This window comes from Trichomycterus rosablanca, chromosome 1 (assembly GCF_030014385.1).
Source record: "Trichomycterus rosablanca isolate fTriRos1 chromosome 1, fTriRos1.hap1, whole genome shotgun sequence".
Taxonomy (NCBI): domain Eukaryota; kingdom Metazoa; phylum Chordata; class Actinopteri; order Siluriformes; family Trichomycteridae; genus Trichomycterus; species Trichomycterus rosablanca.
Window position 1 is genome coordinate 57448089 of NC_085988.1, and position 72089 is coordinate 57520177.

The following is a 72089-nucleotide window of genomic DNA, read 5'->3' on the forward strand; positions in this document are numbered from 1 at the left end:
CACCACTGTGAGATGTAGCTGGTGACTGTAACAGTAGCCACGTTTACATGCAGCATAATAGTCCATTAATAATAGCTCAACTGGAATAGATATTTTTCATCAAAATCAGAATAGACTAATCCAATTAAGGCCATTCTAAATATATCTAATTGAACAAGGTAGGTAGTCCTTTAAATACTTTGTTAAATAGAAGAATAAAGACCATGTAAACACCTGCATCCGAATACATTCCCAATCGAAGAAGTTTAAGTGCATTGGGTCATAGTGGAAGTTTAAGAGGGTCGAAGCAAAAAACTGGTCTGCAAACTTTAAAATACTAAAAAATAGTTAGCAGGATGGATGACAATGAAAGCATGCAAATGACGAAATTACAAATATTTAAGCAAATAATGGACATGACATCTTCCTTTGACCCCTGTAAAAAGTCAGTATGAATTCATGTCAGTGTCACTGCAGTGCTGAGAATGACCCACCACCAAAATAATACCTACTCTGTAGTGGTCCTGGGAGAGTCCTGACCAATGAAGAACAGCATGAAAGGAGGCTAACAAAGCATGCAGAGAAACATATGGACTACAGTCAGTGATTGTAGAACTACAAAGTGCTCTTATATGGTAAGGAGAGCTGATAAAATGGACAGTCAGTGTAGAAACAAGGAGGTGGTTTTAATGTTATGGCTGATCAGTGTATGCACGTCTTTTTGGATAGGATTACTTGTAGTGTGCATGTAAACAGTAATTTTCATCATATTGTTGAGTAGAGTTTACATATAAACATCTTAATCTATAATAGAAATGAATTCAGTCAGATTGGAGAAAATTTGTGCATGTAAACATAGCCAAAGGCTTCTTTGAAACAGTACCTGCACTCCACCTTTTACCCCACTCGTCATAGCTGCATTATCATAGCATTGACTAATGATGTGATCAGCACAGTAACCCTATCAGAAAAATGCTTTAGAATTTGAACAGTTATGTATTCTGTATTGACTTACACCTTTCTTGAGTTCCATCACTCTTAATACAAAAGCCTACTTTGTCCGCATTGTCATGTTTGCGTTTAACCTCAATCAGCATCAATCAGCAAGTCAGTTATATCATTTTGCAAATCTTTTGATGCATATTTCGCTTTTTTGAGCAATGTGTTGGTTCCTAATATTAGGACATATTTGTCTCAGCCTTCAACAGGTCATTCTGCAAGACTGATGACATTTTGTGCTTTCTTCCATGACAGGCAGGTTTGTTGTTGTGCCATAAGTTTGGAACCTCCTGAAAATACTCCCAACGGTGTCTCTAGGAATTTTAAGGTCTTGGGAAACCTTTTTCACCTATTACACTTTTGCTGCAATGGAATTAACTGTGAAACCTTCTGAGTTTTCCTTATGGCTGCAACACACTTTAAAAGGTGTTTAAGTAACACATCACAGGAAAACTGTAGTACTTCATATTAAGAATGGAATTCTGTGTGGAGTGACCACCTCATGTGGTATATTTGCATGTTTTAATATGTATATAAACTTAATATGTATTTAAAAACCCATGACTTAAAACCATTTTTCTTTGTGTGAAGTGCTGCAGACAAAGTAGCTGCTCTTGATAGCCACAGTAAGTCAAACAACAACACAAACCTTGGACATAGATGGTCTATAGCACCAAAATACCACATCTGGTTTTACTCAGATGTTATCAGCCAAGAACAGGAGTCTACACTGGTTGGTGGAAGAGTGGAAGCTGTTATTGTTGCAAAGCAGGGAAGGAGGGGGCAACCATATTTTAATACCCATAGTTTTGGAATAGGGTGTCTAAGAAGCTGATGGTCAGGCCATCATGCTACAAGTGTATATCTGAGTGTGGAAAACTTCAGCCATAAAGAAATAAGCTTTGTTTGCAGATACATTCAGTCATGTTTACCATAAAAAAGAGTTGTACCATTGAATAACTGTTACACTGAAATTTGTCATCCATGGTGTTTGTTGTTCTAGACCATTTGAGACAAAGTTCTTTATGTGATGTATACTGAGAAAGCATTCTGCACACAGGTGTTAAATTCCGATGTGATTTGCTTGGTTGTGACCCTTCCGTTTGCTGGCATGACTCATGACTCTCTTTGTTTAGTAATATTGTTCTCAAATATTGAGAACTTTAGTTGCTAAGAAATGCTAGAACATGCATGCCTAGGGTATGTCAAAAAGGACATGCCAAAAAGTCGCCAAGCTGAAAGCTTTACTACTGTTATTTTTAATAAGTATAAGCATTTTGACTTAATTATGTAGCCACTAGTGGTAGGCTGGTAAAATACAGGCAAAAAGTTGAACTTACCCTAGTTGTTCATTTGCTGCCTGTCTGAATTTGTCAAGCTAGTTCATAAATACAGGAGCTTAAAGGACCGTATAACTCTTTTGTCAAACAAATCCTCAGTCTGTTAGTCACAGAGCAACAACATCAGGCTTTTATTATTCTGCATCAGAACCAACAGGAGCTCATCGCCAATATTGCAGCTGAACAAGCTGTCAATTTAGCTGCTATGATAGACAGACAGACAGGCACAGACAGACAGTCCAACAGACTGAAAGAAAAAAGAGAGAAGCAGGCAGGCAGGCCAGCAAGCAAGCAGTCAGGCAGGTAGTTACTTTATTGATCCCAAAGGAAATTAAGGGTTTGAGATACTAGTAGCTTATCCCTCGAGTAAACCAGGTTTTTACCACTAGCTTTGATAAGTCTCCATATCCATAAGACACACAACACACAAAAACACACACTGATCACACTGAAGAAATAAGAGCAAAAAGAAACAGCGCAATATATACAGTAGGTACCAGGACACAAAGCTACTTTGTAGGTTGCCACTCGCAGCATGCCGGATGTTTCCTGCCTCTTCTATGTTGAGTGCAACATTCTTTTGTTTCCAAGGGTGCCGCCACTAGTCCCAAAAGAGCTAGAGCTGTGCCACAGAAAGCTCTTTTGAGGCTGTAGTATGCCTGGGCATTTTTGAGTGGCGTGCATAAAATTGGAGATAGACCATATGCTATGAATTTCAGCTGCCCCTCACTACTGTGAGTACCTTTTTAGGGTTGCATACTTTAGTCATTAGAATGTGTACAGACTAATGTGCACCAAGGAAGATGTGCTAGTTATTGGCACATTTGCATCAGTAATACTCCTGTCTAGTTTTATGAAGCATAACAACCATATTGATGCATTTTGTGGGTACAATCTATTGCTCCGTATACATTTTGAACCCCCTGCCACACCCATTAAGTAAAATTTATTATTCACAAGACATTATATTATTTGGGTGACGTATTCAGGAGTGGAATACACCTACAGTCAAGTGAAAAAGTTAGGACACCCCATGAGAACCTTTGTCTTTTTGAACATATTTAAACATATGGACATTTAAGCTTCATTTGAACAGTACTGACAGATGGAGCTTATATAACTAAACAAAAAAATGTTAAAAATTACTTTTAAACACAAGTTGTAAAATGTAATGAACAAAAATGGAAATTTATTGTGAGGAAAAAGTTAGGACACCCCTTCATTTATAACTACTTAAAATGTCTAAAATTAGAATCCGGTGCACCAAATCAGCTGCAATGATTAGACCATCAGAAGACATTGGAGTTTTATTTAAACCTCAGACATGTTTGGTTTGCTCTTGATTGTTGAAGTGAGTGGTATCATCATGGTGAGATCTAAAGAGCTATTTTAGGCCTTCAGAAAGAAGGTTGTAGAGGCATATGAGTCTGGGAAGTGATTAAAAAAGATCTCAAAACAATTAGAAATCAGCCATTCCACTGTCCAGAAAATCATTTACAAGTGGTGAACATTTAAAACAACTGCCAACATGGCCAGGTCAGGTCATCCTAGCAAGTTCAGCCCAAGAGCAGACTGCAAGATGTGTAAAGAAGTCTCCAATCATCCTACAATGAAGCTACAGGTAGCTCTTGCCACAGTTGATAACGAGGTACATGCATCTATCATCAGAAAGAGACTGCACAAGTTTGATTTTCATGGGAGGTGTGCAAGGAGGAAACCCTTGCTGTCAAAACATCAGGGCAAGACTAAAGTTTACCAGAGAACACCTAGACAAAGACCAGGACTTCTGGAACAATGTGCTTTGGACAGTAGTGATGGGAATTTCGGCTCCTTTTAGAGAGCCGGTTCTTTTGCCTCGGCTCACTAAAAAGAGCCGGCACTTTCGGCTCCCAAGTGGCTCCTTAGATTTTTTTGTTGCTTAAATTAATTTATTACCAAATTACATGTAAAATGAATTACTAATGTAAAAAAAACATTGTATTAAATGTTTATTATTTAAATTGCTTTATTTATATACTCAACATGGAACAGAGTGCTCCAAAAATAAATTATAAAATACAAAAACAAAGACCCATCTCAATTAGACAAAAAGATCTGGTGTATATTATTTGTACATTTGCATCTAGAGTGGGACGGCATGGTGGCTAAGTGGGTAGCACTGTCGCCTCACGGCAAGAAGGTCCTGGATTCGATCCCCAGGTGAAGAGCCCGGGTCCTTTCTGTGTGGAGTTTGCATGTTTTTCCCGTATCCGCGTGGGTTTCCTCCAGGTGCTCCGGTTTCCTCCCACAGTCCAAAGACATGCAAGTGAGGTGAATTTTCCTGTCATGAATGTAACCAAAGTGTAAAACGTGACATTAAAATCCTAATAAACAAAACAAAATAAACAAGCATCTAGAGCGAAACAACACAACATCAACGAAGCATCACTCACACTCAACAAAATATAAATGAAAATGTGCAAAACAAAAAGAAGATAGTTTAGTGAAGATCAGCATTCAGAAAAACCAAGGAGCTCATCTTTGATGGGTTGATCCTGTTTCTCTTTTCTGTTATGATCTGCCCTGTTAAAATAGATTCTCTCTGAGGGGACAGATACACAGTCTATGTGCCATCACATGTATAAGATGTGGGTAGACTGAACACTTGGTCTCCTACCAGTGGGCCTGCACTTCTCTGTAAAAGGGGCTCCTCGAGTCCAAACTTTACTATGTTTCCTCTCACTCATTTTCCTCACCTTTCCAGCATGTAATGTCTGGCTGTGTAAGTTAATGTGTATATTTTTTGTAATTAATGTGTATTGGAACTGTGAGAGACTGAGCACCTAAGCATTTCACTCACCTTTCACACCTGTGTTAATGTGACGTGACAAAGTGATTTGATTTGATTTGTGTAAAGCGCTGAGTTCTCTCTCCCTCCTGTTCGTGTGCACGCTGTCTGTGTGTGTGTGTGTGTGTGTGTGTGTAACCCCGCCCCTCCTGCTCAGTGTAAACACACAAACGCCACCACGCATCTTGACCAATCACGTGCGGCTTTGACAGAAAAAAAAACCAGGAAAAAAACGAATCGGCTCCGAATCAGGAGCCGGATCCCGTCGTTCACTTTGAAGAGCCGGCTCTTAGAGCCGGATCGTTCGCGACCGACCCATCACTATTGGACAGATTAATCAAAAGTTGAATTATTTGAGCACAGTAACAGAAGACATCTTTGGCGCAAACCAAACACAGCATTTGAGCACAAGAACCTCATACCAACTGTGAAGCATGGAGGTGGAAATGTCATGGTTTGGGGCTGCTTTGCAGCAGCAGGGCATGGCAAGCTCTCCATTATAGAATCCACGATGAATTCTTCACTGTATCAAAGGGTGCTTGAGGAAAATTTAAGACCATCTGTCCAAAAACTGAAGCTGAAGTGGACAATGCATCATGACAACGACCCTAAACATTCCAGTAAATCCACCAAGGAATGGAACAAAAGAAAGAAATGGAGAGTTCTGAAATGGCCAAGTCAAAGCCCGGATCTTAATGTGGGGTGATCGGCATGCAAGAAACCCATAAAACCTCACACAGCTGAAGACATTCTGCATGGAGGAGTGGGAAAAACTTTCTACCAGTCAATGTCAGAGACTGGTAGATGGTTATAGGAAATGTCTAATTGAGGTTATTTCAGCCAAAGGGGGAAACACCAGCTATTAAAGCATAGGGTGTCCTAACTTTTTCCTAACAATCAATTTCCATTTTTGTTCATTACATTTTACAACTTTTTGTTTTATTTGTTTAGTTATATAAGCTCCATCTCTCAATACTGTTCAAGTGAAGCTCACATGTTCATATGTTTAAATATGTTAAAAAAGACAAAGGTTCTCATGGGGTGTCCAAACTTTTTCACGTGACTGTAAATTATATGAATGATAAACTGGAGTAGGTTTAATTGTGCCCTTGTGCACAAGGCAAGATTAATAAACACACAGTTTAATAAGTTTGGTGTAAAGGAACTTGGCTTGCATAAAACCCTGACCTCAGTTCTCCTAAAAACTAGCAAGAAACCTTTTTTTAAACAAAATTTATTTATTTATTAAGATATTAATGTCATGTTTTACACACTTTGGTTACATTCATGACAGAACAGGTAGTTACTGGTTACACAAGATTAATCAGGTCAAGTCTTTAATGTCAAACATAGTCATGGACAATTTAGTGTCTCCAATTCACCTCACTTGCATGTCTTTGGACTGTAGGAGGAAATCGGAGCTCCAGGAGGAAACCCACGCAGACATGGGGAGAACACTTCTGATTTTTAAGACTGTAATATTATTTTCCTGTTTAAAATGATAGCATAAAGGTTAACACATTCAAAAAGGTAAACTTTTTTCAAACAACCCCGAATCAGAAAAAGTTGGGACGGTATGGAAAATGCAAATAGAAAAATGAAGTGTTTCTTACATTTACTTTGACTTTTATTTCATTGCAGACAGTATGCTACCCAAGATATTTCATTTGTTAATCCATTCCTGCATTTTAGGTCTGCAACACACTGCAAAAAAGTTGGGATGGAGGCAATTTAGAGATAGAAATGAGGTAAAACAAAAAATAAATAAATAATGATGTTATTTTAAGCAGGCAATGTCTATATTTGTCTATTGTAATCATGAGTTGGTACAAAAGCAGCATTTGAGAAGCAAAAATAATCAGAGGATCTCCAGTTCGTCAACATATGTTTTGAAATGTTTAAAACGAATGTTCCTCAAAGAAATATAGGAAGAGATTTGCATAATTTTTCCTCTACAGTGTATACCATCAAAAAATGTAGGGAATATGAAGGAATTTCATTGCATATTGGAAAAAGGACGCTGGCCTGAGCTGATCTCTAGCCGATACATCAATAGCTGATATAACCACATGGGTAAGCGATTATTTCGGCAAACCTTTGTCAAGCACTACAATACAGAGTTACATGCACAAATACCACTTGCAAAAACCATGTTCAGAAGCAAAGTCAAGTTTTCTGGGCTCTGAGACATTTGGGATGGACCATCACACAGTGTAAATGTGTATTGTGGTCAGATGAATCAGTACGAAAGACAAGTCCAAAAACCAAGGACTGTAATGTTATGTGGTTGTGTCAATGCGGTTGGCAAAGGTAATTCACATCTGTGATGGCAGCATTAATGCAGAAAAGTACATTGAGATTTTAGAGCAACATACGCTTTCTTGAAGATATCTTTTCCAGGGATGTCTATGCATTTTTCAACAAGACAAGTACCCGTACCCTCTTCATCATCAGCCATGCATTTGTATTGTATGCAGCATGTGGTTTTCCATTATTCTGGCTGCAGTCCTGACCTGTGCCCAATACAGAATGTGTGAAGAATTCTGAAACGAAAACACAGTACGACAACCCCATACTGTTGCACATGTTAAAATGTGTTTGCAGGAAGAATGGAAAATCAACATTTACATTTTCGGCATTTAGCAAATACTCTTATTCAGAGCTCTTACAGAAGTGCTTCCATAGTAAACATTACCTTACTCTAGTTTAAGTAGACAACAGTCCAAGAACACAAATCTGCTGAAACAATGTTAGAACATTTTTTTAAGAAATAAAACTTGGATAAGAGTGTTAGTAAATACATGTTAGTTCTCAGCTTAGGTGCTTAGTAAAGAGGTGGATTTTTACCTGTTTTTTGAAGACAGTGAGAGACTCAGATGTTCTGACAAACAAGGAAAGCTCGTTCCACCACTTGGGTGTAAGTACAGAAAATAGACTTGACGTTTGTCCTCCCCGAGTTCTGGGTGGGAATCAAGACGAGCGAGACCAGTGGCCTGGAGCTTGCGTGGTACAGAGCAGGGTGTGATGAGTTCTCTAAGGTAGTTTGGATTTGGTCCATTTTTGGCTTTGTAGGCGAGCATCATTGTTTTAAACTGAATGCGTGCAGCTACAGGGAGCCAGTAAAGAGAACGCAGCAGTGGGGTGATGTGGCAGTGTTTAGGTTGGTTGAAAACCAGGCGAGCAGCTGCATTTTAAATGAGTTGTAAGGGTTTAATAGAGGACATGAAAGCACCTGCCAAGAGGGAGTTGCAGTAGTCCAACCCGTGAGATTATAAGTGACTGGACCAGAATCTGAGTGGCTTTTATAGAGAAAAATGGCTGTACCTTCTTGATGTTGTAAAAAAGGAACCAGCACAATCTTGTCATGTTGGCTACATGAGGAGAGAAGGACAGCTGGTTATCCAGGACAACACCAAGGTTTGTGCTTTGTCAGTTGGCTTGATTTGAAAGTCATCAAGAGAGACGACTAGGTCTTGGGTTGGAGATTGATCTCCAGGAATAAGTAACAGCTCTGTCTTGCTGGGATTAAGTTTTAGATGATGAGCTGACATCCATAGTAAGATGTCTCGCAGACATGCTAAGATGCGAGCTGAGACCTGTGTGTCTAAAGGAGGAAATGACAGAATGAGCTGAGTATCGTCTGCATAGAGTGGTAAAAGAAGCCATGGGAGGATGTGACCTTACCAAAAGAGCGAGTGTAGATTGAGAATAGAAGAGGGCCAAGTACAGAGTCCTGGGAAACACCAGTTGAGAAAGTGCATGGAGGGGATCTATATCTGGTAGGAGCGCCCTTTCAGGTAGGAGGCCATCCATTGCCATGCTGAACCGGTTATTCCAAGGTGGAAGAGAGGTCAAGATAAATGAGGACCGATATAACATAACACCTGAAACAATTCATTGCTTGGTATACTCCTTTAGGTGTTGTGAGAAGGAACATTACATGGCGACATTACAAAGTGATGAATACCTTACCGTCCCAACCTTTTAGGAATGTGTTGCAGGCCTGAAATGCAGGAATGGATGTGTATTACCAAATGCAACAAAGTTGACCACACAAAACAAAATATCTTGGGTTTACACTGTCTGCACTAAAGTACATTTTCCATCTGATTTAGGGTTGTAAGAGATCTGCTGTGATTAAACAACTCACAGAAACAGTCCTGCCATGAATAAGAAGCTGCTGAAAGAGAAGGGCAAGTTTGCAATGAAGTACTTGTATATACTTGTTTCGAGGAAGCACTTTATTATGTCTGATTCATCAAGTCAGAAATCCTGAGCTAATCTGTGAAAAAATAAATCATGACCAACAAAGGTTTAATTCCTTTTCATCTTAAGCTTTGAGCACACCGGTTTATAGATGACAAAATTGAGCCTATAAATAAAAGTGCAGGCAACCTACAGTGAAACATGGTGGAGGATCCATAATGTTGGCAGGCTGCTTTGTTTTCTTCTGGGACTGGAGGCCTTGAAATGTGCTCCATGTGTAGGAAAATAGTTTTGAGTCAGACAGGAGGATGACCCAAAGAACATATCCAAAAGTACACAAAAATGGTTAAGAAACAAAAGAAACTGGCCAGCTTAAAATCTAGAGCCGAGTCTGCTATTGGGAAAAGGAACTTTAATATATTCGATATTACTCTTCACACTATGTTAAAAATGACCATATTCAATATATCACAGGTTACCATTTGAGAACTTTTATATATTTTTTTTATTTATGCATTTTCTCCCTTTTTAGAGCGTCCAATTACCCGATTGCGTCATGCTTCCCCTCCACCAATGCCGATCCCTGCTCTGATTGAGGAGAACGAATCTAACCCACGCCGCCTCTGACACGTAGGCAGCATGCCGTATGCATCTTATCACCTACACTTTGATGAGTGCAGTGTAGCTCAGCACTGTGTATGGAGAGACACACCCTAAGAGCACTCTTTTCTCATCTCTGTGCAGGCGCCATCAACCAGCCAGCAGTCATAATTGCATTAGTTATGAGAGAGACCCTATCCGGCTTAATCCCACCTATATCTGAACAACAGGCCAATCGTTGTTCATGTGGCCGCTCAGCCTAGCCGGCAAGCAGAGCCGAGATTCGATACGACGTATTCGAGATCCCAGCTCTGGTTCCAGCGTGTGTTTTTACCACTGTGCCACCTGAGCGACCCCATTTGAGAACTTTTAAAACAGAGCACGAAAGCAGCGTTCAGCAAGCTTTCTTTAGTGCATGAGCGGGTGGGCGCGTGCATGCACACACATGCAAACTGAATCCCTAAAACGAGTCAGAAACGACTCTTTTCAAACGAATTATTCGTTGGAATCGAATCAGGGATCTGTGCTCCTATCTATGGTAAAGATTCATTAATTATGCTCACTCTATTTCATTATGATGATGTGCATAAACAACTCCATGAATCAGTTCATTTGTTAAAGAGATTCAGTTGTGGTCCAGGCCTTGATAAACAGCTGTATAAACCAATCAGAGCTTCCGAATTCAGATTTTGGGTGGAATTTCACTCTCGCTCTTTATTGGTTGTAGAGGCATAAGTGACACTTTAGTGAACGAATTACCAGTTTCAGCTTTTTACCGCGAATGCCGAAAGAATAAATTATTCAAAACTGTTTTCATTAGTTATAGGTGGACGAACACAGTTGGATATGGATTTATATATTCTGGAAATATTCTGGAAACATATAAGATGGCCTCCAAGAAGAAAAACAAGCAGATAATATTCCTAATGGAACAACACACGGATATAGATTTTATGCTGCTGTGTGGTTGATCTGGCTCGCGGTTCTGCTGTTTACTGTGCAATGATAACAAAGCATTATCAAATACTGAACTTTTTCGGGATTTATTTGATGCTCATATGAGCACTTTGTAGTTCTACAATTACTGACTGTAGTCCATCTGATTCTCTGTATGCTTTGTAGCCCCCTTTCATGCTGTTCTTCAATGGTCAGGACCCCCACAGGACCACTGCAGAGTAGGTATTATTTAGGTGGGGGATCATTCTGAGCACTGCAGTGACACTGACATGGTGGTGGTGTGTTAGTGTGTGTTGTGCCGGTATGAGTGGATCAGACACAGCAATGCTGATAGAGTTTTTAAACACCTCACTGTCACTGCTGGACTGAGAATAGTCCCGCAACCATAAACATCCAGCCAACAGCGCCCTGTGGGCAGCGTCCTGTGACCACTGATGATGGTCTAGAAGATGACCAACTCAGCAATAGATGAGCGATCGTCTCTGACTTTACATCTACAAGGTAAAAAAACTAAGTAGGAGTGTCTAATAAAGTGGACACGGTACTTAAAAACTACAGCAGGTGCTGCTGTGTCTGATCCACTCATACCAGTACAACACACACTAACACACCACCACCATGTCAGTGTCACTGCAGTACTAAGAATCATCCACCACCTAAATAATATCTACTCTGTGGTGATCCTGATCATTGAAGAACAGGGTGAAAGCAGCACTAAGAGAAACAGATGGACTACAGTCAGTAATTGTAGAACTACAAAGTGCTTCTATATGGTATGTGGAGCTGATAAAATGGACAGTGAGTGTAAAAACAAGGAGGTGTTTTTAATGTTATGGCTGATACAGTATACACTGTAATTAGTCAGAATGTATCAGAACTACAATGTTGTGTGTTTGTAAGATAACTTATAAACAAAATAAGCTAAAATACAGGCAGTGGCCTGCCATTGTACTTTAAGTTAACATTATATCGCCACTTTTTAAAAGCATATCAAGATATGAGTTTTTTTAGTCATATCGCCCAGCCTTAATTTGAAAGGGTGTCTTTAATCCTGTCCATGACTAGGTTTCCTCTTTATTTCTGTTTTGGTGAATGGCTTGGCATGCTGTTAAAATATTCTAACCATACAAATTTGGTACATATCCACTTATTTTGGAAAATATTTTTTATACGAAACAATCATGGGTGCCAATAATCAAATAATGCTTACAACAACTGTATCTACGAGGGATCTTCAAAAAGTTTCCACACTTTTATATTTTGGTTGGAAACGGTGAGGGTGGGAGGAGTAGAAATTGGCGTGTCTGAGAGACTGAGAGTGCTTATAGTCCGGATTTAGTGGCCTCTGATTTCCACCTTTTTGGGATCGCTAAAAGAAGCTTTAAGGGGAAGAAGATTTTCATATGATGATGTGAAAGCAGCGGTGCATCAGAGGCTACGCGCTCAACCAAGAGATGTTCACAAGTCACAAAATACGAGTCCGAGTCAAGTCATGAGTCTTTAAGCTAGAGTCCAAGTCATGAGTCAATATAATTTACACAAAACATATATTGGAAATGTAGCGTATACACAAATAATATGTACAGTGGTGTTCAAAAAAAATTGCAGTGATTTAAAAAAAGTGAATAAAGCACAAAATCATTATAATAACTTTTATTTCCATAAATGCAAATGTACTGAAAATACTCCACTTTCAATTCTAAATCAAAACATTAACAAAATGTAGCCAGTTTGTGTTAATCCTTTACAGAAAGTTAAGAAAAATGAATATTAGGCTGTTCAAAAAAATAGCAGTGCCAGCATTTTTCTTTAAAAACTCTATAAAAATGTATGTATAAACTAAAAATGTTTGAAGTTTCACTTTACTTTAAATTACTGAATTAATATTTAGTGGCATAACAATTGTTTCCGAGATCTGTGTTGCATGGAGTCGACCAACTTCTGGCACCTCTGAACAGGTATTCCAGTCCAGGATGATTACACTACATTCAACAGTTCTTCTGCATTTTTGGGTTTTGCCTAAAAAAAAACACGTTTCAGATGTCAGCGCACAAGTTCTCTATGAGATTGAGGTCAGGGGATTGTGCTGGTCACTCTATTACCTCAATCTTGTTTGTCTGTAACCAAGATGTTTTGGGTCATTGTCATGTTGAAACACCCATTTTAAGGACATTTCTTCTTCGACATAGGGCAACATGATCTCCTCAAGTATTCTGATATATTTAAACTGATCCATGATCCCTCCTTTGTGATAAATAGGTGTAACACCATGGTATGAAAAACATCCCATATCATCATTTTGTACCACCATGCTTTACTGTCTTCACAGTGAACTTTGGCTTGAATTCAGTGCTCGGGGGTCGTCTGACATACTGTCTACGGCCACTAGACCAAAAAAGAACAATTTTGCTTTCATCAGTCCACAAAATGTTGAGCCATTTCTCTTCGGACTAGTCAATGTGTTCCTTGGCAGATTTGAACCCATTCAGGACATGACTTTTTCTTAACAACGGAACTTTGCAAGGAGTTTTTGCTGGTAAATTGGCTTCACTTAATCATCTTCTGTACTCACTGCTAACTTCAGATGTTCCTTGATCTTTCTGGAGGTGATCACTGGCTGAGTATTTGCCATTTTGGCTATTCTTCGATCCTTTCGAACAGTAGTTTCACGCTTCCTTCTGCGTCTTTCAGGTTTTGGTTGTCACATCAAGGCATTTGAGATCATTTTAGCTGAGCAGCCTAGAATTTGCTGCACTTCTCTGTATGTTTTTCCCTCTACAATCAACTTTTTAATCAAAGTACACTGTTCATCAGTACAATGTCTGGAACAACTCATTTTACCCAATATTTCAGAAGGAAATGCGCTATGACCAACCTGTGCAACATTTGCCACCCTCCTACCTTAAATAAGTGCCAAAATTGACACCCGTTCTTCTGCAGAATCAGTGACTTCACCAATTGAACTCCTCACTGCTATTATTTTAAACAACCCCCTTTCAATCAATGCTTCGATTACTCAGAATGAGTGGCATGCATGTCCTAATTGTTGGGTTTGTTTTGTTTTCATTACTCTACTACACTTTCAAGTGAATTAATTGCAATGTAGAAATATATTTTCTACTAAAAACAGTGATTTATCAGGTTAATGGTGTTGGACTGCTATTTTTTTGAACACCACTGAAAGTTCAGATAAAAACAACAACAGATTAGCAACTGTATTTTGCCATTTTACTTTCCTAGGTACCAGTTAAAAGCTTAAACTGATACGTTTTGTTTTCATCGCAAAACAAAAGCGCGCGATAAATCAGGCACAGTGGCCAAAATCCAAAACACAGCAAATCCAACAAATCCATAACCAATGCTTACCTTTACTTCTGTACTTCCAGATGCTATTACATTCATAACCGTGTGTCCCATTAGAAATATAATCCGTTAGTTTGTAAATGTGTGCTTATAATTAAAAACCTCCAAAATGTTCCCGGTTGTGAAGTAAAACACGAACTCGCGATGCTTCATCAGTACTAGAAAGCAGAAAATGACACAATCAGAATGATGTCGGAACACACACACACACACACACACACACACACATATATATATATATACAGTATATACGTACATACAGTGTATCACAAAAGTGAGTACACCCCTCACATTTCTGCAGATATTTAAGTATATCTTTTCATGGGACAACACTGACAAAATGACACTTTGACACAATGAAAAGTAGTCTGTGTGCAGCTTATATAACAGTGTAAATTTATTCTTCCCTCAAAATAACTCAATATACAGCCATTAATGTCTAAACCACCGGCAACAAAAGTGAGTACACCCCTTAGTGAAAGTTCCTGAAGTGTCAATATTTTGTGTGGCCACCATTATTTCCCAGAACTGCCTTAACTCTCCTGGGCATGGAGTTTACCAGAGCTTCACAGGTTGCCACTGGAATGCTTTTCCACTCCTCCATGACGTCATCACGGAGCTGGCGGATATTCGAGACTTTGCGCTCCTCCACCTTCCGCTTGAGGATGCCCCAAAGATGTTCTATTGGGTTTAGGTCTGGAGACATGCTTGGCCAGTCCAACACCTTTACCCTCAGCCTCTTCAATAAAGCAGTGGTCGTCTTAGAGGTGTGTTTGGGGTCATTATCATGCTGGAACACTGCCCTGCGACCCAGTTTCCGGAGGGAGGGGATCATGCTCTGCTTCAGTATTTCACAGTACATATTGGAGTTCATGTGTCCCTCAATGAAATGTAACTCCCCAACACCTGCTGCACTCATGCAGCCCCAGACCATGGCATTCCCACCACCATGCTTGACTGTAGGCATGACACACTTATCTTTGTACTCCTCACCTGATTGCCGCCACACATGCTTGAGACCATCTGAACCAAACAAATTAATCTTGGTCTCATCAGACCATAGGACATGGTTCCAGTAATCCATGTCCTTTGTTGACATGTCTTCAGCAAACTGTTTGCGGGCTTTCTTGTGTAGAGACTTCAGAAGAGGCTTCCTTCTGGGGTGACAGCCATGCAGACCAATTTGATGTAGTGTGTGGCGTATGGTCTGAGCACTGACAGGCTGACCCCCCACCTTTTCAATCTCTGCAGCAATGCTGACAGCACTCCTGCGCCTATCTTTCAAAGACAGCAGTTGGATGTGACGCTGAGCACGTGCACTCAGCTTCTTTGGACGACCAACGCGAGGTCTGTTCTGAGTGGACCCTGCTCTTTTAAAACGCTGGATGATCTTGGCCACTGTGCTGCAGCTCAGTTTCAGGGTGTTGGCAATCTTCTTTTAGCCTTGGCCATTTTCATGTAGCACAACAATTCGTCTTTTAAGATCCTCAGAGAGTTCTTTGCCATGAGGTGCCATGTTGGAACTTTCAGTGACCAGTATGAGAGCGTGTGAGAGCTGTACTACTAAATTGAACACACCTGCTCCCTATGCACACCTGAGACCTAGTAACACTAACAAATCACATGACATTTTGGAGGGAAAATGACAAGCAGTGCTCAATTTGGACATTTAGGGGTGTAGTCTCTTAGGGGTGTACTCACTTTTGTTGCCGGTGGTTTAGACATTAATGGCTGTATTTTGAGTTATTTTGAGGGAAGAATTAATTTACACTGTTATATAAGCTGCACACAGACTACTTTTCATTGTGTCAAAGTGTCATTTTGTCAGTGTTGTCCCATGAAAAGATATACTTAAATATCTGCAGAAATGTGAGGGGTGTACTCACTTTTGTGATACACTGTATATATATACACACAGTCATGTGAAAATGTTAGGACACCCCATGAGAACCTTTGTCTTTTTGAACATATTTAAACATATGGACATTTGAGCTTCATTTGAACAGTACTGAGAGATGGAGCTTATATAACTAAACAACAAAAATGTAAAAAATTACTTTTAAACTCAAGTTGTAAAATGTAATGAACAAAAATGGAAATTTAAGCTGTGTGAAGTTTGAGGGGTTTCTTGCATGCACAGCCCGTTTCAAATCAGCCCACAGCATCTCAATAGGATTAAGATCCGTGCTTTGACCTGGTCATTCCAGAAGTCTCAATTTCTTTCTTTTGAGCCTTTCCTTGGTGGATTTACTGGAATGATTTGGGTCGTTGTCCTGCTGCATGGTCCACCTCCGCTTCAGCTTCAGTTTTTGTACAGTTTTTTACATTTTTCTCAAGCACCCTCTGATACAGTGAAGAATTCATCGTGGATTCTATAATGGAGAGCTTGCCAGGCCATGCTGCTACAAAGCAGCCCCAAACCATGACATTTCCACCTCCATGCTTCACAGTTGAGTATGAGGTTCTTGTGCTCAAATGCTGTGTTTGGTTTGCTCCAAAAGATGTCTTCTGTTACTGTGCCCAAATAATTCAACTTTGGATTAATCTGTCCAAAGCACATTGTTCCAGAAGTCCTGGTCTTTGTCTCGGTGTTCTGTGGTAAACTTAAGTCTTGCCCTGATGTTTTTTTGACACCAAGGGTTTCCTCCTTGCACACCTCCCATGAAAATCAAACTTGTGCAGTCTCTTTCTGATGATAGACGCATGTACCTTCCTATCAACTATGGCAAGAGCTACCTGTAGGTCCTGTGATGACATTGAAGGATGACATTGATGACAACTTCTTTATGCATATTGCAGCCTGCTCTTGGGCTGAACTTGCTAGGACGGCCTGATCTGGCCATGTTGGCAGTTGTTTTAAATGTTCTCCACTTGTAAATTATTTTCCGGACAGTGGAATGGCTGATTTCTAATTGTTTTGAGATCTTTTTAAATCCTGTCCCAGACTAATATGCATCTACAACCTTCTTTCTGAAGGCCTCAGAGAGCTCTTTAGATCTCACCATGGTGATACCACTCACTTCAACAATCATAGGCAAACCAAACTAATGTCTGAGGTTTAAATAAAACTCCAATGTCTTCTAACAATGGTCTAATCATTGCAGCTGATGTGGTGCACCGGATTCTAATTTTAGACATTTTAAGTAGTATTAAATGTGGGGGTGTCCTAACCTTTTCCTCACAATAAAATTCCATTTTTGTTCATCACATTTTACAACTTATGTTTAAAAGTAATTACAATTTTTTTTTGTTTAGTTATATAAGCTCCATCTCTCAGTACTGTTCAAATGAAGCTGAAATGTTCATATGTTTAAATGTTCAAAAAGACAAAGGTTTTCATGGGGTGTCCTAACTTTTTCACATGACTGTGTGTATGTACAGTGTATCACAAAAGTGAGTACACCCCTCACATTTCTGCAAATATTTCATTATATCTTTTCATGGGACACCACTATAGACATGAAACTTGGATATAACTTAGAGTAGTCAGTGTACAGCTTGTATAGCAGTGTAGATTTACTGTCTTCTGAAAATAACTCAACACACAGCCATTAATGTCTAAATAGCTGGCAACATAAGTGAGTACACCCCACAGTGAACATGTCCAAATTGTGCCCAAATGTGTCGTTGTCCCTCCCTGGTGTCATGTGTCAAGGTCCCAGGTGTAAATGGGGAGCAGGGCTGTTAAATTTGGTGTTTTGGGTACAATTCTCTCATACTGGCCACTGGATATTCAACATGGCACCTCATGGCAAAGAACTCTCTGAGGATGTGAGAAATAAAATTGTTTCTCTCCACAAAGATGGACTGGGCTATAAGAAGATTGCTAACACCCTGAAACTGAGCTACAGCATGGTGGCCAAGGTCATACAGCGGTTTTCCAGGACAGGTTCCACTCGGAACAGGCTTCGCCAGGGTCGACCAAAGAAGTTGAGTCCACGTGTTTGGCATCATATCCAGAGGTTGGCTTTAAAAAATAGACACATGAGTGCTGCCAGCATTGCTGCAGAGGTTGAAGACGTGGGAGGTCAGCCTGTCAGTGCTCAGACCATACACCGCACACTGCATCAACTCGGTCTGCATGGTCGTCATCCCAGAGGAAAGCTGACGCACAAGAAAGCCCGCAAACAGTTTGCTGAAGACAAGCAGTCCAAGAACATGGATTACTGGAATGCCCTGTGGTCTGACGAGACCAAGATAAACTTGTTTGGCTCAGATGGTGTCCAGCATGTGTGGCGGCGCCCTGGTGAGAAGTACCATGACAACTGTATCTTGCCTACAGTCAAGCATGGTGGTGGTAGCATCATGGTCTTGGGCTGCATGAGTGTTGCTGGCACTGGGGAGCTGCAGTTCATTGAGGGAAACATGAATTCCAACATGTACTGTGACATTCTGAAACAGAGCATGATCCCCTCCCTTCGAAAACTGGGCCTCATGGCAGTTTTCCAACACGATAACGACCCCAAACACAACCTTCAAGATGACAACTGCCTTGCTGAGGAAGCTGAAGGTAAAGGTGATGGACTAAACCCAATTGAGCACCTGTGGCGCATCCTCAAGTGGAAGGTGGAGGAGTTCAAGGTGTCTAACATCCACCAGCTCCGTGATGTCATCATGGAGGAGTGGAAGAGGATTCCAGTAGCAACCTGTGCAGCTCTGGTGAATTCCATGCCAAGGAGGGTTAAGGCAGTGCTGGATAATAATGGTGGTCACACAAAATATTGACACTTTGGGCACAATTTGGACATGTTCACTGTGGGGTGTACTCACTTATGTTGCCAGTCATTTAGACATTAATGGCTGTGTGTTGAGTTATTTTCAGAAGACAGTAAATCTACACTGCTATACAAGCTGTACACTGACTACTCTAAGTTATATCCAAGTTTCATGTCTATAGTGTTGTCCCATGAAAAGATATAATGAAATATTTGCAAAAATGTGAGGGGTGTACTCACTTTTGTGATACACTGTATATATAATATATATATATATATATATATATATATATATATACATATACACTACCGGTCAAAAGTTTTAGAACACCCCAATTTTTCCAGTTTTTTTTTATTGAAACTCAAGCAGTTCAAGTCCAATGAATAGCTTAAAGTGGTACAAAGGTAAGTGCTGAACTGTCAGAGATTAAAAAAAAGTGAGGTTACCCTAAACTGAAAAATAATGTACATTTCAGCATTATACAAAATGCCCTTTTTCAGGGAACAAAAAATGGGTTAACAACTTAAAGCTGTTCTGCAGTAATGGAGGTTGATCAAGCCTTTAAAGTTGATGCTACCAATTCCTAGGGGTCTTCCAATTTTTCTTGATTGCTTACAACCCCCTCTGTCTGCATAAAAGTAGTGTTGGAACACACTGTGGTACCATACCCTTGTGAGCATTATTTGAACAGTATTGTTCTGCAGAAAGTATTGTGTTGCTATAAAAATGGCAAGAAAAATGCAATTAACAATGGAAGAGAGACAGACCATCGTAACACTTAAAAATGTAGGTCTTTTCTATAGAAAAATTGTGAAGAAAATCAAGTTGTCAGTGAGTACAGTTTCCTTCACCATCAAAAAGCACTTAGAAACTGGGGGAAACTCTGACAGGAAGAGGTCTGGCAGACCCAAAGCCACAACAGAATTAGAAGACAAGTTTCTGAGAGTCAACAGCTTGTGTGATAGGCGTCATACAGGACAACAGCTTCAAGCACAGCTTAATAGTGGTCGTAGTAAGCAAGTCTCAGTTACAACGGTGAAGAGAAGACTTTGAGTTGCAGGTTTGACAGGTTGAGTTGCAGCAAGAAATCCATTGCTAAGATGTCAGAATAAGAAAAAGAGGCTTGCCTGGGCCATGAAACACTGCCAATGGACTATTGAAGACTGGAAGAAGGTTTTATGGACTTATGAATCAAAATTTGAAATCTTCGGTTTATCATGCAGGATTTTTAGTATGCCGTAGAGTAGGCGAAAGGATGGTTCCTCAGTGTGTGACATCAACTGTCAAACATGGAGGAGGAAGTGTGATGGTCTGGGGCTGTTTTGCTGGATCCAGGGTCGGTGACTTGTACAGAGTGAGAGGTACCCTGAACCAAAACGGCTACCACAGCATTCTACAGCACCATGCAGTACCCTCTGGGATGCACGTAGTTGGTCAAGGGTTCATCCTACAGCAAGATAATGACCCAAAACATAAGTCCAATCTTTGCCAGAACCTTTGGAAAAAGAACAAGATGGTAGGCTTGAAAACATGGAGTGGCCAGCACAGTCTCCAGATTTAAACCCCATTGAGCTGGTTTGGGATTAACTGGACAGAAGAGTGAAAACAAAGCAGCCTACATGTGCCACACATTTATGGGAACTTCTGCAACAGAGCTGGGAAGAACTTTCTAAAGAATATTTAATTTCCATAGTAGAAAGAATGCCACGAGTGTGTTCGGCTGTTTTATATGCCAAAGGTATCTACTTTAATAAATCAAACTTTTATAATACATTTTGGTTTATAAATTAATTCCATGATTTATTTTTTTAATTTCAGTTGTTTTTTTGTTCTCTGTCTTCATTTCAGAGTACAATAAGACATTAAACTGCATAAATTTCAATAAAAACTGGAAAAATTGGGGTGTTCTAAAACTTTTGACCGGTAGTGTATATACAGGGGTTGGACAAAATAACTGAAACACCTGTCATTTTAGTGTGGTAGGTTTCATGGCTAAATTGGACCAGTCTGGTGGCCAATCTTCATTAATTGCACATTGCACCAGTAAGAGCAGAGTGTGAAGGTTCAATAAGCAGGGTAAGAGCACAGTTTTGCTCAAAATATTGCAATGCACACAACATTATGGGTGACATACCAGAGTTCAAAAGAGGACAAATTGTTGGTGCACGTCTTGCTGGCGCATCTGTGACCAAGACAGCAAGTCTTTGTGATGTATCAAGAGCCACGGTATCCAGGGTAATGTCAGCATACCACCAAGAAGGACAAACCACATCCAACAGGATTAACTGTGGACGCAAGAGGAAGCTGTCTGAAAGGGATGTTCGGGTGCTAACCCGGATTGTATCCAAAAAACATAAAACCATGGCTGCCCAAATCACGGCAGAATTAAATGTGCACCTCAACTCTCCTGTTTCCACCAGAACTGTCCGTCGGGAGCTCCACAGGGTCAATATACACGGCCGGGCTGCTATAGCCAAACCTTTGGTCACTCGTGCCAATGCCAAACGTCGGTTTCAATGGTGCAAGGAGCGCAAATCTTGGGCTGTGGACAATGTGAAACATGTATTGTGCTCTGATGAGTCCACCTTTACTGTTTTCCCCACATCCGGGAGAGTTACGGTGTGGAGAAGCCCCAAAGAAGCGTACCACCCAGACTGTTGCATGCCCAGAGTGAAGCATGGGGGTGGATCAGTGATGGTTTGGGCTGCCATATCATGGCATTCCCTTGGCCCAATACTTGTGCTAGATGGGCGCGTCACTGCCAAGGACTACCGAACCATTCTGGAGGACCATGTGCATCCAATGGCGGTGCCGTGTATCAGGATGACAATGCACCAATACACACAGCAAGACTGGTGAAAGATTGGTTTGATGAACATGAAAGTGAAGTTGAACATCTCCCATGGCCTGCACAGTCACCAGATCTAAATATTATTGAGCCACTTTGGGGTGTTTTGGAGAAGCGAGTCAGGAAACGTTTTCCTCCACCAGCATCACGTAGTGACCTGGCCACTATCCTGCAAGAAGAATGGCTTAAAATCCCTCTGACCACTGTGCAGGACTTGTATATGTCATTTCCAAGACGAATTGACGCTGTATTGGCCGCAAAAGGAGGCCCTACACCATACTAATAAATTATTGTGGTCTAAAACCAGGTGTTTCAGTTATTTTGTCCAACCCCTGTATATACAGTGTATCACAAAAGTGAGTACACCCCTCACATTTCTGCAAATATTTCATTATATCTTTTCATGGGACAACACTATGGACATGAAACTTGGATATAACTTAGAGTAGTCAGTGTACAGCTTGTATAGCAGTGTAGATTTACTGTCTTCTGAAAATAACTCAACACACAGCCATTAATGTCTAAATAGCTGGCAACATAAGTGAGTACACCCCACAGTGAACATGTCCAAAAATGTGTCGTTGTCCCTCCCTGGTGTCATGTGTCAAGGTCCCAGGTGTAAATGGGGAGCAGGGCTGTTAAATTTGGTGTTTTGGGTACAATTCTCTCATACTGGCCACTGGATATTCAACATGGCACCTCATGGCAAAGAACTCTCTGAGGATGTGAGAAATAGAATTGTTGCTCTCCACAAAGATGGCCTGGGCTATAAGAAGATTGCTAACACCCTGAAACTGAGCTACAGCAGACAGGTGACAGGTGGCCAAGGTCATACAGCGGTTTTCCAGGACAGGTTCCACTCGGAACAGGCTTCGCCAGGGTCGACCAAAGAAGTTGAGTCCACGTGTTCGGCGTCATATCCAGAGGTTGGCTTTAAAAAATAGACACATGAGTGCTGCCAGCATTGCTGCAGAGGTTGAAGACGTGGGAGGTCAGCCTGTCAGTGCTCAGACCATACGCCGCACACTGCATCAACTCGGTCTGCATGGTCGTCATCCCAGAAGGAAGCTGACGCACAAGAAAGCCCGCAAACAGTTTGCTGAAGACAAGCAGTCCAAGAACATGGATTACTGGAATGCCCTGTGGTCTGATGAGACCAAGATAAACTTGTTTGGCTCAGATGGTGTCCAGCATGTGTGGCGGCGCCCTGGTGAGAAGTACCAAGACAACTGTATCTTGCCTACAGTCAAGCATGGTGGTGGTAGCATCATGGTCTTGGGCTGCATGAGTGTTGCTGGCACTGGGGAGCTGCAGTTCATTGAGGGAAACATGAATTCCAACATGTACTGTGACATTCTGAAACAGAGCATGATCCCCTCCCTTCGAAAACTGGGCCTCATGGCAGTTTTCCAACAGGATAACGACCCCAAACACAACCTCCAAGATGACAACTGCCTTGCTGAGGAAGCTGAAGGTAAAGGTGATGGACTAAACCCAATTGAGCACCTGTGGCACATCCTCAAGTGGAAGGTGGAGGAGTTCAAGGTGTCTAACATCCACCAGCTCCGTGATGTCATCATGGAGGAGTGGAAGAGGATTCCAGTAGCAACCTGTGCAGCTCTGGTGAATTCCATGCCCAGGAGGGTTAAGGCAGTGCTGGATAATAATGGTGGTCACACAAAATATTGACACTTTGGGCACAATTTGGACATGTTCACTGTGGGGTGTACTCACTTATGTTGCCAGCTATTTAGACATTAATGGCTGTGTGTTGAGTTATTTTCAGAAGACAGTAAATCTACACTGCTATACAAGCTGTACACTGACTACTCTAAGTTATATCCAAGTTTTATTTCTATAGTGTTGTCCCATGAAAAGATATAATAAAATATTTGCAGAAATGTGAGGGGTGTACTCACTTTTGTGATACACTGTATATATACAGTATGTATAAATATATATATATATATATATATATATATACACATACAGGAAATATATATATATATATATATATATATATATATATATATATATATATATATATATATATATATATATATATATATAACATTTTTTTACACGTAACTAATGTTAACACATGCTGCTGACTTTTGTTGTCTACAAGTCATTTTTTGCAAGTCACGAGTCATTTGAAATGAGTCTGAATCGAGTCTGAAGTCGCTGTGTGTGCAACTTGCATGCGACTCGGACTCAAGTCCTAATCTCTGGCTCAACCAAAACTATTTTTTGCTGACGGCATTAAAAAGTGGGTACGACGCTGGGAAAAATGCATCAGAAGGTGACTATATTGAAAAGTGATGTAATTTGGTTTTGAAATTATTAATAAAGAGTTAAAAAAGTGCGGAAATCTCTCTCTCTCTCTCTTCTCTCTCTCTAGTGACAAATCAGACTAATCCAAAGAAAGCACATGTTTTTTAAATATTTTATAGAAAAAAATGAAATATAATTTGAAAATAAATATGGTTTACTACATTACACAGACACAAATGTTAAAATTTAACATATATACATTGACTAAATAAATAAAACAGAATGTCAATAAACTAAAAGCACTCTCTCCTGTGATATGACAGTAAAATAAAAAGGTAGCAGGTGTTTGGTGGCCTATTATTTCATTTGGCAGTTTATTCTTACAGGCATAGAGCATTCATAAGACACTTAATAGTCTAATCTCTTTCCACATATTCTTTGTCTCACACACAATAGTTTATAGAGAAAATGTTGAGGGCAAACTATGGGAATGTAATCTTATAAAAATTAACACTGCACTTAAATAGATATCATTACCTAGAGAGTAAGAATACTGAACTAAAATTATGGACTTGATGGGTAATAAAGAATATTAAAAACAACATTCAAATGACCTTCTATGTTTTAAATTTCTTTAAGTTCTTGTGATTTACTGCAGCCTGAATGACAGAAAAATACAGTTCTACAGAGATACGTCATCATAAATCTTAAGTAGTCATCTGTCTGTCAGTAGAAAAAAAAAGTCAAGTCACATAATCTAGGCAAAGTGGTTTCCTTACAGATGTCTTTTTGAAAACAGATGAGACCAAGGTCCTTTCTGTTTCACAGCGATTTCACTCTGGATACTGCAAACCAGGCACGTTGATAAAAAAGAGCTTCAAAAGGCTGTTTATGACAACTGCCAGTAGTGTTTTGTGCGACGCTGCGCGATGTGCACTTCAGTCAGTCTTCATGTCGTTCATGTTCAAATAAAAACTGAATATAATTCCATGGCAAATCCAGTGATATGCTGCATTATGTGTTCTCAAGCAAGCTGACACAACCAATCCTTAGTCTCTTTAGCAGCAAATCTATTAGTACTGTAGTTTTCAGTCTTCTTATATGTTGCTAATATACACATTTATAATGGAAACATACATGGCAGTAGATCTGCCATCCCATTTACACTTGCTGACACTCTGTCCCTCTCAGACAGTCCAGGGGAATGCTTCCAGAGTCCAGGGTTGAACAGTCAAAGCTGAAGGTTCAAAGTGCTGTGCTATGAATGAACTATTCCTTCATCCCAAAATCCATAGAAAGGATGACCTCTTCTCATCTCCTCGGTTTGTCACATCTATAAAAGAGAAAGGACAGGACCTAAGCATTAGAAAATCAACCAAGACTCACATGCATACACAAAAAAAAGCTTCACAAAAACATTTTTATTTAACATAGAAAAAAATCCAAAACAGATCCTGCATGTATGAGGGTTCTTCAAAAAGTTTCCGCACTTTTTTAAACTGTATTTATTAAGAATTCAAAAAAACAAATTTCATCACTTTTCGACAGTCACCTCCCGATGCATTTTCCCAGCGTTGTACCAACTTTTTAATGCCATCAGCACCTTTGCTTTCACATCATCACATGAAAATCTTCTTCCCCATAAAGCTTCTTTGAGCGGTCCAAAAAGGTAAAAATCAGATGGCGCTAAATCCAGACCGTAAGCTCTCTCTGTCTCTCAGACACGATCAATTACTACTTTTCCCGCCCTCACTGTTTCTAACGAAAATATAAAAGTGCTGAAACTTTTTGAAGATCCCTTGTACAGTTTCATGGTTTGTATAAACCCCATTTCTGAATAAGTTAGTCTTTATAAGCAGTCTTTATGGGTCATGCCTCACCACATTGTGCCAAACTCTCAGGAGATAATCACCAGTCAGTTGAAAAAGAACATTTCTTAATGCAAGATTACATAATTTAGTCGTTCACCATCTACTGTTCATAATATTGTTAAAAGATTCTGGAGCGATATCAGTTCCTAAAGGGCAAAGCCAGAAACCACTGTTTGTGTGTGACCTTTTTTTGCATTTCCCCCTATTTCTCTTCCAATGTAGTCATATCCAATCATTTGGTAGATCCTCTATATTGCACCATGGATCAGCCAACAGAGGTCAGTTGCATCAATTATGAGAAATACCCTCCAGCAATCCAAGCCGAGCCAATCGTTGTCCAGGTAGGCGCCCGCCCTGAGTTCGACATGTCAGCTCTGGTGTGATACCGCTGCCCCACCCAAGCGCCCGAATGTGTGTGACCTTTGAGCTCTTGGAAGTGTTATGTGTTATCTATCCATCCATCCATCCATCTTTTAATGCCATGTTTACTCTTGTAAGTTACATTCACGGCAGGACAGGTTTATGTGGGTGCTTTGTATCCGTTAGGTAGTCTCTGATATTATATGTGTATTCCTAATTTTAGTGATTGCAATAAAGTTCAAGGTTAAAAATGTCTTTCATTGTTCCAGCTATGGAGAGTTTTTGTCTTTCCCTTTGGTATTTATGGCACTCAGTTAGTATGTGTTTAATCGTGATGGGTAATTGGCAGTATTCACATTGCGGGGCATCCTCCCCCTTTATCAAGTAGGAATGTGTAAGTCTGGTGTGTCCAATGTGACATCTAGAGTAGATAACTTGATATTTACGTTTTCCTGGGTATGATTTCTGGCAGATTTTTATGTCAGGGCATATTTCATAAAGCTTGTAACCTTACACTAAATGCTGCTGCATCAAGAAATGCAACTTGTAAGACTATTACACAAAATAGCCAGGGCACATCTGGTATGGTCTAAAAGACAGGGGAGACGTGCTCTGGTCAGATGAGTCAACGTTTTAGTGAAAAATGGATGTTGGCTTTTGCACCTTTTCTCCTTTTCCAGTCAGGATTTCATCTTCTGTCATGGTATGGGGTGCATCAGTGCCCATGGCATGGGTGGCTTGCATATGTGTGAAGTTACCACTGACACAGAGGTGTATATTGGGATTTTAGAAAGACACATGCTGCCACCAAGGTTATGTTTTTTTTAAGGGAAGTCTGTAGGTCTCATTCTGTATGTGCTACAACAGTGTGGCTTTGTCGACACAGAATGCGTGTGCTTGACTGGCCTGCCTGCAGTCCAGGTGTGATAGCTTGTTTTACCACTTCGCCACCCAAGCGCCCGAATGTGTGTGACCTTTGAGCTCGTCATGTGATAAATATAGCCACACATCCTTGGGAGTGCTTCTGAAAACCATTGTAACCTACCTACTGTACCTACCTACTGTACCTACCTACCGTCAGAGGAGTCCATGTTTTAGTGAAAAATGGATGTTGGCTTTTTCTCTTTGATGTAGAGAACTCAACATCTGTCATGGTATGGGGTGCATCAGTGACTTGCATATGTGTGAAGGTACCACTGACACAGATGTGTATATTGGGATTTTAGAAAGACACATGCTGCCACCAAGGTTATGTTTTTTTAAGGGAAGTCCATAGGCCTCATTCTGTATTTGTTACAACAGTGTGGCTTTGTCGACACAGAATGTGTGTGCTTGACTGGCCTGCCTGCAGTCCGGATCTTTTTCCTATAGAATGTGTATGGTGCAGCATGAGAATCATGAGAACAGGAGAATCAGATGGGGACCACAGACTGTTGAGCAGCTAAAGGTGCAAGCTGTAGCCTAGTGGTTAGGGTACTGGGCTAGTAATCAGAAGGTCGCTGGTTTAAGCCCCACCACTCGGGCGTGTCTTAATTCATATTACTGTGCTGACTACATAAAATATTTCTTCACCACCATTAGTGTCTTTTCTGTGTAATATTTACTATGTGGTTAAGCTGTTTTCCAATGCTGTGGGAAAATAAACGCCAAGACGGATATCATAAAACTCAAACACTGCAAACACTGACCTGCATGTCCTTTCATTGAGCTCTAGCTGCTTTAGCTTGCAGTCGGCCTCCGTATGTTTGCATGAGCACTGGCACGTTTCAGGATCCTGAACGAACAACCTTTTTCTCCTCTCGGAACACGTACTGCAGCAGGGCTTACAGTGGGTACTGCAAACAAAGACAGAGCAGAAAGAACTGAGAAAAGCTATTGTAAAATTGACACATTTTATATCAATGAACTGAAAGCATGTTTTGACCTGCCCTATAAACACAGAGAAATGCAGGGGTAAGGATTTGGCAGCATAAACCAACAAGCAATGGATTGTGTTAAACCAAGCCTTACGCTTGGCATGGAGCCACAGGGACTTGGGAGTTAGGCACAGCATGGCATGCACCTGCAAGCCCTGCTGAGGTGTGAGACATAAAACGACAGCATCAGACACACACACTCACACAGGATATTTCTGCCTGTTTATTCTCTCCTAAACCATTTTATCAGCTCCACTACCATATAGAAGCACTTTGTAGTTCTACAATTACTGACTGTAGTCCATCTGTGTCTCTGCATGCTTTGTTAGCCCTCTTTCATTTGGGTGGTGGATCATTCTCAGCACTGCAGTGACAATGGCATGGTGGTGGTGTGTTAGTGTGTGTTGTGCTGGTATGAGTGGATCAGACACAGCAGCACTGCTGGAGTTTTTAAATACCGTGTCCACTCACTGTCCACTCTATTAGACAATCCTACCTAGTTGGTCCACCTTGTAGATGTAAAGTCAGAGATGATCACTCATTTATTGCTGCTGTTTGAGTTGGTCATCTTCTAGACCTTCATCAGTGGTCACAGGACGCTGCCCACGGGGCACTGTTGGCTGGGGTTAGGGTTAGGCTGCTGTGTCTTATCCACTCATACCAGCACAACACACACTAACACACCACCACCATGTCAGTTTCACTGCAGTGCTAAAAATGATCCACCACCCAAATAATACCTCCTCTGCAGTGGTCCTGACCATTGAAGCACAGATGGACTACAGTCAGTAATTGTAGAACTACAAAGTGCTTCTATATGGTAAGTGGAGCTGACAAAATGGACAGTGAGTGTAGAAACAAGGAGGTGGTTTTAATGTTATGGCTGATTGGTGTATATCCGACCTTTATCCGTCCTTCAACCCCTTCTTTTTCGCACTTGAGGCTCATCCACTTCTGCACAGGCGCCTCGGTCCTCTAACCAGGTCTTTGCACAGCGTTTGAAGACCCCACCCACTTAGTCTGGCATTTTCCCACCCAGCAGACTCAGTGGCCAATTTTGTCTGCTGCAGGCCCTGCCACCTGTGCGTGGAATCTCAGCGCTGGTGTGTAAGCTGTGCAACCTGGTCTAAAGACTGAAGATTTTGATGAGGGTGGAAACATTTGCCTTTTCTCTCTACATTTCTTCCAATCTATACTAGTCCAATTTTTACTTCTATTAAATTTTAAGTCATTAGCTGCTTTTTGGAAGGAGAAAATAAAGCTTTAGAAACATCAGAAACATGCAAATACATTGCCATAGAAGACCTAAAAAGACCTTAATGTTTTATATGTATAAGTCTCTCACATTAAACAAAGTTTGTTAGATTTCTTTATGGTCAAAGACTAATAACTGCTAGATTTCAGCACAAAACGGCACAATATTAAATACAGAAAGAAAATACTTGTTAAGTGAGTTCAGTTGAGACTTGTGTATCTGCAAGTAAGCCAATAAAGAATTTGGTTGTTTTAGACAGACTAACATTAAGCAATATAACAGCATTTTTTAGAGAGACCGCAATGTCATGCACCGTAGATATGTTCTCAAGGTTGATTTCACCAAAACACCTGACGTCATCTACAACTCTAGTTTTGCTCATGTTTGTGAGTGCTGGCAAACCTTCCAATTCAATTTTGGATACTTGAACAATAATGCAGGTCTCAGACTAAATAATTTATTCGTGTAAATATGTGATGGACATTTTTTAGAAAAGAAGTGTGCTTATTTTTCCATTATGGGGGAAAAACTTTCTAGAGGCATGAACAAACACTAAAATATTTGTGTGATCAAATATTTACTCAACTAATAAATGTTTCCAGGAAAAAACAAGTTTGGCGCATGTGGTGCAGTGGTCTTATGCCTAGTTCACACTACACGATTTTCGCTCCCCAACTGGTCGTTGCTAGATGTGCCACTCGGAGGCAACTCAGTAATTCATGACAAAACGTAGTCTGGGAGACCAGGCAGACTTGTCTGAGGTCATCAAGGTGATAGATCGTGTAGTGTGTAATCCCCCATTGCTGATCAGTCGTGTAGTGTGAAATCCACAGTGACTCAAAAGACTCCCGATGTGTAGTGTAAACTGTACAGCGATCTGAACAACTTGAAAGTTGTGTAGTGTGAACTTAGCATGATGTGATCTCAAGCTGTTTAGTTGAGTTTCTGCCTGTGCTATTAAATAGCTAGGCGCCTACTCAGACACAACCGGCTGTGTATGAGGGCAGGAATGGTTGAAGAGGGGTTCCTTATTGCTGCTGCAATCACAGCTGGTCTGTTAGCTGGTTAATGCATCTGCATAAGGGATAGTCTATTCACAGGCAGCAGTGTGGGATTCTCCACACACGATTCTGCTCTTTGCGACACCCCGTCTCTGGCAGGTGAAAAGAAAAGGTTGGAGACTGTGTGCGTGCAAGTATTTGGTCAACAGTGCCATATTTTTGCTCCATGGCATGGTTCTTTGCGAACTGCTTTTGCTTTTTTAATTGTAAGGAACATCCTACTAGAGTGGCTGAACTGTATATGGGGTAAATCAGTCACTTCAATTGATGACTGGTGTGTACTGATGGCTACTTGAGAGTTTTAATGTGATTGGTTAATTCTGAATATTGCCACATCTCCAATCATAAGAGGGTGTGCACATACACTGATCAGCCATAACATTAAGACCACCTCCTTGTTTCTACACTCACTGTCCATTGTATCAGCTCCACTTACCATATAGAAGCACTTTGTAGTTCACAGCACTGCAGTGCAGTGAAACTGACATGGTGGTGGTGTGTTAGTGTGTGTTGTGCTGGTATGAGTGGATCAGACACAGCAATGCCGATAGACGAGCGATCGTCTCTAACTTTAAATCTACAAGGTGGACCAACTAGATAGGAGTGTCTAGAGTGGACAGTGAGTGGACACGGTATTTAAAAACTCCAGCAGCGCTGCTGTGTCTGATCCACTCGTACCAGCACTACACACTATAACACACCACCACTATGTCATTGTCACTGCAGTGCTGAGAATGATCCACCACCTAAATAATGGTGAAACAGGGTGAAAGCAGGCTAAAAAAGCATGTAGAAAAGTAGATGGACTACAGTCAGTAATTGTAGAACTACAAAGTGCTTCTAGATGGTAAGTGGAGCTGATGTCAGTGCCATGTGACCCCACACTGATTAACGGTCTTGAGGAGCCAAAATGATCTGTATCTGTGGGCAGTCTTGTGAGAGATGTTGGCTTAAAGTTGGATGGGAACAAGGCTGCATCAGGGTGAAAAAAAAAACCCTAATTTTAATTTTCCAACCCAATCATAACTCATGAAGGCAGAGCTTGATGTAGCAATGGTATTCAAAATCCTAGCTTTGACCAAAGTCACAGACTACTAGACTAAATAGTATACTTTATGCATTGTAAAAGGTATACACATGTGGTTTGGAGAGCAGCCAGGATATAATGTCTGTAGAGGTGAAAAATCAACATATAACATGTTAGTTTGGTGTAGTGTGCCGCAAATGATAACAAATGCAGTTAAGAGAAATATCAGCCTTTGTAGGATTTACACTGCACACTGTGCTGTAGTGTTAGAAAAAAAAAATCACTTTACGAAAATGAGCAACGGTGCTTTGGAGGCCACCCGAGTGCAGTTCCTAGTCAATTTTATTAATGAAGTTCCCAGGCAAATCTTATTTAGAGAAAGGAACCTGGCTTTACAAGACCAACAGTCTGATAGTTGTACAAGTACTATACAAGTAGAGCCTTAGGGTTTGGCATACATTCATGATGACATCAAATTAAACTCAGTGGCTCCTATGCTGTTCCAGTAATCCATGTATTAAATACAGTAAACCTTGGGTACATACTCTAAACATTAATTATAGCACACATCTTTAAAAATCAGTACCACTAAAAGACCAGAGATTACACACTAACATCTGCGCATTACAGAAACTGTAACAGCGTACTGACTAACTGAACATGCCATGCTGCTTATGTTCCGGTTACTAGGAGATCCTGATGGCCAAACAAACATGGCAACTTTAATTAAGCTTTTTGTCTAGTTTCACAGTTGTGGAAATACTGTTTTTGTTCTTTGATACTTTGTGTATTTTAACCCAATACAACTCCTGGCACCTAGAAGTAAATAACACAGGCATAGTAAGGGTTGTCTTTGAATGATGTTACAAATCAGGTTTAAATTTCATCATTTAAATGTATGAGATAGACATGACATTCATTAAAGTAAACTGGTATACTGGTATTTTAAGTATATGGCTGTGCCCATGTGTACTAAGTGAGGTAAAAGCATTATTTAAAAAGAGAAACACCAATGGCCTTACTTTATATATTTTGTTTTATGCATTTTCTCCCCTTTTTCTCCTGACTTTTTAGCTCCCTCTTCACTAATGCCGACCCCCGCTCTGATTTGAGGAGAACGAAGCTAACCCATGCCCCCTCCAACACGTGGGCAGCAGCCATATGCATTTTGTCACCCACACTAGGCGAGTGCATATATGCGAATCAGCTTTGTGTACGGAGAGACACACCCTGATCCGCACTCTTTCCCCGCCTCTGTGCAGGCAGCTTCAATCAGCCAGCAGAGTTTTGAGGAGACCCTATCTGGCTTAATACCCCACCCCTATATGAACAACAGGCCAATCGTTGTTCATGTGGCTGCTTAGCCCAGCCAGATGGCAGAGCTGAGATTCTATATGATGTATTTGAAATCCCAGCTCTGGTGCGCTTGCATGTGTTTTTACCGCTGCGCCACCTGAGTGGCAATCAGCCTTACTTATATTTAATAAGTAAGACCCTACCTAACTCACGGCCATGAAAATCATGTCACGGACGTCACGGACAATGAGACGTTTTCTGTGAAATGAGCCATTTTCTGTAAAATATGCAATTTGCTGTAAAATTCAAAAATGTAAGGTTTGTGTTTAGAGATTTAACATTTTGCATTCACGTAACATAAAATATGAGGCACAATATGAGGCGGCCCTAGCAATCAAACGGCATCATAATTAAATTAGTATAACAGACTTTTCTGTGGTGTAGTGTGCTAACAATGTTTGATGTATGTGTTCACGTATTGAGTGCATTTTGTCCCTTTGGGGATTCCATAAAGTGTGCTTCTGTACACATGTGATCATCTCTCTGTAGTCTGTGCTCAAAAGAACAAGCCAGTAAAGTATTATGCTCCAGATAGTTTGTCAATTATTTCTTACTTTATGAACTCAACAAACTCTAAAGACGCTTGGTTACACTAGCAATCAGTTAGACAAAATGCCCAAGATGTCGAAGTCTACAGCAGCTAAAAACACAATTCGGGTAACTGAGTTTGGAAAATTCCAGGACAGTGTGTCAAAACACAGATGAGTATTTTGGTCTTTGAGAGGGAGGTATTAAGGTAGGCTGTGCTGTGTATTGTAGCTTTCATTGATTCTATCATTTAATTTATGAGCCGTGAAATGGCACTTTTGTTTAAAAATGTGTGATTTGTGAAATTAAGCACATTTTTCCATGAATTTAGTAGGGCCCTATTAATAAGGCAACCCTAAAACCCATTTTTTTCAATGTTTCTCACTTTGCAGCTCACACATAGTTAAAAAATTTTGGGTAAAGTAAGTAAAATAACAGCATAGCAAGCAAATAAATAAATAAATAAGGTTTTAGTCTTATCACTATGCATGAAACAATCAGATATAAACATAAGTAATAATTTCTACCATTTTTCTACAAAAATACTAGTACCAATCAGCCATAACATTTAAACCACCTGCCTAACATAGTGTCGGTCTCCCTACTGCTTAATCAGATTAAGATCTGCGGAATTTGGAGGCCAGGTTAACACCTTGAACTCTTAAACAAACTCTTATCATGTTCCTCAAACGAGTGATGAACAATTTCAGCAGTGTGGAAGGGCACTGATATTAGGAAATACTTGTTGCTATGAAGGGGTGCACTTGGTCTGCAACAATGTTTAAGCAGGTCAAAATAGCATCCTAATGAATCCCGGGACACATGGTTTCCCAGCAAAACACTGAACAGAGCATTCCTCTCATAGTGCATCCTAGTGCCATCTATTCTATTCTATAAAAGAAAGCATAATTCAGCAGGCAAGGCCACCTTCAACTATTGCTCCATGGGTCTGTTCTGACGCTTGCATGCCCACTATAGCATGTATAGAGCACAACCCAAGACCTGTCATTTCTGGAGATTATCTGACCAAGCTGTCTAGCCATCATAATTTGGCCCTTGATCCTTAATCCTGCCCATTTTCCTGCTTCCAACATATTAACTTCCAACATGTTAAAGGCTGTTCACTTGCTGCCTAGTATATTCTACCCCATAGCAAATACTGTCTCAATACAATAGCATGTGTTATTCACTTGTCAGTGGTTTAAATGTTGTGTACTGTTACCAGTAAAAGAAAATTACATATATTGTGATAAACTGTTTTTAGGCCTTGGTGATAGGACAATAATTATCGGTCTTCAGCAGATTGTTGTCATTAGAGTTTGCATAATTTTACTTTTATGTCCAAAAAAGCTACAAAGGCATAAAGCATACACTTAGTCAAAATTAGTGCACAGTAAAAAACCAAGCCAGATGATGCAACTGGATTCTTTTTAATGGATGCTACACAAACGTTTCTTTGTTAAACTAAACAAGTAAAACCATTACGCTATTTTAAAATGGTAAAAACATTAACATGGAAAAGAATTGATATTTTGAAACCCTACAAACATGCTTTGTGTATTTGCAGCTTCCAGACAGTGGAAACGTGTATTGTGGTCAGATGAATCAGTATTCCAGGTCTTTTTTGGAAAAAATGGACGCCATGTGCTCCGGACCAAAGGCGAAAACACCCATCAAGACTGTCCAAAAGCCACTAAAATTTATTTTACACCAGAAAAAGCCCTTCTTCAGAGTTCATACAATACAAGCATAAAAAAGCAAACTGATTTGTTCACTCTAAACTGCTCTTTTAAAAAGCCCTGCTCCAAAGGATATAGGTAAGGCCCTACCTAATTTACAGCAGTGAAAATTGCGTCACAGACCGTGAAATAAGCTAGTTTCCATGTAATATGCAATTGCTATGAAATTCAAAATTTAAGATTTGTGTTTAGCAGTTTAACACTTTTTGTCGAGTAGCGGATGAAATATTAGGTGAAATATGAGGCGGTCCTAGCAATCATACAGCAATTAAGTTAGTGTAACAGACTTTTCTGTGGTGCAGTGTGCTGACAATGTTTGATGTGTGTGTTTACGTATTAAGTGCATTTTGTCCCTTTGGGGATTCTATAATCAATGGGAAAGTGTGCTTCTCTAAACATGTGATCATCTCTCTGTAGTTTGTGCTGTAGTTTGTGCTTTAGCAGTTTAACATTTTTTATCGAGGAGCGTATGAAATATGAGGCACAATATGAGGCAATCATATGGAAATTAAGTTAGTGCAACAGACTCTTCTGTGGTGTAGTGTGCTGACAATGTTTGATGTACGTGTTTACATATTAAGTGCATTTTGTCCCTTTGGGGATTCCATAATCAATGGGAAAGTGTGCTTCTCTACTCATGTGATCATCTTTCTGTAGTCTGTGCTGCCCCTCAAAAGAACAAGCCAGTAAAGTATAATGCTCCTGACAGTTTGTCTATGTACAGTATATATTTCTTTCTTTCAGTATATTTCTTTCTTTATAAACTCAGCAAAAGATGCTCGGTTACACTAGAAATCGGTTAGATAAAATGTTCAAGATGTCAAAGTGTAAAGCAGCTAAAAACATGACTCGGGTAACTGAGTTTGGAAAACTCCCAAACTATTATGTGGACGCAGAGGACGGGGTGTTGAAACAAGAAAAGAGGAGCTATTAAGGTAGGTTGTGTTGTGTATTGTAGCTTCCATTGATTCCATCATTTAATTTATGAGTGTTATTTAATGACTGCTGTGAAATGTGGCACATTTTCCCGTAAATTTAGTAGGGCCCTAGATATAGATAAGCACAGTTTAATCAGGTTGGCATAATATATAAAAAAAATATAAGACATTAAGACATGCAAGGAAAATGTGGGGATTTGTGTCCTTATTTTTTTTCCTAAAAATAAGCTGAAACATGGACTCATCTGACCATAGCACGCATTTCCACTGCCGTTCGGTCCATCAGAGATAAGCCCAGAGAACTAGGCAGGATTTCTGTATAGAACTGATGTGACTTAAACATTTAAACATTTAACACAGTATGCTGCTGCATCAAGAAAATGCAATCTAAAGCTCTGTTATTCTAAGTACTTCTAAGCCCATGTGGTTATATTTACAGTGCTACCTTGTAACTCAATGTCCCCTAAACTCAAAATCTTTGAAACTCAACGCCCTTCATCGAGAAATTTGTACCCTTAAACTCAATGTGTTCAAAGTATTTATTTAATTTTAAATTAATAATGAACAGTCACTTTGTTCAGCGCTCAGCTTGAGCGGTGCGGTAATACATCATCAACGTGCAAATATGAGATGAATATATATACAGTGTATCACAAAAGTGAGTACACCCCTCACATTTCTGCAGATATTTAAGTATATCTTTTCATGGGACAACACTGACAAAATGACACTTTGACACAATGAAAAGTAGTCTGTGTGCAGCTTATATAACAGTGTAAATGTATTCTTCCCTCAAAATAACTCAATATACAGCCATTAATGTCTAAACCACCGGCAACAAAAGTGAGTACACCCCTTAGTGAAAGTTCCTAAAGTGTCAATATTTTGTGTGGCCACCATTATTTCCCAGAACTGCCTTAACTCTCCTGGGCATGGAGTTTACCAGAGCTTCACAGGTTGCCACTGGAATGCTTTTCCACTCCTCCATGACGACATCACAGAGCTGGCGGATATTCGAGACTTTGCGCTCCTCCACCTTCCGCTTGAGGATGCCCCAAAGATGTTCTATTGGGTTTAGGTCTGGAGACATGCTTGGCCAGTCCATCACCTTTACCCTCAGCCTCTTCAATAAAGCAGTGGTCGTCTTAGAGGTGTGTTTGGGGTCATTATCATGCTGGAACACTGCCCTGCGACCCAGTTTCCGGAGGGAGGGGATCATGCTCTGCTCAGTATTTCACAGTACATATTGGAGTTCATGTGTCCCTCAATGAAATGTAACTCCCCAACACCTGCTGCACTCATGCAGCCCCAGACCATGGCATTCCCACCACCATGCTTGACTGTAGGCATGACACACTTATCTTTGTACTCCTCACCTGATTGCCGCCACACATGCTTGAGACCATCTGAACCAAACAAATTAATCTTGGTCTCATCAGACCATAGGACATGGTTCCAGTAATCCATGTCCTTTGTTGACATGTCTTCAGCAAACTGTTTGCGGGCTTTCTTGTGTAGAGACTTCAGAAGAGGCTTCCTTCTGGGGTGACAGCCATGCAGACCAATTTGATGTAGTGTGCGGCGTATGGTCTGAGCACTGACAGGCTGACCCCCCACCTTTTCAATCTCTGCAGCAATGCTGACAGCACTCCTGCGCCTATCTTTCAAAGACAGCAGTTGGATGTGACGCTGAGCACGTGCACTCAGCTTCTTTGGACGACCAACGCAAGGTCTATTCTGAGTGGACCCTGCTCTTTTAAAACGCTGGATGATCTTGGCCACTGTGCTGCAGCTCAGTTTCAGGGTGTTGGCAATCTTCTTGTAGCCTTGGCCATCTTCATGTAGCGCAACAATTCGTCTTTTAAGATCCTCAGAGAGTTCTTTGCCATGAGGTGCCATGTTGGAACTTTCAGTGACCAGTATGAGAGAGTGTGAGAGCTGTACTACTAAATTGAACACACCTGCTCCCTATGCACACCTGAGACCTAGTAACACTAACAAATCACATGACATTTTGGAGGGAAAATGACAAGCAGTGCTCAATTTGGACATTTAGGGGTGTAGTCTCTTAGGGGTGTACTCACTTTTGTTGCCGGTGGTTTAGACATTAATGGCTGTATATTGAGTTATTTTGAGGGAAGAATAAATTTACACTGTTATATAAGCTGCACACAGACTACTTTTCATTGTGTCAAAGTGTCATTTTGTCAGTGTTGTCCCATGAAAAGATATACTTAAATATCTGCAGAAATGTGAGGGGTGTACTCACTTTTGTGATACACTGTATGTGTGTATGTGTGTGTGTGTATGTGTGTGTGTGTGTGTGTGTGTGTGTGTGTGTAGAATAACAGTCCAATTCACTCTGAAAGCTGAAAGCTCCACATGTATCTGTGTTTATCTGGATTTTTCTCCTGTTTCTCTTTTAAACTTGTGTTACAGCTTGGGTTTCTGAGAAATTGTAATAATCAGCTTTTTATTTCAGAGTTTTTATATTATATGTGTTACTTTCAGTGTATAAGTGTCAAAAACAACCCCATTACTTTACATTAGCCTAAAACATATGCAAGTCCACAGGACCATGGAACAGAATAACAGGTTTCCCATACATCCTTATGGGAAAAAATACCTTGAAACTCAACGTCTTTTAAACTCGATGCCACCGCCAGAACCAATTGACGTTGAGTTTCAAGGTACCACTGTATTATGATAGCATGACATTTTCTCATGTGATACAGTCGAGAGCTCAAACATTATACATATGAAACAGTGGTTTCTAGCCTTGTCCTACACAGACTATAAAAATCGCCAAATTACAATGTCATGTTTGGTAGCTTGGGAAAGACCTAAATAACAATTTTGCATTCATTTAGGAGAATCAACAAACCACAGATTCTTGTTCTTTCATTTTACAAAATGTCCAAACTCCGCTGGAAATGAGGTTTGTACATGTTTTTGTTTTGTTTAATTCTTAACGCCATGTCAGCTACTATGGCTATTATCATGGCTAGCTATTAGATTGTCTTTAAACGTCAAAGTGGTGGGTCGATTTGCTTTCTTTACTTGTATGTACAGTAGACCCTTGAGTTACGAACGGTTTACCATACGAACATTTCAGGTTACGAACGATCTTTTTCAACTTAACGCACGAACAAATTTCGGATTACGAACAGAAATTCGCGAAACATGTGACGTCATGAACAAGTTGACTCTCTCTCTCTCTCTCATATATAGATATATAGATATATCTATATATATATATATATATATATATATCTATATATCTATATATCTATAGATCTATATATATATATATATATACACAGGGGTTGGACAATGAAACTGAAACACCTGTCATTTTAGTGTGGGAGGTTTCATGGCTAAATTGGACCAGTCTGGTGGCCAATCTTCATTAATTGCACATTGCACCAGTAAGAGCAGAGTGTGAAGGTTCAGTTAGCAGGGTAAGAGCACAGTTTTGCTCAAAATATTGCAATGCACACAACATTATGGGTGACATACCAGAGTTCAAAAGAGGACAAATTGTTGGTGCACGTCTTGCTGGCGCATCTGTGACCAAGACAGCAAGTCTTTGTGATGTATCAAGAGCCACGGTATCCAGGGTAATGTCAGCATACCACCAAGAAGGACAAACCACATCCAACAGGATTAACTGTGGACGCAAGAGGAAGCTGTCTGAAAGGGATGTTCGGGTGCTAACCCGGATTGTATCCAAAAAACATAAAACCACGGCTGCCCAAATCACGGCAGAATTAAATGTGCACCTCAACTCTCCTGTTTCCACCAGAACTGTCCGTCGGGAGCTCCACAGGGTCAATATACACGGCCGGGCTGCTATAGCCAAACCTTTGGTCACTCGTGCCAATGCCAAACGTCGGTTTCAATGGTGCAAGGAGCGCAAATCTTGGGCTGTGGACAATGTGAAACATGTATTGTTCTCTGATGAGTCCACCTTTACTGTTTTCCCCACATCCGGGAGAGTTACGGTGTGGAGAAGCCCAAAGAAGCGTACCACCCAGACTGTTGCATGCCCAGAGTGAAGCATGGGGGTGGATCAGTGATGGTTTGGGCTGCCATATCATGGCATTCCCTTGGCCCAATACTTGTGCTAGATGGGCGCGTCACTGCCAAGGACTACCGAACCATTCTGGAGGACCATGTGCATCCAATGGTTCAAACATTGTATCCTGAAGGCGGTGCCGTGTATCAGGATGACAATGCACCAATACACACAGCAAGACTGGTGAAAGATTGGTTTGATGAACATGAAAGTGAAGTTGAACATCTCCCATGGCCTGCACAGTCACCAGATCTAAATATTATTGAGCCACTTTGGGGTGTTTTGGAGAAGCGAGTCAGGAAACGTTTTCCTCCACCAGCATCACGTAGTGACCTGGCCACTATCCTGCAAGAAGAATGGCTTAAAATCCCTCTGACCACTGTGCAGGACTTGTATATGTCATTTCCAAGACGAATTGACGCTGTATTGGCCGCAAAAGGAGGCCCTACACCATACTAATAAATTATTGTGGTCTAAAACCAGGTGTTTCAGTTTCATTGTCCAACCCCTGTATATACACTCCTGATCAAAATCTTAAGACCAGTTAAAAAATTGCAAGAATTTGCATTTTGCACTACTGGATCTTAAGAAGGTTCTAAGTAGAGCTTCACAATGCTAAAAGAAGAAATGGCCGCAAGAGACAAAAACTTTTGAGCAGGCAATTTATTGAAAACAACAATTTAACTGAAATAGGCTGTTCATCAGTTGATCAAAAGTTTAAGACCATAGCTAAAAAAAAAACGAAAACCCCCTCAAAACAGAAATCAAAGTGTCAAAAAAAGGACTCAGTAATGAGTAGCTCCACCATTCTTGTTGATCACTTCAAACAATCGTTTAGGCATGCTTGATGCAAGTGTTTTCAGGAGGCTAGTGGGAACGTTGCTCCAAGTGTTGAAGATGGCTTCACAGAGGGCATCCACTGTCTGGAACTGATGTCCATTTTTGTAAACTTCCCTTGCCATCCATCCCCAAATGTTCTCATTCAGATTTAGATCAGGGGAACACGCAGGATGGTCCAAAAGAGTGACGTTATTCTCTTGGAAGAAGTCCTTTGTCAGGCAGGCATTGTGAACTACAGCATTGTCCTGTTGAAAAACCCAGTCGTTACCACACAGACGAGGGCCCTCAGTCATGAGGGATGCCCGCTGCAACATCTCCACAAAGCCAGCTGCTGTTTGATGCCCCTGCACAACCTGAAGCTCCCTTGTTCCATTGAAGGAAAAAGCACCCCAAATCATGATGGCGCCCCCCCACTGTGCCGCGTAGAAAACATCTCATGTGGGATCTCCTTGTCATGCCAGTAACGTTGGAAGCCATCAGGACCGTCAAGGTAAAATTTTTTCTCATCAGAGAATAAAACTTTCTTCCAACTTTCAATGTCCCATGTTTGGTGCTCCCTTGCAAAGTCCAAACGGGCAATTTTGTGGCGTTGAAGAAGACGTGGCCTTTGAAGACGTTTTTTGTTTCTGAAGCCCTTCCCTCGCAGATGCCGTCTGATGGTTATTGAGCTGCAGTCAGCACCAGTAATGGCCTTAATTTGGGTCGAGGATTGTCCCGTGTCTTGACGGACAGCCAATCGGATCCTGCGGCTCAGCGCTGGTGAAATGTTTTTGGGTCTACCACTTGACTTTTTTGTTCCATAACCCTCAGGGTCTTTTAATAAATGCAAAATGACTGTCTTACTGCATCCAATCTCAGCAGTGATGGCACGTTGTGAGAGGCCTTGCTTATGAAGCTCAACAATCCTACCACGTTCAAAGTCAGTGAGCTTTTTTGCTTTTGCCATCAGGAGGTCTTGACAGTGTAAATACTTGACAGAAAATGACATGGAATCCAAATTTCTGCGCACATTTTGGCTTTTAAAGGCCGTGGTCTTAAACTTTTGATCAGCTGAAAAAAGCATGTTTGAGTGTAAATGCAGTTTTCAATAATTTGACTGCTTAAAAGTTTTTGTCTCTTGCACCCATTTCTTCTTTTAGCATTGTGAAGCTCTACTTGGAACCTTCTTAAGATCCAATAGTGCAAAATGCAAATTCTTGCAATTTTTTAACTGGTCTTAAGATTTTGATTAGGAGTGTATATGTGTATATGTATATATATATATATATACAGTGTATCACAAAAGTGAGTACACCCCTCACATTTCTGCAAATATTTTATTATATCTTTTCATGGGACGACACTATAGACATGAAACTTGGATATAATTTAGAGTAGTCAGTGTACAACTTGTGTAGCAGTGTAGATTTACTGTCTTCTGAAAATAACTCAACACACAGCCATTAATGTCTAAATGGCTGGCAACATAAGTGAGTACACCCCACAGTGAACATGTCCAAATTGTGCCCAAAGTGTCAATATTTTGTGTGACCACCATTATTATCACTGCCTTAACCCTCCTGGGCATGGAATTCACCAGAGCTGCACAGGTTGCTACTGGAATCCTCTTCCACTCCTCCATGATGACATCACGGAGCTGGTGGATGTTAGACACCTTGAACTCCTCCACCTTCCACTTGAGGATGTGCCACAGGTGCTCAATTGGGTTTAGTCCATCACCTTTACCTTCAGCTTCCTCAGCAAGGCAGTTGTCATCTTGGAGGTTGTGTTTGGGGTCGTTATCCTGTTGGAAAACTGCCATGAGGCCCAGTTTTCGAAGGGAGGGGATCATGCTCTGTTTCAGAATGTCACAGTACATGTTGGAATTCATGTTTCCCTCAATGAACCGCAGCTCCCCAGGGCCAGCAACACTCATGCAGCCCAAGACCATGATGCTACCACCACCATGCTTGACTGTAGGCAAGATACAGTTGTCTTGGTACTTCTCACCAGGGCGCCGCCACACATGCTGGACACCATCTGAGCCAAACAAGTTTATCTTGGTCTCGTCAGACCACAGGGCATTCCAGTAATCCATGTTCTTGGACTGCTTGTCTTCAGCAAACTGTTTGCTGGCTTTCTTGTGCGTCAGCTTCCTTCTGGGATGACGACCATGCAGACCGAGTTGATGCAGTGTGCGGCGTATGGTCTGAGCACTGACAGGCTGACCTCCCACGTCTTCAACCTCTGCAGCAATGCTGGCAGCACTCATGTGTCTATTTTTTAAAGCCAACCTCTGGATATGACGCCAAACACGTGGACTCAACTTCTTTGGTCGACCCTGGCGAAGCCTGTTCCGAGTGGAACCTGTCCTGGAAAACTGCTGTATGACCTTGGCCACCATGCTGTAGCTCAGTTTCAGGGTGTTAGCAATCTTCTTAAAGCCCAGGCCATCTTTGTGGAGAGCAACAATTCTATTTCTCACATCCTCAGAGAGTTCTTAGCCATGAGGTGCCATGTTGAATATCCAGTGGCCAGTATGAGAGAATTGTACCCAAAACACCAAATTTAACAGCCCTGCTCCCCATTTACACCTGGGATTTTGACACATGACACCAGGGAGGGACAACGACACATTTGGGCACAATTTGGACATGTTCACTGTGGGGTGTACTCACTTATGTTGCCAGCCATTTAGACAATAATGGCTGTGTGTTGAGTTATTTTCAGAAGACAGTAAATCTACAGTGCTATACAAGCTGTACACTGACTACTCTAAGTTATATCCAAGTTTCATGTCTATAGTGTTGTCCCATGAAAAGATATAATGAAATATTTGCAGAAATGTGAGGGGTGTACTCACTTTTGTGATACACTGTATATATATATATATTAGGGCTGTCGAAGTTAACGCGATAATAACGCATTAACGCGATTTCAATTTAACGCGATTAAAAAAAATAGTGCCGTTAACGCAAATTCTAGTTCATGTTGAGACTTGACTGGTAGAACAAACGTTTTAATGTCGGACTTGCCACCGTTTTTCATTTGCGGTTTGTTAACATAATGCAACCGAGCGTTGTAGTGATGCACTTGCTTAATAAAGAAATAAATACACGCTATATTCACAAGTTGTCGGGAGCAGAACACTTATTAACTTATTCTGTTAAGGTACCAAATACCGGAAAGCTGAGTCAAGCACGTTAGTCCATGCACTATGGAAGCCCCAAAGGGTCAAAACACACTCACTTCGTGTAGAAACGGCCATCAAACCATTGTCACAATACAACCACAGAAAAGTCTGTTACAATAACTACGCCTTATCCCACCTAAAGCACCACTGATCTACAATGTTTGCTGATGGAGAAATTCTAAACTACAATCTGACATTTACTGCCTAGTATGTGAGTGAATAAAACTCCCTTACAGTTTTCTCTTGTCCCAGCAGTTTTTAACATCAGTACATTTAGCATAAAATGTGTTCACCATTTTAATTGTAACATTTCACTTAAAAATCCTTGTTTTCTATAACATTTACACAGATTTTTTAATGTGATTAATCGCGATTAACTATATGAAATTCTGAGATTAATCGCGATTAAAATTTTTAATCGTTTGACAGCCCTAATATATATATATATAAAATGTTCTCAAAGAATGTGCAGAGGAAGCAAAAAAAAAAAAAAAAAAAATCACTATTTGTTGTGGTATAATTACTCCTGCCAGTAGCGGTCACTGTGTATCAGACAGAGGGGACAGCGAGTGAGAGAGAAAAAGGAATTCGGCTCAGTAAAGTATTCTTTCTTTCGTGCAATTACACCTACAAAATACAACACTATTGAAATAAAGAAGGAAATAATAAAGAAATATGAGAGTTATTGTTATTTCTGGTAGATACATTTTATAAAAAAAGAAGGAAATATATTATGGTGTTTGGTACAGCACACGTACTGTACTGAAATGTGATGTGTGTTTTATGTACAGTATAGTACTACTACTGTGTATTGTTTATTATTGTTTATTACAGTAATGTCTATTCTAGAATTTAAGAGTAAGGGAAAATATACTTGTATTTATAACAAAAAAAGACCATTTAAGACATTAGAAGGGTTAGGTAAGGGGGTGGTTTGGGAGGTCTGGCACAGATTAATTCTGTTTACATTATTTCTTATGGGAAAAATAGGTTTAACACCTCTTTGGAACCAATTAAATTCGTAAGTCAAGGGTCTACTATATAGTGTTTTATATGCCGTTTTTAAGTGCAATTGCTTCCAAGAATTTATGCAGTTTTTGGGGGGTACTGAGGTGAAGATTTCCTTGTAGCTGTTCATATTGTAGAATTTTGTTCTGATGGTGTTCATCTGTTGGCATGAATAGAGGATGTGTTTAATAGAAGTTCTTGATCCACAGAGGGGGCAAGTGGGGGCATAGTCTCCTTTTAGCAAGTAGGTATGGGTCAATTTGGTGTGGGTTTGTACATAAAGTCAGAAGAGAAGGTTCCAACACCTAACCTACCCCTAACCTTTAATTTAAAAAATGCATTAAGCAAATAAGTATTGCATTAGTATGACATTGGCAAAAAATGTGAAAACCTCTTTTCCCTGCGTCATAACAGCTTTATGCAATCCTCTTTGCCGTGCCTAATGATTATTACAAACACATCTGTATTAGTATCATACAAACTCAAAAATGCAAGATCATTAACATTTTACAATGGGCTACCCAATCACCGAAATAACAGACAAATGAAGGAATGCATTCCTTCCCTCTTTCAGTGTATGAAAAACAGATGACTTCAAAGTAAATAATTAAGAAAACACCATAGCAAATGGGTAACTGACAGCAGTGTCTCAGACCAAACAATCTGCTCAAGAAAAACTCACGAGCTAGTAATGTCGGCCAGACCCATTTCAGCAGTGTAAAAAAAGTAACACATAGGACAGATGGTCCTGATTGAACGTGGTATGACCACAACATTAATTAAGATCATAAAAGATTAGTACCATCATCTGTAAGCCGTACAGCTGAAGAAGAGGGAGGGTGTTGGTGTCATTATACGCGTTCTTTTTTTATGGTTCATAGAGCTAGATTTGCTTAGATTTCCATTGTTTTTCTGTACATCAAACCACTTAATTAGACTATGATCACATTCAAGTAACTTAGCAAATTGCTGCATTTCCAAAATTATTTCTTGCTAATTAGCAAATCAGGCCCTAAGAGTAAAGAAGAATGGGTGGAAGGGGTGGAGGGATGCACTTGACATTGGATTATTAATAAATAAAATTAAGCTAAGGGTGAAGGATGTTGATGATTATTGGGGATTAATGCGAACTAAATGAGTTTTGTATGAATTAAATAAGACAAAAAATCTCCTCCCAAATTAATTTGATAGCCAAGAGCATAACACTCAGGTGCAGGTGGACAGAGGAGAAAGCTGAGGTAACATACAAGTCCTGCAATATGTCACCGATTTTCTTTCGCCTTCCTTTTTGACCTTTTCCTTTCTGGGGTTTTCTGGAAAAGTAACAATAAACAAAACAAGAAACGAGGTACAATCTCAGAATTGGGGCAAATAATGCAAAAGGTCAATGATACACAGCCAATGTAGAGGAAATAAATGTGTGTATGGGGAAAAGCAGAGTCATCAACCAGCTTCTTTCTTATTTTGATTCTCATAGTGAGTGATCAGATAGGCTCTCATTTGTAATAAAGGGAAAATAGGAAAACAATAAAACAGAAATGTAAATTCAGCATAAGCAGTACGGGTCACATGACCCATAAATAGATTGACGATAGATTTTGTCATCTAACCCTTTATCCTGGTCAGGGTCACGAGGATTGGGGGGGGATGGAGTTTGTCAGGCAGGAATACCTCCCTCTCAGACCCTGCCAATAATGTCTGTGCCGCCCGGCCGATAGCACCACTGAGATTCAGCGTTGGCGTTGGTGTGCTAGATGGGTAACCAAAACTGGGTAAAATAGGGGTATAGCAAGTCTCAAAACAGAACAATCAGAATCTGTAAAAGTCAGACTTAAAAGCACACTTTTATCGGAGCACCAAACATATCAAGGTCTATAAATTCCTAATCAAGACTAGTTAACCTCGGATTATAAAACAATCTTAAATCTTCTTGTTATCTTAAAAGATGGAGAAGTAGATCGATTTTGGAAGTACAACACTTGCCTAAACTCATTTACTGGTGAGGTAGCAAGACCTAATGTATTGTATACTGGTGTAAATACCTTCATTCAACCACATATTGCATTTTGGAATTGGAACTGTATATGTCAAAAGAAGATATATAAAATTAATACGATAAATTAAGCTTAGAAATCAGGCCCTTGAACAACCACATTGAGAGTTATAAGCTGTAAAATGATTGCACTTACTTTTCTGTCTTTTCCTGGATGATGTTTTTCTTTATTCTAAAAAAAATAAGAGTAAAATAAGAAAATGGGTTACACTGTTTGAAAGTTTGGATTTTAATATAATACTAAATACAACTAAGCACTCCAGTGTTGCCTATTAACTTAACACATCATTCTTAGTATGGCCAGCTTCAACTGCATGGCTTTAAATAGCAAGGGAAAAGCATAAAAAAGAAAGACTTAGGTAAAGATTAGGAGAAACAAAGAAGGTGTATTGTGTTAGTAACTCATAAGGTGCTTAAATCAAAGTTTTAACATTGTGTGAGTTTGTGTGTGATTATAATAGTAAAGCTTTATACCTGCATTCACATTCAGTGTGTTCTGTAAAACTCATTGGGTAGTTCCGTCTGATGCGCATGGGTTTTAATTTCTGTACCTGTTAAAAAATAAATAAATAAAAAAAGGCATTAAAATTCTGTAAGAGTAATACACATAATGGTAATTAATATATGACTAAATTATTGTATATTTATTACAATTTAAGTGAGTAAGTTGCATCTTTTAGAAAATTGACATGAATTTTAGAATTTCCTGATACACCAACAAGACATAACATTATGACCACCTCCTTGTTTCTACACTCACTGTCCATTTTATTAGCTCCACTTACCATATAGAAGCACTTTGTAGTTCTGTTTCTCTGCATGCTTTGTTAGCCCCCTTTCATGCTGTTCTTCAATGGTCAGGACTCTCCCAGGACCACCACAGAGTAGGTATTATTTGGGTGGTGGATCATTCTCAGCACTGCAGTGACACTGACATGGTGGTGGTGTGTTAGTGTGTGTTGTGCTGGTATGAGTGGATAAGACACAGCAGCGCTGCTGAAGTTTTTAAACACCTCACTGTCACTGCTGGACTGAGAATAGTCCACTAACCAAAAATATCCAGCCAACAGCGTCCCATGGGCAGTGTCCTGTGACCACTGATGAAGGTCTAGAAGACGACCAACTCAAACAGCAGCAATAGATGAGCGATTGTCTCTGACTTTACATCTACAAAGTGGACCAACTAGGTAGGAGTGTCTAATAGAGTGGACAGTGAGTGGACACGGTATTTAAAAACTCCAGCAGCGCTGCTGTGTCTGATCCACTCATACCAGCACAACACACACTAACACACCACCACCATGTCATTGTCACTGCAGTGCTGAAAATCATCCACCATCTAAATAATACCTGCTCTATGGTGGTCCTGTCCATTGAAAGACAGAGTGAAAGCAGGGTAAAACGGTATGTAGAGAAACAGATGGACTACAGTCAGTAACTGTAGAACTACAAAGTGCTTCTATATGGTAAGTGGAGCTGATAAAATGGACAGTGTAGAAACAAGGAGGTGGTCATAATGTTATGCCTTGTATGTGGTATGACTAAATTAAATAGCCTGCAAATGTATAAACTTAAAACAAGCGTCTAACGTTTTTTAATAAAGAGACGAATATTTTGTACAGAGGGACTGTAATTATCAGTTTTTATCAGTTTAATTGTTCTAAAAAATTCTAAGATTAATGTTATTTTAAGAGTTGCACGCAAATTATGCTGATTACATATTTGGTAATGAAAAACATTACTTTTATTTAGCATTTTCATTTGCTCTAATGGGCTGACAGTACAGTGGATTCTGAAAAGTATTCAGACCCCTTGATTTCTTTTGTGAACTTTGTGTTGTAGATTTAATTTTGAATGGATTTAACAGTCATTTAGGTGGTAAACTGCATAGACCACTACCCCTGGGATCCAGGGCTCGAATCTCCATCAGTGCTATCAGCAGGTCATGTGTCGATATATGCAGACATGATTGTGTGTCTGGGGGTTGGGAAATGACCCTGTGATGGATTACCAGTCTGGGGTGTGTTGATGCATTGTGCCCAGTGATTGAAGGGAAACCAAACCTACTGCAACCCTGCCAGAATAAATTGGTAGTAAAACATGAAAAGGCAGTTCACAGATGCTTACCATCCAATCTGATAGAGCTTAAAATGTTCTAAAGGCTATAAAGAATGTAATAAATAACCCAAATCCAAGTGTGCAAGGCTTGTAGGGAAACATCCAAGAAGACTTGCAGCTGTAATGCCACCAAAGTGCATTGAATACGTATTGAATGAAGGGTATGAATCCCAAATTTTAAATATGATACTTCAGTTTCTGATTTTAAATTATTTTATCTAAACTAGAAAACATGTTTTGATTTGGCCATTATGTGATTGATTGTAGACTGATGGATACAATTGGCAATTATATTAAAAATCAAACCCACAACACAATAGTCAAGGGGTTGTAATGCTTTGTGAATCCACTGTAATATAGTAATGTAATATGTAATATAATATATAATGAACTCATTAAAATAAAATTCATTTTGTATATTAAATAACTGACTGAATAATGAAGACACATCTAATTAAAAATGTATGAAAGAAAAAAAGTTATTTTTCCCCATTTCTTCTCAATCCTATCATAGCTATTTCCTCAATTAGCCAATTTAGGCAAATGTGTATAAACAAAACTATTTTGTAGGTTATTTTGTTAATTTTCTTGAATTTAATTTATTTAACTGACAAGAGTACAAAAAGATTTTTCCAATGTCTTTACTGATCAACTTAAAATACAGTATATATATTTTTAAATATAAACACATTTAGAATTAAATGCCAGTATCACATGACCGTTTCTACTATTAACACTTTATAATCCTTTTAAAAACCTATTCTTGCTTGAACAATGGTCAACGATCAATGGTCACCGTAGTCTGATTCACCCCTTCATGATGCACCATACATTGTCAATAGGGAACAGACCTGGCCAGTCAAGGATATGCAGTGTGTGTGCATGTGCAGATAAGGCCTGGTATTGTCTTGCTGAAATAACCATGGACTTCCAAGAAAAAGATGTTGTCTTGATGGCAATATGTCTCGCTAAAATGCCAATATACATCTCTGTATCAGTGTAACTTTCTCTTTGTATATTAGTTTCAGGTTGCTTTTCTCAATGCAGCTGTGAACTTTGCGAAGTACAAAGGCACATTGTTTAAAGACCTAATCTTGCATTAAGAAGTGCTTATTTTATTATAATTATATAATTATATATATTTTTTGTGTTTGTTTATGCATGTCTCCCTTTTTCTCCTGACTTTTAGCGTATCCAATTACATTATGCTTCCTCTCTACTGATGCCGATCCCCGCCCTGATTGAGGAGAGCGAGACTGGCACACGCCCCCTCCGACACGTGTGCAGTAGCCAACTGCATCTTTCTGTTACAAATTCACCACCTTTTTGTGGAATGTTTTGAAAATGGCATAACCCAAATATCCTACAAGCTCGCTATTTATATAAATTCAGTTGTATTGTTTATATTTACAAAATACAATTCTGTTGGTCAGCAAACACAAGCACAAAAAGCATACAAATTAAAAACTGACAAAGTAACAACTAAAAGTATGGGGTGCAAAGCAAACATTCAAAAAATAAATACATAAATAATACAGCACTGAGATTCTGAGTGACTCTGACCTCCATGGTGATGTTGTGTGTGGCAGTGGGGGTGCACTCCAACATCTCATCATTGCAGCAGCCGGCACAGCGCATTAGTACCACACAGGATGGAATAAAGATGTGCTCAATGTCTTCAGGGTACTCCTGCTGGACGTCTACCAGCATCTCTCGGGGCCGGCACATTGACTTATTGTAGACATCAGTAAAAGGCACCACTGCAGAGAGACAGAAAGCAAATACATATGAATTAACCTCAAATCAATTCAGCCTTTGCCTGAACATTTATGGATGCTTGGGATCCATTCCTGAATCAACTGGGAGATTCAAATTTTGCATCTACTGCTTGCCAAATGTGAGATTCTGGAATAATAAGTACATCTTTTTAATAGACTTTTAAATACAATATAATTTTTTTTTTTTAAATACAACTCTTAAATAAAAAACAATATATAATATATGATATACATTTTATGCTATATAAATTATAATTGCATTCTTTGTCATATATATATTAAATGTTTGTCAAATTTTTTTCTATTTTATTTTTACATTTTCTCCCAATTTAGCGTAATCTGTCTTCCGCTGCTGGGGGATCCCTGATTGCAGTCAAGGTGGGTATATTGCTGCTCACGCCTCCTCCGACCCATGCACAGCCCTTTGTGGAACCCTTTTTTCACCTATGCACTTCGCACAGGCACACTTCGCTATCTGCTAATCCTCACACAGCGTTTTGAAGACCCATCCCACATAGCCCAGTCATCCCGCTGTAGCAAAACCGTGTCTGCTGCAGACACTGCCAAATATGCCTGCTAGATGGCACCCAGCCAACCAGTGGCAACACCGGGTTTTGAACTTAGGAGTTCAGAATCTCTGTGCTAGCGGAATATTCCACGGCGCCAACTGGGAGCCACGTTCGTCACATTTGATCTGGACCCCATTTAAAATTATCTGGCTTTGTAAAACTTGATACAGTAAGTAACTGACCTACTGTTTAACCAATCTTGGTTTACACTGCAAACCCAAGATTACAATCTTACCTAAAGCAGAAATTGGTTCACAGAGCATAATCCTTTAAAACCAGCTTTTAAGCATGCCAGAATAAATGCTTGGGGGCAAAAAAAAAAAAAAACTCATTCAAGAAAAAAATAAGAGTGGAATTTATGCAATAACTAGTAATTTGTTGCAGTTGAAATGTAATTAAAAAGACTGGTGTTTAAAGATTGGTGTTTATATGTAATAAGTATGTACAAACCCCATTTCCAAAAAATCTGTGATTTGATGATTCACTTGAATCTTCACAGGAGTAAAAAGAAAAGCTCTCTAATGTTTTCACTGATCAACTTCATTGTATTTGTAAATATTAGGACATTTAGAATTTGATGCTTGCAAAACACTAAAAAAATTGAGACAAAAGCAAAATGAGACTGGAAAAGTTTCAGGTGAATTGGTAACAGGTGAGGAAATCATGATTGGGTCTACAAGGAGGATCCACCAAGGACTCAGTCTGTACAAGCAATGATGGGTCATGGCTCAATTCTCATTACAAACATTTCTCAATGCAAGCCTGCAAATAATTTAGGCCTTTAATCATCTATCTTACATACTGTGAAAAGATTTAGGAAATCTGGAGAAATCTCAGTCTGTGTAAAGCAAGAACTGCTATGGTTTGGCGTGGACAATAAGATCACAAAATACTGTAAAGTTTGTGCGTGTGCCAATGTATTCTGATATAAACTATATTATGCCCCCAGGCATATACTCCTCCCCCGGGTTTCCCCTCACCTCATTTCTTATATTCTCATTGGCTGAAGTTCAACACAGCACTCGCCGACTGGTCCAGATATTTAACATGCTAGATATTTTTCCGAGTCGCTCGGATCGTGTCATTGAACAGTTCACACATAGCGATCGAGAGCAGAGTATCGATCCCTGAGCGAATCGCCGAGTTGCTTCCGAGCTGCCACATCTAGCGGCGACCTGTCAGCAAGCGAAAATCAGTTCCCATAGCATAAAAAAAATGTCATTAATAGGAAAGCTGATGAAACACAGTGCTAAACATGCATCTGTGCCAACTTTTTTTGGAATGTGTTGCAGGTATCAAATTCGACATGTGTTCATATTTACAAAATCCCAGATTCTTCTTTTTATTGCAACTTTTCTGAAAATTAGATTTGTATTTTGCAAGAGGACATTTATCCAAGATTTGTTTTCTCTAGTTCCTGAGGCCTTTTGTAAATAACATTAAAATAACCCAAATGTAAACAATTATCTACATGCATTCAACATTTACAGCAGGCATATTAAGCTGTGTTTATGTGGCATGTTTTCATTTGTTGCACAAGCCTGCTAAAACTGTAATGTGTCTAATGTCTTTAGGATATAACAGGCTGCATAAGTTGTTCTTTTGCACAAATCTAGACAAGAATGTGGCACACAGAAAGCTTCCTTTTTAACTGACAGCCCTTAGTGACCACATTACACTCTTACTGTAAAAATTAAAACACATTAAGGAAAGTTGTCAATTGTTATACATTTTCAATTACAAGTATTACTTTTGTTCATTTAAATTGTAATCTTTTTACAGGTAGGGAAGTGTATAACATAGCTAGGTGTAAAAGCTTAACACATTAGTTATGTGTAATAAATAATGTATATTGCCAACAATGCAAAGCTTGAAAGTGAAATTTTAAATACAGGCTTCGGCTACCCCAAACACCTATAACACATGTTCACTTCCACCTTTGCCCCTAAATCAGAAAAAGCTTGTAATTTAATACTGTTTTAACTTTACTGTTACTTGCAAGTCCCAAATCAGAATAGGCATCAGTTTGTTTCTCCAGTAGATGGTGCTGATTCTATTTTAATGAATGCCAAGTGTGACCAACACGTTGAGCTCTTCATCGTGTGGATTTGTCCTAAGCCAATCAACCTGAAACTCTATTAGACAAACACACACAAAATTGCAGAAATCAATTCTATGCAGAAACACCACTAAGTTCTCTGGGCCTGAGCTCATCTCAGATGGACTGACATACAGTGGAAACGTGTTTTGTGGTCAGATGAGTCCATGGTTCAGCTTGTTTTATGGAAAAAACAGACAAACTTGTACTTTTAACTTACCATGTGTGTCTCCATCAGACTCTCTGGGGATGTAGGCACTCTGAAAGAAAAATGTATCGTAGTCAGAATATATACAAATAAGTTATAAGAAAGCACATGAATGGTTAATGCATAGCATAACCTATGTTAATGTTCTTTTTCTCAACAAATAGATATCTATCATTCATTCTACAAGTTGTACCACATAAAGACTGTCACGTGTTACATTTACCAAATACCTCAAGTCAGTATTTTCTAATATTGCACACTGCAATTTATGCAACCTTGGAATTAGGGGTTCACAAGCTGTGGATGCACCCATGTATCTATTCTGCATTACATTTATTTATTATTTATAACCAAAGCCTGAACAAAAAGTTAAGCAATTACACATTGTAATAGTTTCCATTTCAAACAATAGTTTTATCAATACTGTACTGTCATTCATAAAACAAAGACCCTCCTGTGTTTCTAAACCACTATCTAATCCTTAAGCATTGCCATGCATGAGACAAATTCACCCACATGAACTACAAGTACTTAATAGATTTAGACTGAAATTGATGTTAACCTTTTTAACAGTTACATTTTCCAACCATGCTTGGTGGGCCCATATACACTAAATCTGTATTGTTGCATTAAATACATCAATTCCTGAATTAAAACCTAAAGCGATAAATCAACCAGGAAAGTGGTTTTATGTTTTCGGCTGATCTTACACATCACTGTAGATATTTTTTTTATCACATAGGACTTTCAATTGTGTTGAGAATTAATGCATGCAGAACTAACCAGTCTTCTTGTCACCTTGTACTAACTTTGTCCGTGAACTTTACTTTCATATGGGGAAACAATGTATGATACAGTGTAGGGACAGTAGCGGTTAAGTTACTGGACTAATAATCAGAATGTCGCTGTTTCAAGCCCCACCACTGCCAGGTTGCTGCTGTTGGGCCCTTGAGCAAGGCTCTTAACCCTCAATTGCTTAGACTGTGTTCTGTCCCAGTAATGCAAGTCTCTTCAGATAAAAATGATGAAAATGCTAATGTAAATGATACCAATTATTGTATTAGCAGAATTACTAATCCAACACAGGTAGCCTATCCATACATTTGGACCAGTTAACTCTTGGCATGGTTTTAAAGTGGCAGAAATGACACAGTTAAATCAGTCAGTAAATTAAAGCAGGGCCATAAGTCTGCATGATAAGGCTGCGTACCAGGATATAATCAGCTAGTATAATAACTATCAGCTAATTATGAATTATGATTAGAGCAACAATCTGGATTGTTAGACTGACAGCAAAGTCCCTGTTGAATGAATTGTCTATAGTTTCAATGTCTAAATGTCTATACTTTCATATTCTCTAAATTGTAGGGTATATTTCACTATATTTTCTTTTAGTTTTCATGTTCTTAATTGCTTATCTCTCTTGTTTTAATTTCATAATAATAATGCAAGCATTTTAATTATTTAATTATGTGTAAATAACTTTTTAACTTGTATTTGCAAAATTTTCTTCTTTTTTCTTTGTTTTAAGCTAGAAGAGTGTTTATTCTTTCTACATAAATGGGTGCTACTGTAAGAACTGCAATTTCCCTCTGGGATCAATAAAGTATTCTGATTCTGAAATTGTAGGGTATATTTTACTATATTTTCTTTTAGTTTTTCATGTTCCTAATTTTTTTATCTCTCTTGTTTGAATTTCATGTTCTCTTAATTGTAACTAAATGTTTGCAAGAAGACTTTCTGAGGTTCTAGATCTCAGGAATGTTTTAATGCTTTTAATTAATTGTTACTTTCCTTATGTAAAGCACTTTGAATTGCCAATGTGTATGAAAGGTGCTATACAAATAAACTTGCCTTGCCTAGTAAGTAAGTTCAGCTGGATGATTAGTTATTCGACTTTTGACTTTTTACGAGTTTTAAAACTGTTAACAAAATGTGTTTAGTCTTGAATGGCAACCCTTCACAAGCACAATGCTCTGCGCCTTTAATATCTCCAAGGTGGCTCTGACGAGGCCTTTGCAAAAATCACTCTCTCTGGTCGAACACACACACACACAAGCTGGTAGTAATTATCGTCTACGTTTAACTACACCGTGTCAGCTATCAATCAGATCATGCTTGGGATATTCGATTTTGATCAGGATATTATGAATTTAGCCAGACGTAGATTAAAACAGTCAATGACCTCCGCTACAAGGACGTCCGGGACACACACAAACGCGACAAATGCAATCTTAAATCATGCCAAAGATTAAATCGCACATGTGTGCGCATGTGAACTCACCTTGACAGCTGAGAAATACAGAAGCGTCACGCAAAACAACTGAAGCAAGCGTACAGTTAAGTTCATGATTGAGACGGCGCAACGGGAAAGTCTGTCTAAAACCCTATCGTAGGATAGGCGAACTTGTCGAAAAGCATCAAAAAATGTTTCGGACAGCCTGGCAGACATGGATGAACCTTCTGAAAGGCAGGGGTCAGGCAGGTTAATCTGGCGAAAATCCCATTTTTGGTCCCACGGGACACCTGGAGAAAAAAAGAAACGTGTCTTACTTTCAGCTGTTGCCGATGCTTTTCAAAATATCCAAAAACGTGAGTAGCCACGACACGAATCCTGTCACATTGTCCCGACGCAAAGCGAACTCTCCTTCAAACGGCTTTACAATCCACATCACAGTTGGATAATAACAATCCCATAATTTGGCTTGTTACTCGGTTCTCGGTTATTATTTTTTAAGCAGGTTGTGTGATCAAACTTTAAACTTTAGTAGCTTTATAAATCTTAACACGCAAAAAAAATTACCGAGTAAAACTCGTAGCACAGATCTTCTTTAAAAGCGAACGTAGCTGTAAAATTCCACTTGGTTGTAGGTTTCCAGTAATCATATTAAACGGTTATTAGTCTTCGCTTAGCAGACGCACGATCGCACGCTGCCCTCAGTGTGTTTCAACTGTCGGTTTCTCGGACAGCGCACTGAAGTTGACTCCGCTCTGAACGCTTCTGATTGGACGCTCGGTCGGTGGGTGCGGCTGTAAAGTTCAATGCGCGATTTTAACAATGATTTAGTACTCTTCATAACTTTCGATATACCTTTGCTGATCTTACCTTTACATTACTGCGACTTTTTATATGTTTGTGGCTTATTCTACTGTCATGAGTACATAAAATACAAAGGGATTTAATTTCACCATGAATATAATGAAGGTTTTGGGTACTATAAAGTTTTCTTGGCCCCACAAAATGACACAATATACACCGATCAGCCATAACATTAAAACCACCTCCTTGTTTCTACACTCACTGTCCATTTTATCAGCTCCACTTACCATATAGAAGCACTTTGTAGTTCTACAGTTACTGACTGTAGTCCATCTATTTCTCATGATTCTCAGCACTGCAGTGACACTGACATGGTGGTGGTGTTTTATTATGTGTTGTGCTGGTATGAGTGGATAAGACACAGCAGCGCTGCTGGAGTTTTTAAATACCGTGTCCACTCACTAGTTGGTCCATCTTGTAGATGTAAAGTCAGACACGATCGCTCATCTATTGCTGCTGTTTGACTTGGTCATCTTCTAGACCTTCATCAGTGGTCACAGGACGCTGCCTACAGGGCGCTGTTGGCTGGATATTCTTGGTTGGTGGACTATTCTCAGTCCAGCATGGACAGTGAGGTGTTTAAAAACTCCATCAGCGCTGCTGTGTCTGATCCACTCATACCAGCACAACACACACTAACACACCACCACCATGTCAGTGTCACTGCAGTGCTGAGAATGATCCACCACCCAAATAATACCTACTCCTTAGTGGTCCTGGGAGAGTCCTGACCATTGAAGAACAGTATGAAAGGGGGCTAACAAAGCATGCAGAGAAACAGGTGGACTACAGTCAGTAATTGTAGAACTTTAAAGTGCTTCTATATGGTAAGTGGAGCTGATAAAATGGACAGTGAGCGTAGAAACAAGGTGGTTTTAATGTTATGGCTGATCGGTGTATGATGGAATCAGTATGCGTGAAACAGGTGCAATATTTACAATGTTTATTATTATTATAATATTTAAGTATTATACAATTACCATTAGCTCTCCTTAACAGTTATACCGTTATACTGAGGTATGACTCCACTGATTGTACAACTTGATCAAAGGTCTGTAGTAGAAAAGTGGACAACTTTATATATCCACGCTTCTAGCTTGCTTTGATGTTGTTGGTATAACGTTGGTATAGCAATTAAACTGAAGTATTTTTGCTCCAGTAGTAATGTAGCTTAACCGTTTGCTTTTTTGCAACAACCGTGCCCCAACAAACCGTCCAGTATATAGTGTTTTAATCTGTGTTGGAACAAAAACAAAACTTCTAAACTACAGACACAGCTATTTTTTTGCTGTTTCTGTTTATTTTTTCCACCATATCAAGAAAACCTCTCTCATCTGTTAACACCGTTATGCTAACGCTACCTAACAAGTGAGCTGTACCTAATCTGCACTGCGCTACATAGCGCTTTTAGCAGCGAACAATATTATATGATTATATGATGCTAAAAAGAATTTAAAAATCCAGCAGATAGAAGAAGTGGATACCCTTGGAAAAAACATTGACACTCCCTCTATTTTTTTGTAAGGTGTTTTAGCAACACCTATTGCTAACAGGTGTATAAAATAAATGATATATAGTAACATGTATGCCTCCAATAGAGCCATAGTAATCCGTCTGTGCCACATGTATGAAGCAAGGTCCAAGAAGACATGCTTTGACAAGTCTGGTGTTAAACTATACAGTGTTCTGCCCAAGACCCTGCAACCCCATTAAACCCTATTTAACATTTTATGCATTAATATGAACAATTATTGTACGCCAGGCCTTCACATCTAACAGAAGTTCCTGACCTCAAACATATTCTTTTGACTAAATGGGCACAAATCGCAAGCGGTGGCAACTCAGTATTAATGTTAATGTTTTTTTGGAATGTGGTTGTCCAACATCATATTCAGGTGTTGTCATACTTTTGGCCAAATAGTGTATGTTTCTCTTGGTGTTGCTGTTGGAATAAGTGTACATACATTTGTTTAACTGGCATGAAGCAGTTTTGATAAAGCTGTTAAATGGTGAGACATTAAAAACCCAGAATTATTAGTGTCTAAAAAGATAAGATTGCAACATATTCTTTTGGGCACACATTTCCATGGACACACTCTTATGGAAAGACCTTTTCAGAACAGTGGAGACTGTTACAGCTGCAAGTGGGGCAACTCAGTATTAATGTCAATGTTTTTTCAAATGGGGTTGTCCAATGTCATGGTCAGGTGTCCTCATACTTTTGGCCAAATAGTGTATGTTTCTCTTGGTGCTGCTGTTGGAATAAGTGTACATAAATTTTTTTAACTGGCATAAAGCAGTTTTGATGAAGCTGTTAAATGGTGAGACATTAAAAACCCAGAATTATTAGTGTCTAAAAAGATAAGATTGCAACATATTTTTTTGGGCACACATTTCCATGGACACTCTCTTATGGAAAGTCTTTTCAGAACAGTGGGGCAACTCAGTATTAATGTCAATTTTTTTTTCGAATGGGGTTGTCCAACGTCAAGGTCAGGTGTCCTTATACTTTTGGCCAAATAGTGTATGTTTCTCTTGGTATTGCTGTTGGAATAATTGTTCATACATGGCACGTTATTGGCAACAATTTCATTAATAGCATAAAGCAGTTTTGGTAAAGCTGTTAAATGGTGAGACATTAAAAACCCAGAATTATTAGTGTCTAAAAAGATAAGATTGCAACATATTCTTTTGGGCACACATTTCCATGGACACTCTCTTATGGAAAGACTTTTTCAGAACAGTGGAGGCTGTTACAGCTGCAAGTGGGGCAACTCAGTATTAATGTCAATGTTTTTTTCGAATGGGGTTGTCCAACGTCATGGTCAGGTGTCCTTATACTTTTGGCCAAATAGTGTATGTTTCTCTTGGTCCTGCTGTTGGAAGATGTGTTTTGGTAAAGCTGTTAAATGTTGAGACATTAATAACTTATAAATATTAGTGTCTATAAAGATGATATTGCAAAATTCTGATCAGAATGCTTATTCTATACTGGTGTATGCAATTTTGCAAGATAGTTTCATCAGCACATTTACAATCATGTCTGCTGCTTAAAATAGATCTAAGGTATACGCCAACTGAGCCGGGATATTATAGAAACCACCTGACAGACGCTGAATCGGAAAGTGTAATTAGGGCGTGATCGTTTTCGTCACTCCGCGCGTGTGCCTGTTAACACGTACAGGTATGAGTGCGTGCGGGAAGACTTGTCACAGTAGAACCTGAACGATCCGGGCACAACAATTACGATTGAAATAGTAAGTAATTCAGAATCAGTAGGTAAACCTGGTGAGCCATTCCTATTTTTAATATCACAAAATGTGAATGACTTCTCACAAATGATTCATTCGTCCCTAAATAAATCAGGGTTTATCTTGAGACGTGGAGTTATTTGATTCAGTACAGTGACTCACATTTGCTGTATGTTAAAACATTTATATTCATCATTATTTTCCTTCTTTTCCAGTAGCAGAAGACTGGTTCGTGCTAGACTAAGGATCAGACACTGATCATATCTGCCCTGCATGTAAAATTGTTCATTTATTTAACTCTGTGGCTCCCTCTCTCTGCCATATCAAGTACATTACACACAGTGAATCCCCTTTAGGCAACCTAAATGTAAACCCCAAATCAGAAAAAGGACAGTGTGGAAAATACAAATACAATAAAAATGCAGTGTTCCTTACATGTACTTTGACTTTTATTTAAATGCAGATAGTATAAACCCAAGATATTTTATGTTTTGTCTGCTCAACTTCATTTCATTTGTTAATATACCTCCACTCCTGCATTTCAGGCCTGCAACACATTCCAATATAGTTGGGAAGAGGGCAATTTAGGGCTAGTAATGAGGTAAAAAATAATAATAATGATGATGTGATTCCAAACAGGTGGTTGTAATCATGGTTTGGTACAAAAGCAGCATCCAGGAAAGGCTGAGACTTTGATGAGCAAAGATGATCAGAGGATCTCTAGTTTATCCACAAATGCATGAGAAAAGTATAAAATTGTTTAAAAACAATGAACCTCAAAGAAAGATTGGAAGGGATTTGCATATTTCTCCCTCTACAGTGCATAATATCATTAAACGATTTAAGGAATTGGGAGAAATTTCAGTGCATAAAAGCCAAGGGTGCAAGCTTAAGCTGAATGTCCGTGATCTTCAAACCGCCACTCAACAATCGCTGATATAACCACATGAGCAAGGGATTACTTTAGCAAACCTTTGTCAAGCACTACAATACAGAGTTACATGCACAAATACCACTTAAAACTTTACTGTGCAAAAAAGAAGCCTTATGTTAACCATGTCCAGAAGCGGCATCAACTTCCCTGGGGTCAGAAGCATCTAGGATGGACCATGGCACAGTGGAAACATGTATTGTGGTCAGATGAATCAGCATTCCAGGTCTTTTTTGGAAAAAATGGACGCTGTGTGCTCCGGACCAAAGACGAAAAGGACCATCCAGACTGTTATCAGCAACAAGTCCAAAAGCCAGGGTCTGTCATGGTATGGGGCTGTGTCAGTGCCCTTGGCAAAGGTCATTTACACTTATGTGATGGCAGTACAAAAAGTACATTGTGATCCTTAATTTCCTTCGGGATTAATAAAGTATCTGTCTGTCTGTCTGTGTAGAACATATGCTTCCTTCAAGACGTCAACTTTTCCAGGGATGTTCATGCATTTTTCAACAAGACAATGCAAAACCACATGCTGCACACATTACAAAGGCATGGCTGCAGAAGAAGAGGGTACGGGTACTGGACTGGCCTGCCTGCAGTCCTGACCTGTCCCCAATAGAGAATGTGTGAAGAATTTTGACAACAATGACCCCGTACTGTTGCACATCTTAAGATGTGTTTGCAGGAAGAATGGGACAAAATAAAAGCTGAAACACTAAATCGTTTGGTATCCTCAGTGCCAAAACATCTTTTGAGTGTGGTGAAAAGAAATGGCAACATTACAAAGTGCTAAATGCTTTACTTGGAATGTGTTGCAGGCCTGAAATGCAGGAAATTATCAAGAATTTGAACAAAAATAAACTTTGGGGGAAATAGACATGTAACAGGGTGGTAAAAATGACTGATCAGAATAAACAGGATCAGAACAAAAGGAAGCCAAAAACAAAACACAAAAATTCTGATACTTTCAGAAAGTGGCTCATGAGAAAAAAGAAAAATCTAATCTACCTTGCAGCTTTTATTTTATTCCCAGAATCATTTGTCCAATCAAAGGGCCAGGACCCCTCCTAGAAGGTTGCAATTGGTGCCTCATAATTCCATCCGCTCTCTGCTGCTAGGATGTGGAAGTTAATGGCATGGTTAGTGATAGAGCGTCAGATTTTGTCTCACAAAATTGCCTCTTTACCCCCAACTGGGTGGTCTAAAGTCTCAACCCTGTGGTGAAATGGTCAATGGACAAATACAAGTCTGGCCAATTCTCCCAGATAGCAGTAGCCCACTTCAGGGTCTGCCTAGACAGTAGTATGACAATATGTGAAGCCTTTGATCACTCAGTGGGGAAGCACAAGGACTGGAGCTCAAATGCCAGCGAGCACTGCAGCAGGAACCCCTGACAACGACCGGGTTCCTCATCATACCACTTAGGAGCTCGCAGGTGGGGGTTCCTTGGTGGAAGAAGAAGGATGTGCTTTGGCAGGTGCCACTGTTGGGGGACCTGCAGCTAGCAATTTTGATCCAGAATGGTGCCACGATGCTTTAAAGCCTCCTTGACACTGGCCTTCATGTGGCTAAATGTATCATTGTAGCATGAAGGCTTTTCACGCAATGCCACCTGAGGACTACAAAGTCGTGCACATTTAACAGTGGTTTCCGTCCTTGTTCCTATAAAGCCATTTCCTTAGATCCCAACTTTTTTGGTTTGTTTATATGTACAAAATACTATAAGGTTAGTCAAAGAAAACATCTATATACCCCAAATCAGAAAAAGTTGGGACAGTATGGAAAATGCAAATAATAAAAACACAGAGTTTCTTACATTTACTTTTATTTGATTGCAGACAGGATGAACCTGAGATATTTCATGTTTTGTCTGGTCAGCTTCATTTCATGTATTAATAAACATCCAGTCCTGCATTTCAGGCCTGCAAAAAAGTTGGGACAGTAAAGCATTTACCACTAATGTTGCCATTCCTTCTCACCACACTTAAAAGACATTTTGGTACTGAGGAGACCAAGTGATTTAGTGTTTTAAGATGTGCAACAGTACGGGGTTGTTGTTGTCGTCGCATTTTTCATGTTTCAAAATGCTCCACACATTCTCTATTGGGGACAGGTCAAGACTGCAGGCAGGCCAATCCAGTACCCGTACCCTCTTCTTCCACAGCCATGCCTTTGTAATGTGTGCAAGCATATGGTTTTGCATTGTTGAAAAATGCATGGATGTCCCTGGAAAAGATGACGTCTTGAAGGCAGCATATGTTGCTCTAAGATCTCAATGCATTAATGCTGCCAGGTAAATGACCTTTGCCAAGGGCACTGACACAGCCCCATACCATGACAGACCCTGGCTTTTGGACTTGTGGCTGATAACAGTCTGGATGGTCCTTTTCATCTTTAGTTTGGAGCACACAGCGTTTCCAAAAAAGACCTGGAATGCTGATTCCTCTGACCACAATACACGTTTCCACTGTGTGATGGTCCGTCCTAGATGCCTCCGAGCCCAGAGAAGTCAACGCCACTTCTGGACATGGTTAACATAAGGCTTTTTTTTTTACACAGTAAAGTTTTAAGTGGCATTTGTGCATGTTACTCTGTATTGTTGTGCTTGACAAAGGTTTGCCAAAGTAATCCCTTGCCCATGTGGTTATATTAGCTATTGCTGAGTGGTGGTTCTTGATGCAGTGCCATATGAGGGATCGAAGGTCATGGGCGTTCAGCTTAAGCTTGCAATTTTTGGCCTTTACACACTGAAATTCCTCCCAATTCCTTGAATGGTTTAATGATATTATGCACTGTAGAGGGAGAAAATATGCAAATCCCTTCCAATCTTTCTTTGAGGTACATTGTTTTTAAACAATTTAATCATTTTCTCACACATTTGTTCTCACACAAACTGGAGATCCTCTGATCATCTTTGCTCATCAAAGACTCAGCCTTTCCTGGATGCTGCTTTTGTACCAAACCATGATTACAATCACCTGTTGACATCACCTGTTTGGAATCACATCATTATTTAGTTTTTTCACCTCATTACTAGCCCCAAATTGCCCCCGTCCCAACTTGTTTTGGAATATGTTGCAGGCCTGAACTGCAGGAATGGAGGTAGATTAACAAATGAAATGAAGTTGAGCAGATAAAACATGAATTATCTTGGGTTCAAACTGTCTGCAATCAATTAAAAGTCGAAGTAAATGTAAGGAACACTGCATTTTTATTTTATTAGCATTTTCCATACTGTCCCAACTTTTTCTGATTTGGGGTTGTACTTTCTTTGGCCTTGCTTTAAATTTGCTGGGACATTCACTCCTTGGAAAATTGTCCTACAGGTAAGAGAGACTCTGAGAGGAACCATACTCAACAGGGACCCATCTACCTTGGGTACATTTGAAATTGAAACTGCATTAAAAAAGGGCAGCCTAATCAGGCCTCAGTAATCATGTGTAAACCCACACATGAACCAATGCCCACCTTGACCCCATCAAACTTTCAACCTAGTGGGTCCCCATCTGTACTTGTTGGCGAGGCTAGTAATTCTTGATCACATCAACTAATCAACCAATAAGTGAGACTCTCACCCATTAATTGCACAGCCTGAAAATACCTTGATCAGCCATATAATTAAAACCACCTCCTTGTTTCTACATTCACTGTCCATTTTATCAGCTCCACTTACCATATAGAAGCACTTTGTAGTTCTACAATTACTGACTGTAGTCCATCTACAGTATTTCTCTATATACTACAGAGCAGGTATTATTTAGGTGGTAGATCATTCTCATCACTGCAGTGACAATGACATGGTGGTGCTGTGTTAGTGTGTGTTGTGCTGGTACGAGTGGATCAAAGACAGCAGCTCTGCTGGAGTTTTTGAATACCGTGTCCACTCACTGTCCACTCTATTAGACACTCCTACCTAGTTGGGTCACCTTGTAGATGTAACGTCAGAGACAATCGCTCATCTATTGCTGCTGTTTGAGTTGGTCATCTTCTAGACCTTCATCAGTTGTCACAGGACGCTGCCCACGGGGCGCTGTTGGCTGGATATTTTTGGCTGGTGGACTATTCTCAGTCCAGCAGTGAAAGTAAGGTGTTTAAAAAACTGCATCAGCATTGCTGTGTCTGATCCACTCATACCAGCACAACACACACTAACACACCACCACCACCACCATGTTAGTGTCACTGTAGTGCTGAGAATGATCCACCACCCAAATAATACCTACTCTGTGGTGGTCCTGAGGGGGTCCTGACCATTGAAGAACAGCATGAAAAGGGGCTAACAAAGCACTGAGAGAAACAGATGGACTACAGTCAGTAATTGTAGAACTACAAATCGTTTCTAAATCGCTAATAAAATGGACAGTGAGTGTAGAAACAAGGAGATGGTTTTAATGTTATGGCTTATCAGTGTATATTTTAAACCATTGCCAAAATGGAAATGTATGCTAAACCCTTAAATAGAAAGGCTAAAATAACCCAATTTAGGTCAACTTCAAAATCAAGTCATATAGGTCATATATGGAAATAGATTTAATCTAGTTTTATGTGGGTAGTCAAATGCTTTCTGTGTAAAATATAAATTGATTTTATCTTCTGTTGCAAGAAGCCAATTTTAGCCATACTTTTTTGTCAGCAAACTAACGTTAACTTTTAAGCTACGCTACAAACTAAACTGCTAACTGATAAATACAGGAATATAATATTAAAAGCATCAGCTTGATTTAAAATGAATTAAATGAATGAATTAAATGTAGGTTTATGCTAACTAAGCCTCATTGCTGGGTTTGTTTAACTCATTTTACACTAATGTTTGGGTAGTTACTGGCTGTGTTATTACTGCACCCAGCAGTTGTGTTTAATTCTTGTGCTGAAAGGTTATAAATAACCCCGCATGTTTAATTTTAAAGCTAAACATTATTGCATGGAAAACTGTATAGAACACACAGCCCTCAAACCTTTATCAGCAAGTATAAATATTATATAGAGAAACCATGTATGTGCTATATGTACATTTGATTACATATTTTCAGTATGCTTCATAAATTACATCATTTCGAATGAACAGTCACTAAATTATTTATTGTAACAATAATGTATCTTGATTCATCTAAACAGGTGGTACAACAACAACAGGTTGAAAACACTAAATCAGATTTTGGGGTTGTTAAAGTAAATACTTACACCGACCAGCCATAACATTAAAACCACCTACTTGTTTTTGCACTTACTGTCCATTTTATCAGCTCCACTTACCATATAGAAGCACTTTGTAGTTCTACAATTACTGACTGTAGTCCATCTGTTTCTCTGCATGTTTTTTCAGCCCCCTTTCATGCTGTTCTTCAATGGTCAGGACTCTCCCATGACCAATACAGAGTAGGTATTATTTGGGTGGTGGATGATTCTCAGCACTGCAGTGACACTGACATGGTGGTGGTGTGTTAGTGTGTGCTGTGCTGGTGTGGGTGGATAAGACACAGCAGCGCTGCTGGAATTTTTAAACACCTCACTGTCACTGTTGGACTGAGAATAGTCCACCAACCAAAAATATATCCAGCCAACAGCACCCCATGGACTGCAACTGCAACCAAGCTCCCTTTAACCTAGAATCAGCATTTCAAATCAATGTGAAAAAAAGAAAATGTGCATGCTGCAGTTGGTATAATTTAGACAAATTTTTAGTTAATTTCAGGAGTCAGGAGGCCACTCCGAAACCTTGTTTTGTTTCTTTTAAGCTAATGAAATTATTGTGTTTCGAATTGTTGATAGGTAAGCCTAGTCTACTTAAATTTACATCTAATGATCAATTCGATAATTACAATTAAAGATTATTACAAAATTAAAATGAAATTAAAATACATTTAATTAGAAATTAATTCAATTAAATAGATTTAGTTTAATACTTTTCACACAGGGTTGGTCAATGTAAAATAACTTACAATTTAAAAACTTACAATTCAAGGTCATGTACATGTTCTATTTTCAACTAAAACCTTAAAAAGGTCTAAATTGTCGGGTCATTTCTTGCAATAACTAGAGTTCTCACACAGTGTTTTGTGCTTGCTGGACTGCTGGAATAAGGTGAACCCAGCAATTGGGTTGTAAAAATAACCCAACACAGAGTGTGGGGTAAATAACTTGTTTAAAGATTATGCATTTAACATTTGGTGTTTTCTTTATGCCATTACTTTTCAGGGCCATATATATACATACTTTTTGCAAAAATGATTTCATGCCTATTATGAGGTCTTTCTTTGTCTGCACCTATCTCTTGTTGTCTGTGAGAATTTAAAACAAGAGAAACCCACACTTCAGCTAGGACTGTTTAGTCTGAATTACAGGTGCAGCCTTGGACAGCATTTGTGGGTGAAAGAAAATGACAGGAGGAGAAATAATATGCAATAAAACCCAAGCAAGAGACAGAACTAACAAAGTCTGGTATGAAGAGGAACATAAGAACGTATTGTACGATAAATCTAGCACAGTGAGGAGAGGTGTTTGCTTTATGTTCATTAATGTTTTGCACGTCAGAGTTTAATTGAAGAATAACAGAGTTTGGACTGTTATTGCTGACTTGGTTAAAATACCATCAACACTAAGACAGAGATAATTAGCTTCACACTCCCTTTACTACTTTTGAAGACATCCCTCCTTAGCACATACATAGCTCACAAATGCAATTGCACACACACACACACAGCAAGACAATTAAACAGCTGCCTGTAATTGTTAACACTTGAACCTGCATAACCTTAGGCAGGAACAGAATGGAAACCAGTAAATACAACCCCAAATTAGAAAAAGTTGGGACAGAATAGAAGATGCAAAATAAAATAAGAATGCAGTGTTCTTTACATTTACTTTGACTTGTATTTGATTGCAGTTTGAACCCAAGATATTTCATGTTTTGTCTGCCCAACTTTATTTAATTTGTTAATAAACCTGTCTGCAACACAGTCCAAAAAAAGTCCCCAGTTGGGGCGGTCCAGGTTTTTCTGTGTGGAGTTTGCATGTTCTCCCCGTGTCCGCGTGGGTTTACTCCGAGTGCTTCGGTTTCCTCCCACAGTCCAAAGACATGCAAGTGAGGTGAATTGGAGACACTAAATTGTCCAATATAACCTTGTGAACTGATAAATCTTGTGTATTGAGTAACTACCGTTCCTGTCATGAATGTAACCAAAGTGTAAAACATGACATTAAAATCCTAATAAACAAACAAACAACAAACCAGACTGTTATCAGCAACAAGTTCAAAAGCCAGGCTCTGTCATGGTATGGGGTTGTGTCAGTGCCCTTGGCAAAGGTCATTTACACTTCTGTGATGGCAGCATTAATGCAGAAAAGTACATTGAGATCTTAGAGCAACATATGCTGCCTTCAAGACTTCATCTTTTCCAGGGACATCCATGCATTTTTCAACAAGACAATGCAAAACCACATGCTGCACACATTACAAAGGCATGGCTCCGGAAGAAGAGGGTACGGGTACTGGACTGGCCTGCCTGCAGTCTTGACCTGTCCCCAATAGAGAATGTGTGGAGAATTTTAAAGCAGAAAATGCAGCAACGACGACCCCGTACTGTTGCACATCTTAAAACGTGTTTGCAGGAAGAATGGGACAAAATAAAAGCTGAAACACTAAGTCACTTGGTCTCCTCGGTGCCAAAATGTCTTTTAAGTGTTGTGAAAAGGAACATTTTTTGGAATGTGTTGCAGGCCTGAAATGCAGGAATGGACAAAACATGAAATATCTCAGGTTCATCCTGTCTGCAATCAAATAAAAGTCAAAGTAAATGTAAGAAACTCTGTGTTTTTTATTATTTGCATTTTCCATGCTGTCCCAACTCTTTTTTTAAATTTGGGGTTGTATGTGTAGTATGCAATGTAATTATTAGACTAATCCTACGTTCAGAAAGGCAGCGATGTGATGCGATGCAACAAAGCAACTTGCTGTCATTTCTTTTCATTTAGAGCTGCCGAATTCCAGCAACAGCAGGTGGTGCAGCATTAAGTGGGCGGAGACAGCAGCACAACAAAGTTAAGCAAAATGCAACTTTATGCAGATTAGGAGCGAAGTGATTTGGCGATTACCAATAGGAGCTGTTTTTGGTTCTTAGATAACATTTCCTACTAAAGATGGAAGAGAAACACATTGTCATGGTGTCAAACTTCTGTGAATAGACAAATGAAGTTTTATTACATTGACTGCACAGACAGTGCAGCAAAATTGTTACTGGTATGACCATGGGTAAAACATCACAAACAGGACTAGGTTTGAAACAACATGCTACTACACAGACTAGAACACAACAAACTAACAGGACTAGGAATTAAGAATAAGTCTTGTCAAGAGTACACTTTAAATGCACTTTGAATGCCCTGAACAAAGGCACAAACAGGGGTACATATACACGAACTAATAGTCAATACAATTGAACACAGGTGAAAACAATCAGTGTAAGCAAATCAAATACAAAGGATGTAGTCTGGGCAGAAAAAAACAGAACCGAATATATATATAACACAAAGAGCACTGCCATGGGACGGATAGTATACAAGGGGTGAACAGGGAGGTTGTGACAGTACCCCCTCCCCCCTTGATGCGCATGACTAACTCGACATGGGGGATCTGGACCCTGGGGCAGAACATCTCCACTGATGTGAGCAAACAAGCTGATTGTGCAGCTGAGAAGCATCACCACAGCAAGGCTTCACAGGACTTGTTGATGAACAGACAGAAAACAGGACTAACAGACTGGCTGGAGACAATGCTGTGACTGGATGACAAATTGGGCTCACAGACTAGACTGAGGAAGTGAGTGGGACTAGTGACATGACTGGCTGATTGATGTGGAGAAGTACATGGGTAACTGAGCAAAACTACTAAACCGATGAATGGCAAGAGAACTGGGACTGGGTTGTTATGCAGGAACAGTGCTATGAAACCAGAACTAGGAGTATACACTGATCAGCCACAACATTAAAACCACCTCCTTGTTTCTACACTCACTGTCCCTTTTATCAGCTCAACTTACCATATGGAAGCCAATTACTGACTGTAGTCCATATACTTCTCTACATGCTTGGTTAGTCTGCTTTCACCCTGTTCTTCAATGGTCAAGACTCCCAGGACCACTACAGAGTAGTTATTTAGGTGGTGGATGATTCTCAGCACAGCAGTGACACTGACATGGTGGTGGTGTGTTAGTGTGTGTTGTGCTGGTATGAGTGGATAAGACATAGCAATGCCGATGGAGTTTTTAAACACCTCACTGTCCCTGCTGAATTGAGCATAGTCCACCAACCAAAAATATATCCAACCAACAGTGCCCCATTGGCAGCATCCTGTGACCACTGATGAAGGTATAGAAGATGACCAACTCAAACAGCAGCAATAGATGAGCGATTGTCTCTGACTTTACATCTACAAGGTGGACCAACTAGGTAGGAGTGTCTAATAGAGTGGACAGTGAGTGGGCATGGTATTTAAAACTCCAGCAGCGCTGCTGTGTCTGATACACTCATACCAGCACAACACACACTAACACACCACCACCATGTCATTGTCACTGCAGTGCTGAAAATCGTCTTGAACATTGAAGAACAGGGTGAAAGCAGGCTAACACAGCATGGACAGATGGACTACAGTCAGTAACTGTAGAACTACAGTGTTTCTATATGGTAAGTGGAGCTGATAAAATGTACAGTGAGTGTAGAAACAAGGAGGTGGTTTTAATGTTATACATTAAGAATCTAAACAAGGTCTAACTGCTAACACAATGACAAATAAACACACAGTTTAAGAGATGACCGAGAAACATTATCCTTCTTAAATCCAGTTGTTGGTGGCAGTGTTGTCTGCGCATTCATGTGTAGATTAATTGTTGAGCAACTGACTGTAGCAGGGATATGTAGTCTGTGAACTTTGAACAGGACTGTGACAGAGCAACGCCATCCGCAAACTCAGGTGGTGGCTCAGTGATGTCATCGGATAACTCGGGCAGAGGCAGAACGGCATTCTCTTCAGAAACTGACCACGGCTGAGTGTTGCCCCTGTCTGGGACAACAGGCAGAGGCTGAGTGTCATCCTCGGCTGGGACAACCAACAAAATTTTATTGGGGTTGATACTGACATCCTTCTTGACATCCTTCTTGGACTAATCCTATAGCCTTTCGTGGCTTAGCCAGTGAGCAGTGATGAAAAGTCTACTCTCTCCTTCTTCAGTAGGTTGAGGTTCCAACGCATACATGAGATAATTATCAAATTGTAACATAAGTGTCTCTGGTGACCCTATTACACCGTCACAAGGTGTTGAAGCAGACAATGGATATGACTGAGTTTGAATTTCACCGAGTTAACCACTGGCATATACATAATACATGAACTGGGTTTACCTGACTTCCCTGGAGAGCATGCAACATGACTAGTGGCCCTCTTACCATAACCAAACAAAGACTCTCAATCTGAAACTTGTGAAACCATTCTCCCAAAACGCTGACTTGCTGTTCCCTTAGTGGCTGAGTATTATGTAATGCAGGAGAGACAGAGTAGGTCGGACAAATTGATGACAGGATCCATAATCAAAATCCATGAACAGGAAGGAAATATAACCGAAAATGAAGAAGGTGGAGCGCTGCCATGGGACTGATAGCATACAAGAAGAGAACAAGAAGAGGGGAGGTTGTGACATAAAGGTTTTAGAGAAATCAGAGATAAATCACAGA

The 72089-nt window shown here is 39.7% G+C and overlaps 1 protein-coding gene across 7 annotated transcripts; it reads right to left on the bottom strand.

The window, feature by feature from the left end:
• Positions 1-24267: 24267 nt before the first annotated feature.
• vegfab (vascular endothelial growth factor Ab) lies at positions 24268-57010 on the bottom strand. 7 transcript variants are annotated; one of them, XM_062994673.1, is made up of 10 exons: positions 56886-57010; positions 56367-56608; positions 54095-54134; positions 50993-51189; positions 47786-47862; positions 47448-47483; positions 46869-47008; positions 46506-46571; positions 28029-28175; positions 24268-25442 (listed from the first exon to the last, which is right to left on the bottom strand). In XM_062994673.1, exons 2-9 carry the CDS (start codon positions 56532-56534, stop codon positions 28060-28062), a joined length of 840 nt encoding a protein of 279 aa, XP_062850743.1. In that variant the 5' UTR covers positions 56535-56608; positions 56886-57010; the 3' UTR covers positions 24268-25442; positions 28029-28059. The 7 variants fall into 7 exon arrangements, with proteins under 7 accessions (XP_062850743.1, XP_062850744.1, XP_062850748.1 ...); XM_062994675.1 differs by lacking the exon at positions 24268-25442 and adding an exon at positions 45650-45697 and having other exon boundaries at positions 28112-28175; positions 56367-57010; XM_062994674.1 differs by lacking the exon at positions 46869-47008 and having other exon boundaries at positions 56367-57010.
• Between the last annotated feature and the right edge of the window lie 15079 nt (positions 57011-72089).

Coding starts and splice junctions, on each gene's coding strand:
- vegfab (XM_062994673.1), bottom strand. CDS start 56,534: ATGTCTGCCAGGCTGTCCGAAACATTTTTTGATGCTTTTCGACAAGTT. Junction 54,135..56,366: donor TGTATTTCTCAGCTGTCAAG/GTGAGTTCACAT, acceptor TTTTTCTTTCAG/AGTGCCTACATCCCCAGAGA. Junction 51,190..54,094: donor GTCTGATGGAGACACACATG/GTAAGTTAAAAG, acceptor GTCTCTCTGCAG/TGGTGCCTTTTACTGATGTC.